At 45.3% G+C, this 72089-nt stretch overlaps 2 protein-coding genes across 6 annotated transcripts in view; both read left to right on the forward strand.

Annotated features, from left to right (window-relative positions):
• Positions 1 to 4044: 4044 nt before the first annotated feature.
• LOC109880971 (calpain-3-like) lies at positions 4045 to 43113 on the forward strand. Of its 4 annotated transcripts, none has more exons than XM_031829380.1 (21): positions 4045 to 4375; positions 6119 to 6188; positions 10969 to 11087; positions 11858 to 11991; positions 12719 to 12887; positions 21206 to 21289; positions 21502 to 21596; positions 24683 to 24760; positions 25458 to 25618; positions 26009 to 26178; positions 26898 to 26909; positions 27102 to 27310; positions 30876 to 30912; positions 32142 to 32273; positions 33308 to 33365; positions 35010 to 35083; positions 39554 to 39622; positions 39748 to 39826; positions 40019 to 40135; positions 40653 to 40711; positions 42760 to 43113. In XM_031829380.1, exons 1-21 carry the CDS (start codon positions 4124 to 4126, stop codon positions 42784 to 42786), a joined length of 2205 nt encoding a protein of 734 aa, XP_031685240.1. In that variant the 5' UTR covers positions 4045 to 4123; the 3' UTR covers positions 42787 to 43113. The 4 variants fall into 4 exon arrangements, with proteins under 4 accessions (XP_031685240.1, XP_031685242.1, XP_031685241.1 ...); XM_031829382.1 differs by having other exon boundaries at positions 4055 to 4375; positions 32142 to 32219; XM_031829381.1 differs by having other exon boundaries at positions 4124 to 4375; positions 35010 to 35074.
• An 11228-nt stretch (positions 43114 to 54341) lies between these two features.
• The window catches only part of wdr32 (WD repeat domain 32), a 30558-nt gene continuing 12810 nt past the window's right edge, over positions 54342 to 72089 (forward strand). Inside the window, exons 1-5 of one of the 2 annotated variants that reach the window (XM_031829384.1) lie at positions 54342 to 55102; positions 55379 to 55492; positions 62725 to 62922; positions 64560 to 64762; positions 65434 to 65514. In XM_031829384.1, the coding sequence (XP_031685244.1) occupies positions 54624 to 55102; positions 55379 to 55492; positions 62725 to 62922; positions 64560 to 64762; positions 65434 to 65514 (1075 nt within the window). In that variant the 5' untranslated portion in view covers positions 54342 to 54623. The remainder of the gene's footprint in view (positions 55103 to 55378; positions 55493 to 62724; positions 62923 to 64559; positions 64763 to 65433; positions 65515 to 72089) is intronic. The other variant, XM_031829386.1, reaches the window with a different exon arrangement.

Raw genomic sequence — 72089 nt, forward strand, 5'->3', positions numbered from 1 at the left:
ACTAATCCCAAAGCCTCTATTCTTCATATAGACAGTAGGCCACGGTGGTAGGGGAGACTCATCCCAAAGCCTCTATTTTGCATGTAGACAGTAGGCCACGGTGGTAGGCGAGACTCATCCCAAAGGCTCTATTCTACATGTAGACAGTAGCCCACGGTGGTAGGGGAGACTCATCCCAAAGCCTCTATTCTACATGTAGACAGGAACCTATGGTGGTAGGGGAGACTCATCCCAAAGCCTCTATTCTGCATGTAGACAGGAACCTATGGTGGTAGGGGAGACTCATCCAAATTGTCTGTCAGCTAGCAGTGAGGGAGATGGTGGTTGTCTGTCAGCTAGCGGTGAGGGAGATGGAGGTTGTCTGTCAGCTAGCGGTGAGGGTGATGGAGGTTGTCTGTCAGCTAGCGGTGAGGGAGATGGTGGTTGTCTGTCAGCTAGCGGTGAGGGAGATGGTGGTTGTCTGTCAGCTAGCGGTGAAGGAGATGGTGGTTGACACTGCTAGCGGTGAAGGAGATGGTGGTTGTCTGTCAGCTAGCAGTGAGGGAGATGGTGGTTGTCTGTCAGCTAGCGGTGAAGGAGATGGTGGTTGACACTGCTAGCGGTGAAGGAGATGGTGGTTGTCTGTCAGCTAGCGGTGAGGGAGATGGAGGTTGTCTGTCAGCTAGCAGTGAAGGAGATGGTGGTTGTCTGTCAGCTAGCGGTGAGGGAGATGGTGGTTGTCTGTCAGCTAGCAGTGAGGGAGATGGAGGTTGTCTGTCAGCTAGCGGTGAGGGAGATGGAGGTTGTCTGTCAGCTAGCAGTGAAGGAGATGGTGGTTGTCTGTCAGCTAGCGGTGAGGGAGATGGAGGTTGTCTGTCAGCTAGCGGTGAGGGAGATGGTGGTTGTCTGTCAGCTAGCGGTGAGGGAGATGGTGGTTGTCTGTCAGCTAGCGGTGAGGGAGATGGAGGTTGTCTGTCAGCTAGCAGTGAGGGAGATGGTGTCATGGTGGTTGACACTGCTAGCGGTGAGGGAGATGGTGTCATGGTGGTTGACACTCCTAACGGTGAGGGAGATGGTGGTTGTCTGTCAGCTAGCGGTGAGGGAGATGGTGGTTGTCTGTCAGCTAGCAGTGAAGGAGATGGTGTCATGGTGGTTGACACTGCTAGCGGTGAGGGAGATGGTGTCATGGTGGTTGACACTGCTAGCGGTGAGGGAGATGGTGTCATGGTGGTTGACACTGCTAGCGGTGAGGGAGATGGTGTCATGGTGGTTGACACTGCTAGCGGTGAGGGAGATGGTGTCATGGTGGTTGACACTGCTAGCTGACAGACAGTCAGGAAAGGCTGCGCACAGCAAGGTTTCGATGGCTTTGAATGGATGGCAAGAAAGGCCTGAATACCCTGGCAAAGTTTTGATGAAGTTTTAGCACATTTAGAGATTTTCACCACAACAACCCCCAGCTTCACCATAATGATTGAGAAAAAAAACATTAGCGAACAAAACATTATGACATTTTTTTTGGGGGGGGGGGGGTTTAGCACTGCCTACCCTGACTACACTTCACTGCATAACACAACACAAAAACATCATAGCGTTTAAATACATCTTCACTTAAACATCGTTTACAAATAGTTTCCTTCAACACGTCAACCTCTCTCCTCGTCTTGGGTCTGAGGACGTCACCGTGACGTTCCTGTTTGACGAGGCTCTGCCCACGGTGATATCGCAAGGCTTGAACAGACTGGCACATTCAATTACTGTTGAGTTCCCCCTCTAGGAATCACAACAGACACGTACTACAGATGTATTCACTGTCCTGGAATTGGCTTTGGATGAAAGCCAGTCATAGCTGGTATACAGGTATGCTATATTATATTATTCCTTTATCTCCTCTACAGCAACAACAGCCTAGAGGAGCTCTGACCCCTACGTAGGGGTGCAACATTCTCGTGTCTTTCCCAAAATACCCCTGGTTTTCCAGAAGTCCTGTTTGGAGGATTCCCAGATTTCCTGCTAGTTCCCTCATAATTCCAGGAATCTTACAAACAGGATTTCTCAAAAACAGGGGAAGTTTAAAAAAAAATTGCAACCCTATGTAGGGGTCAGGGGTCATACTCCTCTATAGGTTGTGGTTGCTCTAGAGGAGAATGCATTGATGACAGGTTGGTTATAATCTACCTCAATGGCAGTTTGCATTGTTCGGGTCATTGAAGGAACTTCAACATGGCAGATTTTTGCTATGCAAGCTGATAACTGTCCACTGTTGTTTTAAACTTTGGGATTGCAGTATGTTCAGTTTGAAATATGAAATCCTATGTGGACAGATGAATTCTAGGGCAATGTAATATTCCATATGAAAATACAGGACATTATGTTATATCAGATACAGTTGCCATGTCACGGCCGTCAAAAGAAGCAGACCAAGGTGCAGCGTGGTGAGCGAACATTTTCCTCTTTATTTTTGGAATAACGCCAACAAGACACAACCGTGAAGCTTAACAGGGCTATAGTGCCACTAACAAAGATAACTACCCACACTGAAGGAGGGGAAAAAGGGGTACCTAAGTATGATTCCCAATCAGAGACAACGATAGACAGCTGTCCCTGATTGAGAACCATACCCTGGCCAAAACATAGAAAATAACGAAACATAGAAAACAAAACATAGAATGCCCACCCCACATCACACCCTGACCTAACCAAATAGAGACATAAAACGTCTCTCTAAGGTCAGGGCGTGACATGCCATAGATAATGAGTCCTGTTGTCCTTCATTCTTAAAAACATACATTTATTTTAGTCTAGTTCTACAAATTGTTTTTTATCCTAAATTAAATGAAGGCTTCAGAATGAGTTGTCAGTGTGTTTTAGTTGTACAGCTGTTAGCCGGAATGTGATGTAATTGTCTGTTAGTTGAGATCAATACTGGGTGGACGCCACACGAGATGATTGAGATCAACAGCTGAAAGACCCAACCTCTGTCCCCAGGATCAAGGTGGTTAGAGGTCAAAACTTGTCTGGCATTATTGTGTTGCCGTGAACTATTCTAAACTACGGTGACAATAGTGAATGTAAGAGCAATGAAACTGAGGTGAAAAGATTAGCAGAAAATACATTGTGGTTTAACATGACAACTAAAGGTTACAACAACACTTTAAGAGTGCTGACTTTTCCCCTTAGAGGTCAAGGGTCAGGGGTCATTGTGGGAACATGAAATGGGCTTCATCATGTGTTTTCGTCATTGTGCCTTTTAACCCTGGGTCAGGAGGGGGGTGATACCTTGTTATTAAATGGCTGACGTCATAGCAACGTCAGAAGAAGCCGGAATTAATGCTATCATAGACAGACTGGACATCCAGCATGGCTGACGACAGAACAACTGTTGAGCTCTGTTTTGACTGTGGACTTTATCATTAGAGGATATCGTCCCCTTGTTTAAAACGTACCTGATCAAACACTGAGGCGAAGTTGCTCTCACAGCGTTAGTTTACCTCAGAGAGAGAGAGGCCTGCTGCTGTAGTGGAGATGTGCTGAGACCGCTGGATACTGAGCTCCATGGAGAGAATGGAATAGGGCTAAACGGACTGAATGCCTTCTGCTGAGGCAGGACATCTACTGACCACTCTTTACATGGGCCGTGGAGAGGCCCGACACACCACCCCTTTTGTGTGGCCACACAATAATAGAATGGCACGAGAACGACCACTGCCACAGAACATTTGGGCATTGTTCAGGGAACCAATGGGAGTGCAACAAAGAGACAACCTTTGTGTGTGTGTGTGTGTGTGTGTGTGTGTGTGTGTGTGTGTGTGTGTGTGTGTGTGTGTGTTGTGTGTGTGTGTGTGTGTGTGTGTGTGTGTGTGTGTGTGTGTGTGTGTGTGTGTGTGTGTGTGTGTGTGTGTGTGTGTGTGTGTGTGTGTGTGTGTGTGTGTGTGTGTGTGTGTGTGCGCGCTAATGTAAAGGAACGTGAATGCATGTTGAGTCTTTTTCACCTTTAGAGTCTATGACCTAGAGGGAGGGGGACGTCATACAACGACACAGCCAATCAGAGACAACCCTGTTGGATTTATGCCAAGGTTTTTTAGGCTTGTAAGACTTTAGTGGAAGTGGCAAAAGCCAGCAGTTTAAAAAATAATAATCCAAAATGCCCTATACACCGTCCGGCTTCTTCTGTGACCGGCTGATCCGGGAGAGAGAGAGAAGAGATGGAGAAGGATCCCTCAGCAAGCCCCTGCGCTTCAGCGGACAGGACTTTACCGCACTCAAACAAGAGTGCCTCACCAAGAAGTGCCTGTTTGAGGATGACACCTTCCCAGCCTCCGTGGAGTCTCTGGGGTACAAGGAGCTGGGACACAAGTCCAACAAGGTCAAGAACATCGTCTGGAAGAGACCCAAGGTAGGAGAGGAGGGGGGGGAGTGGGGTGGATCTGGAGGAGACCCAAGGTAGGAGAGGAGTGGGGGGGGGACATACAGGAGAGGAAGATGATTCAATAAAGAGGGGGAAGGAATGGAAACGCATGTGGGAGGTGGGATGATGTCCTACAATTACCGAGTCAACAACAAGATGCTTTGAAAAGGGATTCATGATGGCAAAACATGTTGTGAAATCTTATCTGGAACTACATGTTCTGAACAGAGAAATCTAAGGACCTCTGTGAGGTACTTGTCACCATTCATTATGGGATGGAATCATGGTTGTTTAAAACATGGGACTGTCAGAAATGGGGGGGGGGGCTGATTATATCAATTCGTGGCAAGGTTGATGTGAAGCTATGAATTAGTGAAGTATAGTTGATCTATTTGTTTGTAGAGAGATGCCAGGGACCTCACCATACGATGTTACCACCATGCTTAGGTGTCGATACAATATGTAATGCGATTCTCACGATTCTACTGTATATATACTGCAATTTTTTTGGGGGGCGATTTGATGTTCCAAATAAATTGCTCACTATATGTCTGCTGCAGAGAGACGAGGAGAGAGTCAGGAGAAAATGAGTTCTGATCAGTCAGGGAAATAGAAGTGCTGTAAACATGTTGACTCACTATTTAAACAGAACCTATAGAATTAAAAATAGCGTTTTGGCGCAGGTACAGCCAACTAGCGCATGCTAACGCTACCCATAGTAGCAAAATAATGATAATAATAATAATCATAATTATATACACTGACTGAACAAAACATTAAGAACACCTGCTCTTTCCATGATACAGACTGACCAGGTGAATCCAGGTGAAAGATATGATTCATTATTGATGTTATCTGTTAAATCCACTTCAGTCAGTGTAGATGAAGGGGAGGAGACGGGATAAAGGAAGGATTTTTAAACATTGAGACAATAGAGACATGGATTGTGTCTGTGTGCCATTCAGAAGGTGAATGGGCAAGACAAAATATTAAAGTGCCTGAACGGGGGTATGGTAGTAGGTGCCAGGCGCACTGGTTGTGTCAAGAACTGCAACGCTGCTGGGTTTTTCATGCTAAACACTTTCCTGTGTATCAAGAATGGTCCACCATGCAAATTACATCCAGCCAATTTGACACAACTGTGGGATGCATGGGCCAGCATCCATGGGGTGCAACTCAATATTAGGAAGGTGTTCCTAATGTTTGGTACACTCAAAATGTGTGTATATATATATATACATATATATATAGACCCCTTGACTTTTCCCACATTTTGTTACGTTACAGCCTTATTCTAAAAGGTATTAAGGCTGCTGAGGGGAGGACGGCTCATAATAGAGTCTGGAACACAAACCAAATGGAATGGCATTAAACACATGGAAACCATGGAAACCGTGGAATCCATGGAAACCATGGAAACCGTGGAAACCATATGTTTGATGTATTTGATACAATTCCACCAGCCATTAACCATGAGCCCGTCCTCCCAAAATGAAGGTGCCACCAACCTCCTGTGATATATACTATTATTATTAATTACTTATTTATTTACAAATCGATACTTGTAGTCAAATATCAATATAATATCATCCAATAATAATGTAGTAATATGTAACTGTATGGATTTGAATATTTCCCTTACAGCAGTGAAGTAGTTTATTTCAAAGTCATATCCCTCTTACGTCCCCCCAGGCAGCTGATCCAAGTGTCTGTGTGTTTCTGTGTCACCAGGAGATCTGTGAGAACCCTCAGTTCATTGTGGGCGGAGCCAGCAGGACAGACATTTGCCAGGGAGATCTTGGTAAATATAAATGTTACCCCACACCACACTACACCACACTACACCACACCACACTACACCACACCACACCACACTACACCACACCACACCACACCACACCACACCACACTACACTACACCACACCACACTACACTACACCACACTACACCACACTACACCACACCACACTACACCACACCACACCACACCACACTACACCACACCACACTACACCACACCACACCACACCACACTACACCACACCACACCACACTACACCACACCACACTACACTACACCACACCACACCACACCACACTACACTACACCACACTACACTACACTACACCACACCACACCACACTACACTACACCACACTACACTACACTACACCACACTACACTACACCACACTACACTACACTACACCACACCACACTACACCACACCACACCACACCACACCACACCACACCACACTACACCACACTACACCACACTACACTACACCACACCACACCACACCACACCACACCACACTACACTACACTACACCACACCACACTACACTACACTACACTACACCACACTACACCACACTACACCACACCACACCACACTACACCACACCACACCACACTACACTACACTACACCACACTACACCACACTACACCACACTACACCACACCACACCACACTACACTACACTACACCACACCACACCACACTACACTACACCACACCACGCCACACTACACCACACCACACCACACTACACCACACTACACCACACTACACCACACCACACCACACCACACCACACTACACCACACCACACCACACTACACCACACCACACCACACTACACTACACTACACTACACCACACCACACTACACCACACCACACTACACCACACCACACTACACCACACCACACTACACCACACTACACCACACCACACCACACCACACTACACCACACCACACTACACCACACCACACCCACACCACACCACACTACACCACACCACACTACACCACACTACACCACACCACACTACACCACACCACACTACACCACACCACACCACACCACACTACACTACACCACACCACACTACACCACACCACACTACACCACACCACACCACACCACACTACACTACACTACACCACACCACACTACACCACACCACACCACACCACACTACACCACACCACACTACACCACACCACACTACACCACACTACCCCACACCACACTACACTACACCACACCACACCACACCACACCACACCACACTACACCACACCACACCACACCACACTACACCACACCACACCACACCACACTACACCACACTACACCACACTACCCCACACCACACTACACCACACCACACTACACCACACCACACCACACTACACTACACTACACCACACCACACCACACCACACTACACCACACTACACTACACTACACCACACTACACTACACCACACCACACTACACCACACTACACTACACCACACCACACCACACTACACTACACTACACTACACCACACCACACCACACCACACCACACCACACCACACCACACCACACTACACTACACTACACTACACTACACTACACCACACCACACCACACCACACTACACTACACTACACTATACCACACCACACTACACCACACCACACCACACTACACCACACCACACCACACCACACCACACCACACCACATGTATTGACTGGTACTGAGGAGAAGTCAGGTGTGTGATGTATTGACTGGTACTGAGGAGAGGTCAGGTGTGTGATGTAATGGCTGGTACTGAGGAGAGGTCAGGTGTGTGATGTATTGACTGGTACTGAGGAGAAGTCAGGTGTGTGATGTATTGACTGGTACTTAGGAGAGGTCAGGTGTGTGATGTAATGGCTGGTACTGAGGAGAGGTCAGGTGTGTGATGTATTGACTGGTACTGAGGAGAGGTCAGGTGTGTGATGTATAGACTGGTACTGAGGAGAGGTCAGGTGTGTGATGTAATGACTGGTACCGAGGAGAGGTCAGGTGTGTGATGTAATGACTGGTACTGAGGAAAGGTCAGGTGTGTGATGTATTGACTGGTACCGAGGAGAGGTCAGGTGTGTGATGTAATGGCTGGTACTGAGGAGAGGTCAGGTGTGTGATGTAATGACTGGTACTGAGGAGAGGTCAGGTGTGTGATGTAATTACTGTTACTGAGGAGAGGTCAGTTGTGTGATGTAATGGCTGGTACTGAGGAGAGGTCAGGTGTGTGATGTATTGACTGGTACTGAGGAGAGGTCAGGTGTGTGATGTAATGACTGGTACCGAGGAGAGGTCAGGTGTGTGATGTAATGACTGGTACCGAGGAGAGGTCAGGTGTGTGATGTAATGACTGGTACTGAGGAGAGGTCAGGTGTGTGATGTATTGACTGGTACTGAGGAGAGGTCAGGTGTGTGATGTATTGACTGGTACCTTGGAGAGGTCAGGGTGTGCGATGTATTGACTCACGAGTTGGAAAGGGCTTGATGTTTTATGTACCATGATAACCCTGAGGGGAATACTACAAAGTAGGATCAATGAGTTAGTCATTAAAAAGGCTGAGCTTAGATATGTATTTTTGGGTCGTTTAATCAATTAGACCGAGCCCATTTCAAGCTCATCTTTCAAAAAAAAAAGATGGCTAACATATTGATCATACTCTATAGTATACCTCTCAGGTCACCTGTCTCTTCAGGGCAGAAAACATCCCAGTTCTCCCCTGTGAGCCTCACGGCTGGCCTCTCCACCTCTCCACCAGTGGCCTCTCTATATTGTACTGGCTCTATGGAAGGGATTCCAGCTAGCAGCACTTCTCATTGTTGAGCTGTCCGTCCATCCAGTGTCGAGACTCTGTATAAAGTCACCATGAGGGACAAAGGTCCATACAGGCTGGGACAACAATATTAACTGCCATTGTTCAGTGGTTAACTCACTGACTGGGCATATAGCCAACATGCAGGTTTGGAGCGGCAGTCAGAAAACACTGAGGTGAGAGACTGGGTACTGTTCCTCAACACTGAGGTGAGAGACTGGGTACTGTTCCTCAACACTGAGGTGAGAGACTGGGTACTGTTCCTCAACACTGAGGTGAGAGACTGGGTACTGTTCCTCAACACTGAGGTGAGAGACTGGGTACTGTTCCTCAACACTGAGGTGAGAGACTGGGTACTGTTCCTCAACACTGAGGTGAGAGACTGGGTACTGTTCCTCAACACTGAGGTGAGAGACTGGGTACTGTTCCTCAACACTGAGGTGAGAGACTGGGTACTGTTCCTCAACACTGAGGTGAGAGACTGGGTACTGTTCCTCAACACTGAGGTGAGAGACTGGGTACTGTTCCTCAACAACACAAAGATATTGGAGGAAATATTGCATCAGCATTTTACATATCAAGTCGGGAGAGGCAAATACGGACTCGCCTGTTGCCCAAAATCAGGACGACTGACTAAACTAGCTAGCTGGGAAGGTCTCATCAGGACGACTGACTGGACTAGCTAGATTGGAAGGGCTCATCAGATGACTGACTGAACTATCTAGCTAGGAAGGGCTCATCAGGATGACTGACTGAACTAGCTAGCTGGGAAGGGCTCATCAGATGACTGACTGAACTAGCTAGCTGGGAAGGGCTCATCAGATGACTGACTGAACTAGCTGGCTGGGAAGGGCTCACCGGGATGACTGACTAAACTATCTAGCTAGGAAGGGCTCATCAGGATGACTGACTGAACTAGCTAGCTAGGAAGGTCTCATCAGGATGACTGACTGAACTAGCTAGCTAGGAAGATCTCATCAGGATGACTGACTGAACCCAATCCATTCATCTCCACTCGACTCTCAGCTACGTGAAATAGCAGAAGTCATCAATTTGTGCAGCCGGTGTGTCAGAAAAGCCTCTCCCTATCAAGTCCCACGTGGAGACAACAAAGATGGTCACCACTCAATAGTTGAACAATAAACAAAACATAACATTGGGTCTCCCGTCCATCACCTCCAACCAATCACTGCCAGGGGTTAGATAACAACGGTTTTACATGTTGTGGACCTTTACCAGTGGCAATGGGGAATGAAACCAACCTCCCATTGAGCCTGTTGAATGACTGTGTGTTCATTGGGTTTGTGTGTGTGCGTGTGTGTGTGTTTACAGTGATTGTACAAAACATTAGGAACACCTTCCTAAAATTAAGTTGCCCTCAGAACAGCCTCAATTCATCAGGAAATGGACTCTACAAGGTGCTGAAAGCGTTCCACAGGGATGTTGGTCCATGTTGACTCCAATGCTTCCCACAGTTGTGTCAAGATGGCTGGATGTCCTTTGGCTGGTGGACCATTCTCAATACACACGGGAAACTGTTGAGCGTGAAAAACCCAGCAGCGTTGCAGTTAAATATTTTGTCTTGCTCATTCACCCTCTCAATGGCATACATACACAATCCATGACGCAATTGTCTTAAGACTTAAAAATCCTTCTTTAACGTGTCTCCTCCCCTTCATCTACACTGACTGAAGTGGACAAGTGACATCAATAAGGAATCATAGCTTTCACCTGGATTCACCTGGTCAGGTGTTAATATTTTGTACACTCAATGTATCTGTATATGTGTCTGTTGGTAACTAACTGTGTGTTTCCTAGGTGTGTGTGTCTGTCTGACTGTGTGTTCCTAGGTGTGTGTCTGTCTGACTGTGTGTTCCTAGGTGTGTGTCTGTTGGTAACTAACTGTGTGTTTCCTAGGTGACTGCTGGCTGCTGGCTGCTATAGCCTGTCTGACTCTGAATGAGAAGCTTCTCTACCGGGTCGTTCCTCAGGAACAGAGCTTCTCTGAGGGATATGGAGGAATCTTCCACTTCCAGGTCAGAACCCACCAATCAAAAGCAAATCAAATCAAATCAAATCCAAATGTATTTGTCACATACACATGGTTAGCAGATGTTAATGCGAGTGTAGCGAACTGCTTGTGCTTCTAGTTCCGACAATGCAGTAATAACCAACAAGTAATCTAACTAACAATTCCAAAACTACTGTCTTTACACAGTGTAAGGAGATAAAGAATATGTACATAAGGATATATGAATGAGTGATGGTACAGAGCAGCATAGGCAAGATACAGTAGATGGTATCGAGTACAGTATATACATATGAGATGAGTATGTAAACAAAGTGGCATAGTTAAAGTGGCCAGTGATACATGTAATTACATAAGGATGCAGTCGATGATATAGAGTACAGTATATACGTATGCATATGAGATGAATAATGTAGGGTAAGTAACATTATATAAGCTAGCACAGAACTAGAATGAGTTTACTAGTTAATGCCAGGGTTAGAGGCTCTAAGACTCTTTTAGAGATTTGTTCCTGTGGTCTAAACAACTCTCAATACTACACTATGTTACACTGTAATCACAGTTCCATTTCAATTCAGTCAGTTCAAGACGTACACTTATTCAAAATTCACATTAAACTCATTTTAATTTCCTTAAAAAAGTGGGATAGGAATTTCAGTTTACTTCCTGAATTGTGTGAAATTAAATGGAATCAACCCCAACCCTGATTGCAACAGATGATCTTCTCTTGTCAAATCCTCAACCATGTACTGCATGGGACAACTCTTTCTCCCCCAGTTCTGGCGCTATGGCGACTGGGTTGACGTTGTTATTGACGACCGCATCCCCACCTTCAACAGCCAGCTGGTGTTCACCAAGTCTGCAGAGAGAAATGAATTCTGGAGTGCCCTGCTGGAGAAGGCCTACGCCAAGTATGTACTGCTGACCCTAAATCTAGACCAAGTAGGTAACCCCAACCCCAACCCTACACCAAGTAGGTAACCCCACGACCCTAACCCTCACTCTCCCATCACCCCTCCCCAGGATTCACGGTTCCTATGAGGTCCTGAAGGGCGGTAACCTCACGACCCTAACCCTCACTCTCCCATCCCCCCCCCCTCCCCAGGCTGAAGGGTGGTAACACCACGACCCTAACCCTCACTCTCCCATCCCCCTCCTCCCCAGGCTGAAGGGCGGTAACCACAACCCTAACCCTCACTCTCCCATCACCCCTCCCCAGGATTCACGGTTCCTATGAGGTCCTGAAGGGCGGTAACACCACGACCCTAACCCTCACTCTCCCACCCCCCCTCCCCAGGCTTCACGGTTCCTATGAGGCCCTGAAGGGCAGTAACACCACAACCCTAACCCTCACTCTCCCATCCCCAGGCTGAAGGGTGGTAACACCACGACCCTAACCCTCACTCTCCCATCCCCCTCCTCCCCAGGCTGAAGGGCGGTAACCACAACCCTAACCCTCACTCTCCCATCACCCCTCCCCAGGATTCACGGTTCCTATGAGGTCCTGAAGGGCGGTAACACCACAACCCTAACCCTCACTCTCCCATCACCCCTCCCCAGGATTCACGGTTCCTATGAGGTCCTGAAGGGCGGTAACACCACGACCCTAACCCTGACTCTCCCATCCCCCCTCCCCAGGCTTCACGGTTCCTACGAGGCCCTGAAGGGCGGTAACACCACGGAGGCCATGGAAGACTTCACCGGGGGCGTGACAGAGTTCTATGAGATGAAGGAGGCGCCCAAGGAGTTGTACAAGATCATGAAGAAGGCCCTGGAGAGAGGCTCTATGATGGGCTGCTCTATCGACGTGAGTCTCTGACCTTAGGATCGTGACCCCTGACCTCCAACAGGTCTCACAAACCGTAGTTGAAGACACTCACGTCGATAGAGCAGCCCATCATGGAGCCCCTCTCTTCATTTATGATTCTGACCCATCACCTGACCTGTCACCTGACCTGTCACCTGACCTGTCACCAGACCTGTCACCTGACCTGTCACCTGACCTGTCACCTGACCTGTCACCAGACCTGTCACCTGACCTGTCACCTGACCTGTCACCTGACCTGTCACCTGACCTGTCACCTGACCTGTCACCTGACATGTCACCTGACCTGTCACCTGACCCATCACCTGACCTGTCACCTGACCTGTCACCTGACCTGTCACCTGACCTGTCACCTGACCCATCACCTGACCTGTCACCAGACCTGTCACCAGACCTGTCACCAGACCTGTCACCTGACCTGTCACATGACCTGTCACCAGACCTGTCACCTGACCTGTCACCTGACCTGTCACCTGACCTGTCACCAGACCTGTCACCTGACCTGTCACCTGACCTAACACCTGACCTGTCACCTGACCTGTCACCTGACCTGTCACCAGACCTGTCACCTGACCTGTCACCTGACCTGTCACCAGACCTGTCACCTGACCTGTCACCTGACCCATCACCTGACCTGTCACCTGACCTGTCACCAGACCTGTCACCAGACCTGTCACCTGACCTGTCACCTGACCTGTCACCTGACCCGTCACCTGACCTGTCACCTGACCTGTCACCTGACCTGTCACCAGACCTGTCACCTGACCTGTCACCAGACCTAACACCTGACCTTTCACCTGACCTAACACCTGACCTGTCACCTGACGTGTCACCTGACCTGTCACCTGACCTAACACCTGACCTGTCACCTGACCTAACACCTGACCTGTCACCTGACCTGTCACCTGACCCATCACCTGACCTGTCACCAGACCTGTCACCAGACCTGTCACCAGACCTGTCACCAGACCTGTCACCAGACCTGTCACCTGACCTGTCACCTGACCTGTCACCAGACCTGTCACCTGACCTGTCACCTGACCTGTCACCTGACCTGTCACCAGACCTGTCACCAGACCTGTCACCTGACCTGTCACCTGACCTGTCACCAGACCTGTCACCTGACCTGTCACCTGACCCGTCACCTGACCTGTCACCTGACCTGTCACCTGACCTGTCACCTGACCCGTCACCTGACCTGTCACCAGACCTGTCACCAGACCTGTCACCAGACCTGTCACCTGACCTGTCACCTGACCTGTCACCTGACCCATCACCTGACCTGTCACCTGACCTGTCACCTGACCTGTCACCTGACCTGTCACCTGACCCATCACCTGACCTGTCACCAGACCTGTCACCAGACCTGTCACCAGACCTGTCACCTGACCCATCACCTGACCTGTCACCTGACCTGTCACCTGACCTGTCACCTGACCCATCACCTGACTTGTCACCAGACCTGTCACCTGACCTGTCACCTGACCTGTCACCTGACCTGTCACCAGACCTGTCACCTGACCTGTCACCTGACCTGTCACCAGACCTGTCACCTGACCTGTCACCAGACCTAACACCTGACCTGTCACCTGACTTAACACCTGACCTGTCACCTGACCTGTCACCTGACCTAACACCTGACCTGTCACCTGAGCTGTCACCTGACCCGTCACCTGACCTGTCACCAGACCTGTCACCAGACCTGTCACCAGACCTGTCACCTGACCTGTCACCTGACCTGTCACCTGACCCATCACCTGACCCCTCACCTGACCCGTCACCTGACCTGTCACCTGACCTGTCACCTGACCTGTCACCTGACCTGTCACCAGACCTGTCACCTGACCTGTCACCTGACCTAACACCTGACCTGTCACCTGACCTGTCACCTGACCTGTCACCAGACCTGTCACCTGACCTGTCACCTGACCTGTCACCAGACCCATCACCTGACCTGTCACCAGACCTGTCACCAGACCTGTCACCAGACCTGTCACCTGACCTGTCACCTGACCTGTCACCAGACCTAACACCTGACCTGTCACCTGACCTAACACCTGACCTGTCACCAGACCTAACACCTGACCTGTCACCTGACCTGTCACCTGACCTGTCACCAGACCTAACACCTGACCTGTCACCAGACCTAACACCTGACCTGTCACCTGACCTGTCACCTGACCTAACACCTGACCTGTCACCAGACCTAACACCTGACCTGTCACCTGACCTGTCACCTGACCTGTCACCAGACCTAACACCTGACCTGTCACCTGACCTGTCACCTGACCTGTCACCAGACCTAACACCTGACCTGTCACCTGACCTAACACCTGACCTGTCACCAGACCTAACACCTGACCTGTCACCTGACCTAACACCTGACCTAACACCTGACCTGTCACCTTACCTGTCACCTGACCTAACACCTGACCTGTCACCAGACCTAACACCTGACCTGTCACCTGATCTAACACCTGACCTGTCACCTAACCTGTCACCAGACCTAACACCTGACCTGTCACCTGACCTGTCACCTGACCTGTCACCAGACCTAACACCTGACCTGTCACCTGACCTAACACCTGACCTGTCACCAGACCTAACACCTGACCTGTCACCTGACCTAACACCTGACCTAACACCTGACCTGTCACCTTACCTGTCACCTGACCTAACACCTGACCTGTCACCAGACCTAACACCTGACCTGTCACCTGATCTAACACCTGACCTGTCACCTAACCTGTCACCAGACTTGTCACCTGACCTGTCACCAGACCTGTCACCTGACCTGTCACCAGACTTGTCACCTGACCTGTCACCTGACCTGTCACCAGACCTAACACCAGACCTAACACCTGACCTGTCACCTTACCTGTCACCTGACCTAACACCTGACCTGTCACCAGACCTAACACCTGACCTGTCACCTGATCTAACACCTGACCTGTCACCAGACCTAACACCAGACCTGTCACCAGACCTGTCACCTGACCTGTCACCTGATCTAACACCAGACCAGTCACCAGACCTGCCACCAGACCTGCCACCAGACCTGTCACCAGACCTGTCACCTGACCTGTCACCTGACCTGTCACCTGACCTGTCACCTGATCTAACACCAGACCTGTCACCAGAACTGTCACCTGACCTGTCACCTGACCTGTCACCAGACCTGTCACCTGACCTGTCACCAGACATGTCACCTGACCTGTCACCAGACATGTCACCTGACCTTTCACCTGACCTGTCACCAGACCTGTTACCTGACCTGTCACCTGGCCTGTCACCTGAACTAACACCAAACCTGTCACCAGACCTGTCACCTGACCTAACACCAGACCTGTCAACAGACCTGTCACCTGAACTAACACCAAACCTGTCACCAGACCTGTCACCTGACCTAACACCAGACCTGTCAACAGACCTGTCACCAGACCTGTCACTTGACCTTTCACCAGACCTGTCACCTGACCCTTCATCTGACCTGTCACCTGACCTAACACCTGACCTGTCACCTGACCTGTCAGCTGCCCTGTCACCTGACCTGTCACCTGACCTTTCACCTGACCTGTCACCTGACCTGTCACCTGACCTGTCATCTGACTTGTCACCTGACCTGTCACCTGACCTGTCACCTGACTTGTCACCTGACCTGTCACCTGACTTGTCACTTGACCTGTCACCTGACCTGTCACCAGACCTAAGAGCCATTTCAGTCAATGCAAAAGTATTACTATGGGTCCTGTCTGTGGTGGCCCGGGGGTTAGTGCTGCCATCCCCGCACCCTGTGCACATGTGTACCGTGTCAGTGTGGGTACATATCTGTCCCACTGCCTAATTGACAGAATGGCCGTGTCCAAATCTGTCCCACTGCCTAATTGTCACAATGGCCATGTTCAAATCTGTCCCACTGCCTAATTGACACAATGGCCGTGTCCAAATCTGTCCCACTGCCTAATTGACAGAATGGCCATGTCCAAATCTGTTCCACTGCCTAATTGACAGAATGGCCATGTCCAAATCTGTCCCACTGCCTAATTGACAGAATGGCCATGTCCAAATCTGTCCCACTGCCTAATTGACACAATGGCCGTGTCAAAATCTGTCCCACTGCCTAATTGACAGAATGGCCATGTCCAAATCTGTCCCACTGCCTAATTGACACAATGGCCATGTCCAAATCTGTCCCACTGCCTAATTGACACAATGGCCATGTCCAAATCTGTCCCACTGCCTAATTGACACAATGGCCATGTCCAAATCTGTCCCACTGCCTAATTGACACAATGGCCATGTCCAAATCTGTCCCACTGCCTAATTGACACAATGGCAGTGTCAAAATATTCGTACTTACGCTCTAAATAGTAGTTGTTTTGAGAATGCGAAAAAGAACGTTTCATAGTTTGTGAAATGTCTAAAATGTAGTATGTTGTAAATGCCAAGATGTCTTACTCATTTTTGGCTTTTCATCTAATAAAATTGCATACTATTGAGGAAGAGAATTGTGTTTTGAGACCCACGTATATTTGACAACAGCTGATAATCAGCTGAAGGGACACGTTGTATCAAAATGAACCAATGGCAGGAATCAAAGCAAATATGCCTTAGATGAGGTCTTCTCAGTAGGAGGAGCCAAGTATGCTGATATTTGTGGCTTATTGCATTCGTTTTTACTCAATAGTACTCAATAGTACTCAATAGTACTCAATAGTACTCAATAGTACATTCTAAATATTGTCTAGTATGAGTAGGACACTGTATGCGGATTTAGTAAGTGGTAGGCAAGCCAGATTTTGGACACGGCCAATGCTTTCTCTTCTCTTTCCTTGTGAATAAAAACATGTACAAAATACAAGGATAGTGGGAACTGCCCCCCCTCCCCCCAAAAAATAACTTCAGCTATTTAATAAGATTAACATACTATATCTAGTGCTGGAAGTCATCAGTGATCAAATATCCTCGATGGTCACCACTAAGTAAACAGAATGTTTATGGCCACCACTAAGAAAACAAAACAATTATGGCCACCACTAAGTAAACAGAATGTTTATGGCCACCATTAAGAAAACAAAACAATTATGGCCACCACTAAGTAAACAAAACAATTATGGCCACCACTAAGTAAACAAAACAATTATGGCCACCACTTAGAAAACAAAACAATTATGGCCACCACTTAGAAAACAAAACAATTATGGCCACCACTAAGAAAACAAAACAATTATGGCCACCACTAAGTAAACAAAACAATTATGGCCACCACTAAGAAAACAAAACAATTATGGCCACCACTAAGTAAACAAAACAATTATGGCCACCACTAAGTAAACAAAACAATTATGACCACCACTAAGTAAACAAAACAATTATGGCCACCACTTAGAAAACAAAACAATTATAGCCACCACTAAGAAAACAAAACAATTATGGCCACCACTAAGAAAACAAAACAATTATAGCCACCACTAAGAAAACAAAACAATTATGGCCACCACTAAGAAAACAAAACAATTATAGCCACCACTAAGAAAACAAAACAATTATGGCCACCACTAAGTAAATAAAACAATTATGGCCACCACTTAGAAAACAAAACAATTATGGCCACCACTAAGAAAACAAAACAATTATGGCCACCACTAAGAAAACAAAACAATTATAGCCACCACTAAGAAAACAAAACAATTATGGCCACCACTAAGTAAACAAAACAATTATAGCCACCACTAAGAAAACAAACCAATTATGGCCACCACTAACTAAACGTTTATGAAAATGTATCGTGGTGCTTTCTAAACCCTGACCTGTATCTGTGTTTATCAGGGACTAAACCCTGACCTGTATCTGTGTTTATCAGGGACTAAACCATGACCTGTATCTGTGTTCATCGGGGACTAAACCCTGACCTGTATCTGTGTTCATCAGGGACTAAACCCTGATCTGTACCTGTGTGTATCAGGGACTAACCCCTGACCTGTATCTGTGTTTATCAGGGACTAAACCCTAACATGTATCTGTGTTTATCAGGGACTAAACCCTGACCTGTATCTGTGTTTATCGGGGACTAAACCCTGACCTGTATTTGTGTTTATCAGGGACTAAACCCTGACCTGTACCTGCGTTTATCAGGGACTAAACACTGACCTGTATCTGTGTTTATCAGGGACTAAACCCTGACCTGTATCTGTGTTTATCAGGGACTAAACCCTGACCTGTATCTGTGTTTAACAGGGACTAAACCCTGATCTGTACCTGTGTTTATCGGGGACTAAACCCTGACCTGTACCTGTGTTTATCAGGGACTAAACCCTGACCTGTATCTGTGTTTATCAGGGACTAAACCCTGACCTGTATCTGCGTTTATCAGGGACTAAACCCTGACCTGTATCTGTGTTTATCAGGGACTAACCCTGACCTGTATCTGTGTTTATCAGGGACTAAACCCTGACCTGTATCTGTGTTTATCAGGGACTAAACCCTGACCTGTACCTGTGTTTATCAGGGACTAAACCCTGACCTGTGCCTGTGTTTATCAGGGACTAAACCCTGACCTGTACCTGTGTTTATCAGGGACTAAACCCTGATCTGTATCTGTGTTTATCGGGGACTAAACCCTGACCTGTATCTGTGTTTATCGGGGACTAAACCCTGACCTGTATCTGTGTTTATCGGGGACTAAACCCTGACCTGTATCTGTGTTTATCAGGGACTAAACCCTGACCTGTACCTGTGTTTATCAGGGACTAAACCCTGACCTGTACCTGTGTTTATCAGGGACTAAACCCTGACCTGTATCTGTGTTTATCAGGGACTAAACCCTGACATGTATCTGTGTTTATCAGGGACTAAACCCTGACCTGTATCTGTGTTTATCAGGGACTAAACCCTGACCTGGATTTAATTGTAATTTTTTGTTAACGATCTTCACAAAATACTCTGTGATGTCAAAGTGAAAGAAAAATTCTAAAATTCTAAAAATTATATTTTAATTAGATAAGTATTCAATCCCCTGAGTCAATATATGTCAGAATCACCTTTGGCAGCGATTTCAGCTGTGAGTCTTTCTGGGTAAGTCTCTAAGAGCTTTGCAAACCTGGATTGTACAATATTAGCCCATTATTCTTTTCAAAATTCTTCAAACTCTGTCAAGGTGGTTTTTGAACATTCCTCGATAGCAATTCTCAAATCTTGCCATAGATTTTCAAGCCAATTTAAGTAAAAAATGTAACTAGGCCACTCAGGAATATTCAATGTCATCTTGGTAAGCAACTCCAACGTGTAATTGGCATTTTAGGTTATTGTCCTGCTGAAACGTGAATGACGTGATTTTGCCTGTGCTTAGCTCTATTACGTTTCTTTCTATCCTAAAAAACTCCCTAGTTCTTGCCCATGACAAGCATACACATAACATGATGCAGTCCACCACAATGCTTGAAAATATGAGGAGTGTTACTCAGTGATGTGTTGTGTTGGATTTGTCCCAAACATAATGCTTTGTTTTCAGGACGACAAAAAGTGTATTTCTTTGCCACATTTTATGCAGTATTACTTTGATGCCTTATTACAAACAGGATGCATGTTTTGTAATATTGTTTATTCTGTACAGACTTCCTTCTTTTCACTCTGTCATTTAGGTTAGTATTGTGGTGTAACTACAATGTTGTTGATCCATCCTCAGTTTGCTCATATCACAGCCATTCTCTGGCATTTTAAAGATGATGGTACAAAAAACAAACGCATGTTTTATCTTTAATCAGATCTAATGTGTTATATTCTCCTAAATTAATTTCACATTTCCACAAACTTCAAAGTGTTTCCTTTCAAATGGTATCAATATTATGCATATCTTTGCTTCAGGTCCTGAGCTATTTATTGTGTAATTTATTGTGAAAAAAAAGGGGGTGGATCTTTTAACCTACATTTTTGTGAATGGGGTGGTGTACCTAATAAACTGTCCGGTAAGTGTATACTTCCACAATAGACCTGTCATGTAATAATAGTAGACAACGCTACTGTAAATAAACACTAGCTTTTATGTTTAATTGTAAATGAACTCCTTCTGGGTAAAGACATAAGGGACTGAATTGTAAAACTGAATTGAATTGTAAAAATCTGTTGGATCTCCGTTTTTAAAAAGTCTCTCAGTCTCAACGGAAAACAGTCCAGTTTTGAATGTATGTCTTTACCCGTTTCAATGCAGACAATTACGTAAATGACCTCTCAACGGATTCTGTGGTGTCTGGTATAGCGAAGACCAGCTATGTGATTCATGTGTTGTCTATTTTATTCTCCAGTCCCTGGTTCCTGCTCGTTTTGAGACCCGCACTGTGACTGGCCTTGTGAAGGGCCACGCCTACTCTGTGACTGCCGTTGAGGAGGTGAGATACACCCATAGCAACATATAGATTCACTTCAATTACAGGATCTAAGGGCATCTTCACATGCTCTCTGATTGGAGGTGTTACCTGCAATAGACCCATAGCAACATATAGATTCACTTCACGCCAGTGGTTGTGGGTAGGGACAAAGCTGACTCAAGCAGCCAATGGTTGTGATTGTTACATGGACCAGTGTGTGTGTTTCTCCTCAGTGTAAGCAGTCCCAGCACAAGGAGCCTAAGGTGCGTCTGGTGCGCCTCAGGAACCCCTGGGGACAGGTGGAGTGGAATGGGCCCTGGAGTGACAAGTAAGATACACCTGATTGATTGATTGATTGATTTGTTGAACTGGCACCAGTGATAGACACAGCATACAATTCCTATTACATTGCCTCATTCTTCTAAGGCTACGTTTACACAGGTATCCCAATTCTGATCTTTTTTCAACTAATTTGTATTTTGACCAATCACATCAAATCTTTTCATATCAGAACTTTTTCAGAACTGGTCTGATTTGTCAAAATTCCATTTATCACATTTATATAACCTTTATGCCATTTTTCAAATGTATGAAATTTATGACATTTAGCACATTTATGATATTTAGCACATTTATGATATTAAGCAGATTTATGATATTTAGCACGGTTATGACATTTAGCACATTTACGATATTTAGCAGATGTATGATATTTAGCAGGTTTATGATATTTAGCACGTTTATGACATTTAGCACATTTATGACATTTAGCACATTTATGACATTTAGCACATTTACGATATTTAGCAGATTTATGATATTTAGCACGGTTATGACATTTAGCACATTTTGACATTTAGCAGATTTATGATATTAGCACGTTTATGATATTTAGTACGTTTATGATATTTAGCACATTTATGATATTTAGCACGTTATGATATTTAGAACGTTTATGACATTTATGACATTTAGCAAATTTTGACATTTAGCACATTTAGCACATTTAGCACATTATGACATTTAGCACATTTAGCACATTTAGCACTTTTAGCACATTATGACTTTATGACATTTAGCACATTTAGACATTTAGCACATTATGACATTTAGCACATTTAGCATTTTTAGCACATTATGACATTATAACATTTAGTACATTATGACATTTAGCACATTATGACATTTAGCACATTTAGTAACATTATGATATTTAGCACTTTTAGCATTTTTAGCACATTATGACATCATGACATTTAGCAAATTTAGCAAATTTAGCGCATTCTGGCATTTAGCACATTTGGCACAATATGACATTTAGCACATTATGACATTTAGCACATTATGACATTTAGTACATTATGACATTTAGCACATTATGACATTTAGCACATTTATGACATTTAGCACATTTATGACATTTAGCACATTTACGATATTTAGCAGATTTATGATATTTAGCACGGTTATGACATTTAGCACATTTGACATTTAGCAGATTTATGATATTTAGCAAGTTTATGACATTTAGCACGTTTATGATATTTAGCACATTTATGATATTTAGCACGTTATGATATTTAGAACGTTTATGACATTTATGACATTTAGCAAATTTGGACATTTAGCACATTTAGCACATTTAGCACATTATGACATTTAGCACATTTAGCACATTTAGCACTTTTAGCACATTATGACTTTATGACATTTAGCACATTTAGACATTTAGCACATTATGACATTTAGCACATTTAGCATTTTTAGCACATTATGACATTATAACATTTAGTACATTATGACATTTAGCACATTATGACATTTAGCACATTTAGCACATTTAGTAACATTATGATATTTAGCAATTTTAGCATTTTTAGCACATTATGACATCATGACATTTAGCAAATTTAGCAAATTTAGCGCATTCTGGCATTTAGCACATTTGGCACATTTAGCACATTCTGGCATTTACCACATTTAGCACATTATGACATTTACCACATTATGACATTTATCACATTATCACATTTAGTACATTATGACATTTATGACATTTAGCACATTATGCCATTTAGCACATTATCACATTATGACATTTATGACATTTAGCACACTATGCCATTTAGCACATTATGACATTTATGACATTTAGCACACTATGCCATTTAGCACATTATGACATTTATGCACATTTAGCACATTATGACATTTATGACATTTATGGCACATTACATTACATTATTTTATATCACATTACATTATTTTATATCACATGACATTGTTATATTATACTACATTATATTACATTACATTATATTATATAACTTTACATCATGTTATATTATACTACATTATATTATATTACATTATATTATATTATATTACATTATATTATATTACATTACATTATGTTATATTATATTACATTATATTATACTACATTATATTATATTACATTGTATTATACTACATTATATTATATTACATTATATTATACTACATTATATTATATTACATTATATTACACTACATTATATTATACTACATTATATTATATTACATTATATTATATTACATTACATTATGTTATATGACATTATATTACATTACATTATATTACATTATAATACATTATATTATATTACATTATATTATATTATATTACATTATATTATATTACATTATATCATATTATATTATATTACATTATATTACATTATATTATATTATATTACATTATATTATATTACATTATATCATATTATATTACATTACATTATATTATATTATATTATATTACATTACATTATATTACATTATATTATACTAATTATATTATATTACATTATATTACATTATATTATATTATATTACATTATATTTTACTAATTATATTACATTATATTATATTACATTATATTACATTATATTATACTAATTATATTACATTATATTATATTACATTATATTATATTATATTACACTACATTACGTTATATTACATTATATGATATTATACTAATTATATTATATTACATTATATTATATTATACTAATTATATTATATTACATTACATTATATTATACTAATTATATTATATTACACTACATTACATTACATTACATTATATTATATTACATTACATTATATTATACTAATTATATTATATTACACTACATTACATTATATTACATTGCATTATATTATATTATATTATATTATATTACACTACATTACATTACATTACATTATATTATATTATATTACACTACATTACATTACATTACCTTATATTATATTATATTACACTACATTACATTACATTACCTTATATTATATTTTATTCTATGTCAGAGAAGGTCCATGTATTGTTCAGTTTGGCAGTTGATGATGTTCCCCACTGCCCACAGCTCTAAGGAGTGGGTGTCTCTGTCTAAGGGAGAGAAGGACAAGCTCCAGCATCAAAGTGCTGAGGATGGGGAGTTCTGGTGAGTATTGTTTCTCTCTTCATTCTAGCTGCTCTTGATACTTGATGTTTATTTTCTCTACCCACATTACATGTCTTCACTGAACTAGTCTATAAAAGGTATGTTGTGCTGCTAAAGAACATTAAGATGTGCAGACTATTTCAGAGACGAGAGTTTTCCTTTCCCAGTTTAGATACCTTTAGAACCCTGCACCAAAATACCTTTGACTAGAAACTATTAAGTGGAGCGTGTCAATTGTTGATACTCCTTGTCTTCCTTCCTCTCCCTCTCCACTCATCTGCCCCACTCCCTTCCCCTCTCCCTTCCCTCTTCCTCTCCCTCTTATCTCCCCTCTCCCTCTCCTCCCTCTCCTCCCTCTCGCTCTCCTCCCTCTCCTCTCTCTCCCTCTTCCACTCCCTCCCCCCTCCACCTCTCCTCTGTCTCCCTCTCCCTCTCTTTTGTCTCCCTCTCCCTCACTCCTCCTCCCTCTTGCTCTCCTCCCTCTCCTCCCTCTCCCTCTTCCACTCCCTCCCCCCTCCACCTCTCCTCTGTCTCCCTCTCCCTCTCTTCTGTCTCCCTCTCCCTTGTCTCCCTCTCCCTCTCACTCTCCTTCTGTCTCCCTCTCCCTTGTCTCCCTCTTCCACTCCCTACCCCCCTACCCCTATCCTCTGTCTCCATCCCCTCTCTGCCTCTCTTTCCCTCTCCTCTGTCACCCCAGGATGGCCTTTGAGGACTTCAAGAAGAACTACACTAAGATTGAGATCTGCAACCTGACCCCTGATGCCCTGGAGGATGATAAGATCCACAAGTGGACGGTGTCTGTGAACGAGGGTCGCTGGGTCAGAGGCTGCTCCGCCGGAGGCTGTAGAAACTACCCAGGTAGGACATGATGCCTGACCTCTAACCCTCTACTGTAGGGCTCCCGAGTAGCACAGCGGTCTAACGCATCTCACTGCAAGAGGCGCCACAGCAGTCCCTGGTTTGAATCCAAATGGCTAGGCTCAATCAAATGTTCCCAAACTATTTGAAAGAAAACAAATATTATTTGAAGACAGGTCTAATTAACTCATGTATAGGATTGTCGGGGCACCATCACGTAGCAGAATATGTCCATTGAGTGATGTGGTGTGTTTGGTTCTGATCCCTACCTCTATTTATGTTATGTAGTCTATCAACAAGGATTAGGTTCTGCAGATTAAGTTCTGCAAGTTCTGGACCTAGGCATAGTAATGTGTTGTGTTTGGTTCTGAACCCGCTCCCTACCTGCAGATACTTTCTGGACCAACCCTCAGTACCGCCTGCGTCTCTTGGAGGAGGATGATGACCCAGAAGACAACGAGGTGGCGTGTTCCTTCGTGATCGCTCTGATGCAGAAGAACAGACGGAAAGAGAGGAAGATGGGAGCCAATCTCTTCACCATCGGATTTGCCATCTACGAGGTGTCCCCTGTCAGACGTCACACTCAACAGATCTTAACCAACTTTTATTATTCTTTAAAGGGGAAATCTGCTGTTCAAATAACAACCAATCACATTGTTAGTTGAACATTTCAAAAATGGATGTGCCAGTTGCAGATTTCCCCTTGGCTACAAATGTTGGCGACACACATCGTATCAAATCAAATCAAATGTTATTGGTCACATACACATGGTTAGCTGATGTTATTGGTCACATACACATGGTTAGCTGATGTTATTGGTCACATACACATGGTTAGCTGATGTTATTGGTCACATACACATGGTTAGCTGATGTTAATACGAGTGTAGAGAAATGCTTGTGCTTCTAGTTACAACCATGCAGTAATATCTAACAAGTCATCTAACCTAACAATTTCACAACAACTACCTAATACACACAAGGCAAGATGCAGTAGATGGTATAGAGTACAGTATAAACATATGAGATGAGTAATGTAGGGGATGTAAACAAGATGCAGTAGATGGTATAGAGTACAGTATATACATATGAGATGAGTAATGTAGGGTATGTAAACAAGATGCAGTAGATGGTATAGAGTACAGTATATACATATGAGATGAGTAATGTAATGTACCTAACAATATGCAGCATTCAGTTGTAAACATAGCTGAGTTTTTAACAGCTGATCTTGTTTCTGGTGAAAACACAACTCACTCTTCTCTCTGTCTGTCTGCAGGTGCCGAAGGAGGTAAGGGCCGGAGATGTGGAATGTGTCTGTTTATACATTGTTGTTTTACTGTTCTAATTTATAATTTTAAAACAATGAAAGTGTCTATGGTTAATAGTATGACAACAATGACTAATTCAACACTTCGCTTTCACACTTTTCATTCCAAATCTTTCTTCTCCTCCCGTCTCTGTCTGTTTGTTTTCTGACCAGATGCACGGAAACAAGCAGCACATGCAGAAGGACTTCTTCCTGTTCAACTCATCCAAGGCTCGCTGCAAGTCCTACATCAACCTGAGGGAGGTGACCCAGCGCTTCCGTCTGAGCCCCGGGGAGTATGTGATCATCCCGTCTACCTACGAGCCTCACCAGGAGGGAGAGTTCATCCTCAGAGTCTTCTCCGAAAAGAGGAACACCTCAGAGTGAGTGAGAGAGAGAGCTGGGTAGTGGTGGAGCGCAGAGGGAATATGGGAATATGACTAGTCCCCCTGGGAAAAGCAATGCAAGGCCATAGTGGAGCGTTTCAGGATTATATTATAAACAGTATGGCTGGGGGTTGAAACAAACGCAGATAAACTGCCTGTGCTGTTTCCTTTTTAAAGCAATTTCTCAGACGTTTTTCTGGGTTGTGTCGTTGTAAAAACAGCGGATCCCGTTGTTTTAAAGAGTATATTACCTTTCAAAAGTCAATCGCAGTGCTTATCTTATCTTATTATTACAGGTCGCTTATCTGCATTTGTTTTGATCCCGGCCCATGTCACTTCCTTGGACACTGGTTAACTGAAAATTGAAAATAAGTGATTACTATATTCCATTCTAGTAACTTAATTACGATCTTAGTAATAGTATGGGATAGGAAATTAGTCTTTGTTATTGCCAGCTTCTCAGGTGTTTTACATTATCTGGGCCAATGTCTATGATGGGTTAAGCAATGTGGGTGGGTTTGTGTTGGGGTTGTTGTCAGCTTAGAGTGCCCCTTTTGGGGAGGGGGTGCTGGTTGGGGTTATGGGTGGGGGTTGGGGTCAGACCACCCAGGACAAACTATTTTAACGGCCATTTGATTTGTAGTGCTGGAAGGAATCGGCCCCAGTTCGAAGCTGTTATGGAATCTTTTTTAGGACAAGCGACTTCAGATTCCGGCAAGCTCCGGTAAACATTTTATTTCAGTATTCAAATAAATCTCCTGCTCTGCCTCCAAACGTCCCGAGACAACCTTCACCCTAGAAAGCAAGAGCTCCTAGCTCTGGTGGAAGAGGATGATCTGAATGACTGCAACAACTGGAAGAAGCTGAAAGAAGCTTAAATCTGAAGAAGCTAGAAGAAGCTGGAAAAACCTGAAAGAAGCTTCAATCTGAAGAAGCTGAAAGATCTGGAAGAAGCTGGAAGAAGCTGGAAAACCCCCTGAAAGAAGCTTCAATCTGAAGAAGCTTCAATCTGAAGAAGCTGAAAGATCTGGAAGAAGCTGAAAGATCTGGAAGAAGCTGAAAGAAGCCGGAAGAAGTTGAAATCTGAAAAAGATGTAAAGAGATATGACCACCTTGATTATGGACTGGTTTCCCGGACAACGATTAAGTCTATTCCTAAAAAACAAAAATCAATAGAGAATCCCCTTAGAATCTTTTTTTTTTAAATCCAGGATTAGGCTTCATCTGTGTCCAGAAAACCAGCCCTATGAGTTTTAAGATAACAAAGTCAGGCTTTTATTTAATCTCAGTGGGAGTCACTGTTTCGTCCATTTGTTTTTAAGGAAATGTCAGGTTGTACAGTAGGTTATATAATCAAGTTGTATAGGTCTGCCATATCTAGCCTGTGGTGAGAAGCTCATCCAGAGCAGATTTGACCTGAACATGTACTAACCTATTAGCAATATCTTCAATTTAAGCCGACTAGAAAGTGTGTGCCCTCAGGCCTGGAGGGAAGCTCGTCCTTCCGTTTCCTAAGAAGAGTAAAGCTCCCTTTACTGGCTCAAATAGCCGACCAGTCAAACTGTTACCAACCCATAGTAAAGTTGTAGAAAAATTTGTGTTTGACCAGATACAATGCTATTTTACAGTAAACAAATTGACAACAGACTTTCAGCACGCTTATAGGGAAGGACATTCAACAAGCACAGCACTTACACAAATGACTGATTATTGGCTGAGAGAAATTGTTAATTTAATTAAAACATTATGGGGGCTGTCTTGTTAGACTTCAGTGTAGCTTAACGGTCTGCTGGTCGAATGTAGGTGTTATGGCTTTACACCCCCTGCTATAATGTGGATAAAGAGTTACCTGTCTAACAGAACACAGAGGGTGTTCTTTAATGGAAGCCTCTTCAACATAATCCAGGTAGAGTCAGGCATTCCCCAGGGCAGCTGTCTAGGCCCCTTACTTTTAAAAAATCTTTACTAATTACTAATGACATGTCACTGGTTTTGAGTAAAGCCAGTGTGTCTACGTACACGGATGACTCAACACAATACACGCCAGCTACTGCTGTATGACTGCAACACTCAACAAAGGGCTGCAGTTAGTTTCAGAATGGGTGGCAAGGAATAAGTTAGTCCTAAATATTAAAACGTAAATAAAAGCATTGTATTTGGGACAAATCATTCACTAAACCCTAAACCTCAATTATATCTTGTAATAAATTATGTGGAAATTGAGCAAGTTCAGATGACTAAACTACTTGGATTAACCCTGGATTGTAAACTGTCATGGTCAAAACATATTGATACAACAGTAGCTAAGATGGGGAGAAGTCTGTCTATAATAAAGCACTGCTCTGCATTCTTAACAGCGCTATCAACAAGGCAGGTCCTACAGGCTCTAGTTTCTACCTTCTAGACAGCATTATCAACAAGGAAGGTCCTGCAGGCTCTAGTTTTGTCACATCTGGACTACTGTTCAGGTGCCTCAAAGAGAAAATTGCAATTGGCTCAGAACAGGGCAGCTAGGCTGGCCCTTGGATGTTCACAGAGAGCTAATATTAATAATATGCATGTCAAACTCTCCTGGCTCAAAGTGGAGGAGAGATTGACTTCATCACTACTTGTATTTGTGAGAGGTATTTGCACTGAGCTGTCTGTTTAAACGACTAGCACACAGCTCAGACACCCATGCATACCCCACAAGACATGCTACCAGAGGTCTCTTCACAGTCCCCAAGTCCAAAACAGGCTATGGGAGGCACACAGTGCTACATTGAGCCATGACTACATGGAACTCTATTCCACATCAAGTAACTGATGCCAGTTTTAAAAAAAATTAAAAACAGCTTATGGAACAGCGGGGACTGTGAAGCAACACAAACATAGACACAGACACACACACACACACAATAACATACGCACTATACACACCTGTACACATGGATTTTGTATTGTAGATATGTGGTAGTGGAGTCGGGGCCTGAGGGCACACCCTTAGTGTGTTGTGAATTCTGTAATGAATGTAAATTGTTTAACTGCCTTTATTTTTTGCCCGACCCCAGGAAGACTAGCTGATGCCTTGTCAGCAGCTAAAGGGGATCCATAATAAGTACAAACACAAATGTTCTGAAACGAAGAGGCCAGAGAGAAGGGGAATAGCACCTCAATTAGACATTTGGCAAAATGAAAACAAATGGTCTCTCATGAAATACATGTAACAACTGTTAAATTATCATATTTTCTTACAGCTCGTTGTGAGGTGGTAGGGGTGTGGTACAATCATTATTGTCATTCAGTTCAATGCTATTGGATAATGGACCATAATAAGGCTTTAGAACTATGCCAGTTTTAATAAAACAGTATAATTCTCTATGATTGATGTTGCAACATTACAGTTCCTAACAGTATGCAGAGATAAACTGTATAGACATTTAGGAATAGCTGATGATGGGAAATGTGATGAAATAATGTGTAATTAGGAAGCATTTGATTCTCTGTAAGAAAATGTGATCCAGATGATGTTATCTCTGTCGGTGTCACCATGGTGACTGCTGTTTGTTCGGTTTCTAATCAGGGAGATAGAGAACAGGATCGAGGCTGATCATCCAGTGGTGAGTTAGTTTTCTGTCTGTCGTTCTGTCCAGTATCGCGTATCTATCTGTCTCGCAGTCCACAGCCCAACTTCCAGAGGTCGGTCATTCTGTCCAGCATCGTGTATCTATCTGTCTCACAGTCCACAGCCCAACTTCCTGTGTCTGTCTGTCGTTCTGTCTGCATCATGTATCTATCTGTCTGTTTCACAGTCCACAGCCCAACTTCCTGTGTCTGTCTGTCATTCTGTCTGCATCATGTATCTATCTGTCTCACAGTCCAACTTCCTGTGTCTGTCTGTCATTCTGTCCAGCATCGTGCATCTATCTGTCTGTCTCACAGTCCACAGCCCAACTTCCTGTGTCTGTCTGTCGTTCTGTCCAGCATCGTGTATCTATCTGTCTGTCTCACAGTCCACAGCCCAACTTCCTGTGTCTGTCTGTCGTTCTGTCCAGCATCGTGCATCTATCTGTCTGTCTCACAGTCCACAGCCCAACTTCCTGTGTCTGTCTGTCATTCTGTCCAGCATCGTGCATCTATCTGTCTGTCTCACAGTCCACAGCCCAACTTCCTGTGTCTGTCTGTCGTTCTGTCCAGCATCGTGTATCTATCTGTCTCACAGTCCACAGCTCAACTTCCTGTGTCTGTCTGTCGTTCTGTCCAGCATCGTGTATCTATCTGTCTCATAGTCCACAGCCCAACTTCCTGTGTCTGTCTGTCCAGCATCGTGTATCTATCTGTCTGTCTCACAGTCCACAGCCCAACTTCCTGTGTCTGTCTGTCCAGCATTGTGTATCTGTCTGTCTCACAGTCCTCAGCCCAACTTCCTGTGTCTGTCTGTCCAGCATCGTCTATCTGTCTGTCTCACAGTCCAAAGCCCAACTTCCTGTCTCTGTCAGTCAGTCTTCTCCAGTCTCTATTTTTTCACCATGGATTAGTGTGGTTAATAAATAAACAACAGAATTTGTTCCTTTTCAAAGGGAAATTGGCCCGATATTATCTCAATGAGAAATGACATGAAAACGACAGTATTCGTTTCTTCGGTTTTCAGAAGTGTATCTGCTTCAGACACTTTGCCTCCCTCTCTCCCCTCCCTCTCTCCCCTCCCTCCCTCCCTCTCTCTCTCTCTCTCTCTCCCCTCCTCCCCCCCCCCCCCCCCCCCTCCCTCCCTCCCTCCCTCCCTCCCTCCCTCCCTCCCTCTCTCCCTCTCTCTCTCCCTCTCTCCTCTGTGTCGTCTTCTCCTTCTCAGCCGGCCCCAGCCAATGCGGGGGAGGAGAGTGAGGAGGACCAGCAGTTCCTGAGCCTCTTTCAGCAGATAGCCGGGGATGTGAGTACGGGGAGTACAGGGAGGCCAGTGAGGCCAGTGAGCGCTTGGGGGAGTGTGAGTATAGTGCTGGGGTGGGTGGTCAATCAATGTGCTCCCAATCTAGGGCCGAGATTCAATCCGATCTGCATTAGATCCGCGTTACAGGGTTGGTTCCGATTGAGCTGACATATGCGTCAATCTCCGCGAACACGGGAACATTGCCTTTAAAAGCGGTCTGATTGAATCCCGGCCTATATTTCCTATGTCTACTGTATTTCTGGCATATTACAGTTGTTCCCAGACCTGGGTTCAAATACTGTATGTACGCTTCATTTAGCTTGCCTGGTGCAATGAAACCAATGGATTTGTCCCAAAAGTGGAAACTGCCACTCCAGGTAGGCTTAATCAACCGATTTAAAGCAATAATTATACAAAGGAAAACTAATACTACTTGAACTCAGGTCTGGTTATAAAAATGAATCTGATTAGGTTATTTTATCATATAAGGATGCTTTCAGACATCAATAGATTAACTACGGAAGCCCTGAATTATCTTGTTTGAACGACTTAGTATCTCGTTCGTAAGATTTAGTAAAAACACCCCAAAAATCATTAGAATATATTTAAAAAGGCACACCTGTTAACTGAAATACATTCCAGGTGACTACCTCATGAAGCTGGTTGAGAGAATGCCAAGAGTGTCCAAAGCTGTCATTAAGTCAAATGGTGGCTACTTTGAAGAATCTCAAATATAAAATATATTTTGATTTGTTTAACATTGTTTCGGTAACCACATGATTCCATATGTGTTATTTCATAGTTTTGATGTCTTCACTATTATTCTACAATGTAGAAAATAGTAAAAATAAGGAGAAACCCTTGAATGAGTAAGCGTGTCCAAACTTTTGACTGGTTCTGTATATAAATATATACTATAAATTTGTTGAAACAAGATACTGAGTTGTTCAAATTAGATTTGTTTTTCCCCCTTGGGCTTCAGGGCTTCCGTAGATTAACACAAAAAAACAAATGCCAGTTTAAAATGAACATGTAAAATTCCCTTCAGATGATCTCCATGTGTCCTTCTCCCACTGTCTCCTCTCTCACAGGAAATGGAAATAACCGCCAATGAGCTGAAGAATGTCCTCAACAGCATCGTCTCCAAACGTAAGACTAAAACCACAGTTTATACAGTCCTTCAGTACATTATCATAACAGAAGGGCTTCCGGAGGATCCATTCTAGGACCTGTTTTCTTCACCGTTTACAATGGGGTCCAAAATTATTGCCATTGATAAAGATGAGCAAAAATTACTTAATATAATATATAATTCAAATACTGAGCTAACATGTATGCACATTTTTTCTTTTTGGGGGGGGGGGGGTAAATTGTATTATTTTATACTATTACAATTGCTCAGATAAAGAGATTTTGTTTATCAGGTTAAACAAATACCTCTCAAAAACAAGTAGGGGTCAAAATGATTGGCACACCATGTTTTCAATACCTCACCTTGCAAGGATAACGGCACTGAGCCTTTTTTCTAAAATGTTTTATGAGATTGGAGAACACTTTGGAAGGGATCTGAGACCATTCCTCTTTACAGCATCTTTCCAGATCTTTGATATCCTTAGTCTGGTCTTATGGACTGGCCCTCTTCATTGGGGTTCATGTCCGGAGAGTGAGATGGACTGGCCCTCTTCAATGGGGTTCATGTCCGGAGACTGAGATGGCTTGGCCCTCTTCAATGGGGTTCATGTCCGGAGACTGAGATGGACTGGCCCTCTGCAATGGGGTTCATGTCCGGAGACTGAGATGGCTTGGCCCTCTTCAATGGGGTTCATGTCCGGAGACTGAGATGGCCTGGCCCTCTTCAATGGGGTTCATGTCCGGAGAGTGAGATGGACTGGCCCTCTTCAATGGGGTTCAAGTCCGGAGAGTGAGATGGACTGGCCCTCTTCAATGGGGTTCATGTCCGGAGAGTGAGATGGACTGGCCCTCTTCAATGGGGTTCAAGTCCGGAGAGTGAGATGGACTGGCCCTCTTCAATGGGGTTCAAGTCCGGAGAGTGAGATGGACTGGCCCTCTTCAATGGGGTTCATGTCCGGAGAGTGAGATGGACTGGCCCTCTTCAATGGGGTTCAAGTCCGGAGAGTGAGATGGACTGGCCCTCTTCAATGGGGTTCAAGTCCGGAGAGTGAGATGGACTGGCCCTCTTCAATGGGTTCAAGTCCGGAGAGTGAGATGGACTGGCCCTCTTCAATGGGGTTCATGTCCGGAGAGTGAGATGGACTGGCCCTCTTCAATGGGGTTCAAGTCCGGAGATTGAGATGGACTGGCCCTCTTCAATGGGGTTCATGTCCGGAGACTGAGATGGCCATTGCAAAATGTGGCCAATTAGCCATTTCTATCTGGATTTTGATGTATGTTTGGGGGTTAATGTCTTGCTGAAAGATCCCCTTGTGGCCCAGTTTCATCCTCTTGGCAGAGGCAACCACGTTTTTAGCGAGAATGACCTGGTACTGGGTAAAGTTCTTTGACTTTTGCTTATCTTTATCACGGGTCTCAATAATTTCAAACCCCACTGTATATAAATCATATTCACAAATATGGACTGTCTGGTCCCTAGAAGAGTTCGGAAACACTGTCCTAAATCTCCCTTGCTCTCTCTCTCACACTAATCACCTACAGCATTGTTTCCCAGCCCTCAACCCGGTCCACAGTTTTGTTCTAGCCCTGCACACCAGATTAAAATAGGTAATGGTTTGTTGGTCATTTTGTCGATTTGTTAATCCTCTCTCTCTCCCACAGATAAGGACCTGAACACAGAGGGTTTTAGCCTGGAGTGCTGCAGGAGCATGATCTCTCTCATGGACGTATCCTCTGTATCTGTGGTGTCTGTAGATAGAGACCCGCCTGGGTCAGGTTGTGTTGTCTGTAGATAGAGACCCGCCTGGGTCAGGTTGTGTTGTCTGTAGATTGAGACCCTCCCGGGTCAGGTTGTGTTGTCTGTAGATAGAGACCCTCCTGGGTCAGGTTGTGTTGTATGTAGATAGAGACCCTCCTGGGTCAGGTTGTGTTGTCTGTAGATAGAGACCCTCCTGGGTCAGGTTGTGTTGTCTGTAGATAGAGACCCTCCTGGGTCAGGTTGTGTTGTCTGTAGATAGAGACCCTCCTGGGTCAGGTTGTGTTGTCTGTAGATAGAGACCCTCCTGGGTCAGGTTGTGTTGTCTGTAGATAGAGACCCTCCTGGGTCAGGTTGTGTTGTCTGTAGATAGAGACCCTCCTGGGTCAGGTTGTGTTGTCTGTAGATAGAGACCCTCCTGGGTCAGGTTGTGTTGTATGTAGATAGAGACCCTCCTGGGTCAGGTTGTGTTGTCTGTAGATAGAGACCCTCCTGGGTCAGGTTGTGTTGTCTGTAGATAGAGACCCTCCTGGGTCAGGTTGTGTTGTCTGTAGATAGAGACCCTCCTGGGTCAGGTTGTGTTGTCTGTAGATAGAGACCCTCCTGGGTCAGGTTGTGTTGTCTGTAGATAGAGACCCTCCTGGGTCAGGTTGTGTTGTCTGTAGATAGAGACCCTCCTGGGTCAGGTTGTGTTGTCTGTAGATAGAGACCCTCCTGGGTCAGGTTGTGTTGTCTGTAGATAGAGACCCTCCTGGGTCAGGTTGTGTTGTATGTAGATAGAGACCCTCCTGGGTCAGGTTGTGTTGTCTGTAGATAGAGACCCTCCTGGGTCAGGTTGTGTTGTCTGTAGATAGAGACCCTCCTGGGTCAGGTTGTGTTGTCTGTAGATAGAGACCCTCCTGGGTCAGGTTGTGTTGTCTGTAGATAGAGACCCTCCTGGGTCAGGTTGTGTTGTCTGTAGATAGAGACCCTCCTGGGTCAGGTTGTGTTGTCTGTAGATAGAGACCCTCCTGGGTCAGGTTGTGTTGTCTGTAGATAGAGACCCTCCTGGGTCAGGTTGTGTTGTCTGTAGATAGAGACCCTCCTTGGTCAGGTTGTGTTGTCTGTAGATAGAGACCCTCCTGGGTCAGGTTGTGTTGTATGTAGATAGAGACCCTCCTGGGTCAGGTTGTGTTGTCTGTAGATAGAGACCCTCCTGGGTCAGGTTGTGTTGTAGCTCTGAACTAGCTCACCTAATTCCAGTGGTGTAAAGTTCTTAAGTAAAAGTACGTTAAAGTATTTTTACTTAAGTAATTTTTTGAGGTTTCTGTATTTTTGATAACTTTTACATTTACTTCACTGCATTCCTAAAGAAAATGATGTACTTTTTACTCCATACATTTCCCCAGACACACAAAGTACTCATTACATTTTAAATACTTATCAGGACAAGGAAATTGTCCAATTCACACACATTGGAATTTTTGATACTTAAGGATATTTTAGCAATTACATTTACTTTTGATACTTAAGGATATTTTAGCAATTACATTTACTTTTGATACTTAAGGATATTTTAGCAATTACATTTACTTTTGATACTTAAGGATATTTTAGCAATTACATTTACTTTTGATACTTAAGGATATTTTAGCAATTACATTTACTTTTGATACTTAAGTATATTTTTAACCAAATACTTTTACCGGGTGACTTTCACTTGAGTAATGTTCTATTAACAAATCTTATAACAATTGGGTACTTTTTTCCACCACTGACTAATTCACTTTGTCAAGGGCTTGACAATTAGCTGGAAATATATAATGAGCAATTTAGCATTCTCTTTTATCCAAAGCAACAGTCATGTGTTGAAACATTTTATGAAAGGGAGGATCTGGGAATTGAACCCACTACTCTGTCATTACAAGCACCATGCTCTACCAACTGAGCTACAACGGAGATGTGAAAGCTTTGGAATAGATCAAATACATGGAATGGCTGGGGGTCCCCAAGGAGAGGTTAGAGAACGGCTGGGGGTCCCCAGGGAGAGGTTAGAGAACGGCTGGGGGTCCCCAAGGAGAGGTTAGAGAACGGCTGGGGGTCCCCAGGGAGAGGTTAGAGAACGGCTGGGGGTCCCCAAGGAGAGGTTAGAGAACGGCTGGGGGTCCCCAGGGAGAGGTTAGAGAACGGCTGGGGGTCCCCAAGGAGAGGTTAGAGAAGGGCTGGGGGTCCCCAGGGAGAGGTTAGAGAACGGCTGGGGGTCCCCGAGGAGAGGTTAGAGAATGGCTGGGGGTCCCCAAGAGGAGGTTAGAGAACGGCTGGGGGTCCCCAGGGAGAGGTTAGAGAACGGCTGGGGGTCCCCAGGGAGAGGTTAGAGAACGGCTGGGGGTCCCCAAGGAGAGGTTGGAGAACGGCTGGGGGTCCCCAAGGAGAGGTTAGAGAATGGCTGGGGTCCCCAAGGAGAAGTTGGAGAACGGCTGGGGGTCCCCGAGGAGAAGTTGGAGAACGGCTGAGGGTCCCCGAGGAGATGGTTGAGATTAGCAGGGGGTTCCTGAGGAGAGGTTTGGGAACCACTAGTCTATAGAGAAATCACCGTCTGTTGTGACCTGGGACAGGTCCTACAGTGGTCTAAATTCACCATTTACTGCAATAGTTCTCAGTAGCCCGAGGCCATGGGTGGTACATGTTACAGGAAATAACGAATGTATTCACCAGGGTTTGTAATGTGACGGTTTATAAGTACGTGATTAAATTAATCAGGTAATTATTAACTCATTAACCTGGGCACCATGGGAAAGTTTGTTTATATTGAGTTTCTATTTCCCAAATTAACTCAAAGAATATCAGAATATTGATTTTACAACAGTCGCTAATCAATCAATTTCCTCTACAGTCTAATTTTGAATGTCGCATAATCCGGGAACCTGCACAAACCTGAGTCCCACCAATGAGTCCGTACCACACCAATTGAGTTGATTATTTATTTACTAACAAGCTAAGAGGATATTGTAAGATACACATACACAAGCACACAGTCTAGGCTATTGATTAGAACTTAGTACGATAAAACAGGTCCCTAGCAGACCAACACAATATGACACTTGTTACGCGAAATGGGGATTTAAAAGAGAGAGAAAGAGAGAAAAGCGCACTTGTGTACATTTGAAAACTATGCTTAGTTTAGCCCCGAACTGCCGTCTCTTATGGGTCCGAATATAATGATGTAATTACGTGTCGAAGGTCTCCGACAGGGTGTCTCTTCGTGGACGACTTTCTGCTTCTCTGATGACACACTTCTCTGGTTACAGGGTGTAACTCTCTGGTTGTCCTTACGATGTCAGGGTCCTTTTGTCTTAGTGGTCTGTTTCCTCGCCCGTGGTCTGAAGAGGGTCTTCTGAGGACAGCCAGCCCTGTCGCTCAAGGCTCACAGCGTAGGAATGAAAGCAGTGTAGACACACGATTCGATGGAGAGTGGTGACCGGGTGGTCCTGCTTGAATTCACCCTCTTAGACGCAGCTACTCATCCGTAGCATAGATCGATAAAATGTTCCTTTGTCTTCAACCTCGTTTTGGAGTTGCTGACTACTCAGACCTTGGCTGCAGCTCAGGGTCACTTAGTCTGATCTGTTAATTCTTAACTCACAGGTTTTATACCCTCGGGTCAGAAGTGGGCGTCGTCGCCTTCAGGGCAGTTCTCTGGGCGTAACTAGTTACGAGGCAAGGTCTGGATTTAAACTAACAAACTAACTTCCCATTTCATCTTTACAGAAATATTCTCTCTGATCTGGACATTTTCCCCCCAACGTACAACATGCAAACATCACGCACATACTAGGAAAACTCTTAGTTACAATGTTTAAACATCACGCACATACTAGGAAAACTCTTAGTTACAATGTTTAAACATCACGCACATACTAGGAAAACTCTTAGTTACAATGTTTAAACATCACGCACATACTAGGAAAACTCTTAGTTACAATGTTTAAACATCACGCACATACTAGGAAAACTCTTAGTTACAATGTTTAAACATCACGCACATACTAGGAAAACTCTTACAGTTACAATGTTTTTGTTATAACGTCGTCCTTTAACTTTTAATAACATAACAAAAAATGACATTACATTTTCATATTCCATCTATCGTCACGAAACCTATTGTCCCAAAGTCCATTTATTGCATGTAAATGTTCTGAGGCCGCTTCTCCAAAGTAAGAGGACAAAGGAATTTTGTCTCCTGCCTTAGTTTTACAATGGGCGTGAGGTGTCATAAAATTACCCCATCTCCATACCTCTCCATCTCTTTCCCTCTGCTGGGTGTGAAAGATGTCTCTGTAGCCACGGTAACCTGACCCGAGCCGGACAGTAATGACAGGAGTGTAGAAACAGGTCATTCTGAGCTAAGTGTTTGTTGAAATGGTTGACTGTCAGTTCCCATGTGTTTGGTGTCTTAACGGCAGCTGTCTAGATGGACGGGACGGGCAGACTCAACCTGCAGGAGTTCAGACATCTCTGGAACAAGATCAAACAGTGGCAGGTGAGTTCTTCTTCCTCGTCAGAAAGCTGTGGGGGTTTCCCCCTTATTTCCCCTTTTATTGAAACTCCCAATGACACTGTAGACAGAGTCAGATGTATAGATTTACAACTGCTCTGTTCCTTTAGGGAATTTTCCAACACTATAACTCGGACCAGGCTAGTAGCATCAACAGCTACGAAATGAGAAATGCTGTCAACGATGCAGGTAAGAGCATCTTAAAGTTGTGTTTACCAGGTTTAAATAGATTAAAATCTTCAGGTAGTTTGGATCATTTTAAAAAATGTTTAAAACTACAAGGAGATGGAAAGACATGTTGTTTTGTTTTAAATGGTAACTGAACAGCCTAATGTGTCTCTCCAATATCTCCCATCTCTGACGGTCTTGTGTCCCGTTCAGGCTTCCGTCTCAACAACCAGCTCTATGACATCATCACCATGCGTTACGCCAACGAGAGCATGAACATCGACTTTGACAGCTTCATCAGCTGTCTGGTCCGGCTCGAAGCCATGTTCAGTAAGTCACACACAAACACCTCATCGCCGTATTACACTGATCCCAGATCTGTTTGTCCACTCCTGGCAGGTCTGGTTACTGTACATGGTGATGTAAAAAGGGCTTTATATTTGAGTTGGTTTGATTTATGTGACATTTAAAAACACAACTCATCCACACATGTGAATACAACCAGACTGCGTCACATCCGGGCCGTGATTGGGAGTCCCGTAGGGCGGCACACAATTATCCCCGCGTTTTCCAGGTTTGGCCGGGGTAGGACGTCATTATAAATAAGAATTTGTTCTTAATTGACTTGCCCAGTAAAATAAAGGTTTAAAAAATAAATTAAAAATACAAAAATACAAAAAATAAACACATTTAAAACACAACTCAACCACACATTTACACAACAAATTCAAAGTAAATGCGGATAACACAACCAAAGTTAAAAAATATATATATTTCAATTTTGGTCCTCTTAATTATATAAATGGATGATTTATTGATTGATTCATGACATGGGGTTTGTTTGCAGGGGCGTTCCAGGCCTTCGACCAGGATGGAGACGGTACGATCAGACTCAGTGTCTTGGAGGTAAGGATATGCTGCTCCTTCTATCATACATTACGGAACAGTAACATGTTGTTACTACCGCCTTTGGTTCAGCTCACGTTCAGCTCACGTTCAGCTCACGTTCAGCTCACGTTCAGCTCACGTTCAGCTGACGTTCAGCTCACGTTCAGCTCACGTTCAGCTCACGTTCAGCTGACGTTCAGCTCACGTCCAGCTCACGTTCAGCTCACAGCTTATCCGCAACAGAGCGTTTCGTACCCTGTGGACGTAGCCCCTTACTGCACAGGTATAAGGACAACAACCGTGTTCCCAACCTAACTGACACTACCTGTCTATGTTGTGTTACCAACCTAACTGACACTACCTGTCTATGTTGTGTTACCAACCTAACTGACACTACCTGTCTATGTTGTGTTACCAACCTAACTGACACTACCTGTCAATGTTGTGTTACCAACCTAACTGACACTACCTGTCTATGTTGTGTTACCAACCTAACTGACACTACCTGTCAATGTTGTGTTACCAACCTAACTGACACTACCTGTCAATGTTGTGTTACCAACCTAACTGACACTACCTGTCTATGTTGTGTTCCCAACCTAACTGACACTACCTGTCTATGTTGTGTTCCCAACCTAACTGACACTACCTGTCTATGTTGTGTTCCCAACCTAACTGACACTACCTGTCTATGTTGTGTTCCCAACCTAACTGACACTCCCTGTCTATGTTGTGTTACCAACCTAACTGACACTACCTGTCTATGTTGTGTTCCCAACCTAACTGACACTCCCTGTCTATGTTGTGTTCCCAACCTAACTGACACTACCTGTCTATGTTGTGTTCCCAACCTAACTGACACTACCTGTCTATGTTGTGTTACCAACCTAACTGACACTACCTGTCTATGTTGTGTTCCCAACCTAACTGACACTACCTGTCTATGTTGTGTTACCAACCTAACTGACACTACCTGTCTATGTTGTGTTACCAACCTAACTGACACTACCTGTCTATGTTGTGTTCCCAACCTAACTGACACTCCCTGTCTATGTTGTGTTACCAACCTAACTGACACTACCTGTCTATGTTGTGTTCCCAACCTAACTGACACTCCCTGTCTATGTTGTGTTCCCAACCTAACTGACACTACCTGTCTATGTTGTGTTCCCAACCTAACTGACACTACCTTAGAAAAAATTGAAAAAATAAACCACTGCATCTCATGTATTTATTACTATTTAACAAGAAAAAGAAAAGGTAAAAATGAACCTGTTTTCTTCTGTTTTTTGTTGTGTCTCTACTCTATGTCCTAACTGATAATACCCCTCTATGTCTCTCCTCTGTCTCTCCTCTATGTCTCTCCTCTATTGTCTCTCCTCTATGTCCTAACTGATAATACCCCTCTATGTCTCTCCTCTATGTCTCTCCTCTATGTCTCTCCTCTATTGTCTCTCCTCTATGTCCTAACTGATAATACCCCTCTATGTCTCTCCTCTATTGTCTCTCCTCTATGTCCTAACTGATAATACCCCTCTGTCTCTCCTCTATGTCCTAACTGATAATACCCCTCTATGTCTCTCCTCTATGTCTCTCCTCTATGTCCTAACGGATAATACCCCTCTTTGTCTCTCCTCTATGTCCTAACTGATACTACCCCTCTATGTCTCTCCTCTATGTCCTAACTGATAATACCCCTCTATGTCTCTCCTCTATGTCTCTCCTCTATTGTCTCTCCTCTATGTCCTAACTGATAATACCCCTCTATGTCTCTCCTCTATGTCCTAACTGATAATACCCCTCTATGTCTCTCCTCTATGTCTCTCCTCTATTGTCTCTCCTCTATGTCCTAACTGATAATACCCCTCTGTCTCTCCTCTATGTCTCTCCTCTATGTCCTAACTGATAATACCCCTCTATGTCTCTCCTCTATGTCCTAACTGATAATACCCCTCTGTCTCTCCTCTATTGTCTCTCCTCTATGTCCTAACTGATAATACCCCTCTATTGTCTCTCCTCTATGTCCTAACTGATAATACCCCTCTATGTCTCTCCTCTATGTCCAGTGGCTCCAGCTGACCATGTATGCCTAGATTTCCAGAAAGGTGTTCTCAGCCAATCGGCCTCTCAGGTGACACCCACCCAACGTGAAGAACAGAGGCGAACTACCAGCATTTACCTCAGTCGTGACAGTGCCAGACCGTAGCGCTAACCCTGCCAGTACCACATCCACCACCTTCGTCCTGTTCACCTCACGTCATCCCCCAGTCCTCACAATAGACTGCTACTCTTACCAGTCCATACTACTTACAACTCCATCACATCCTTCTCCATCTCTGTCTCCCTCTCCCTCTAACCTTCCCCTTCCCCATCTCTCTCTCGCTCTCCCTCTAACCTTCTCCATCCCCATCTCACTCTCTCTCTAACCTTCTCCTTCCCCATCTCTCTCTCTGTCTCTCTCTAACCTTCTCCTTCCCCATCTCTCTCTCTCTCACTCTCTCCCTCTAACCTTCTCCTTCCCCATCTCTCTCTCTCTCTCTCTCTCCCTCTAACCTTCTCCTTCCCCATCTCTCTCTCTCCCTCTAACCTTCTCCATCTCTCTCTCTAACCTTCTCCTTCCCCATCTCACTCTCTCTCTAACCTTCTCCTTACCCATCTCCCTCTCCCTCTAACCTTCTCCATCTCTCTCTCCCTCTAACCTTCTCCTTCCCCATCTCTCGCTCCCTCTAACCTTCTCTTTCCCCATCTCCCTCTCCCTCTAACCTTCTCCTTCCCCATCTCTCGCTCCCTCTAACCTTCTCTTTCCCCATCTCCCTCTAACCTTCTCCTTCCCCATCTCTCGCTCCCTCTAACCTTCTCCTTCCCCATCTCCCTCTAACCTTCTCCTTCCCCATCTCTCTCTCCCTCTAACCTTCTCTTTCCCCATCTCTCTCTCCCTCTAACCTTATCCTTCTCTCTCTCCCTCTAACCTTCTCCTGCCCCATCTCCCTCTCCCTCTAACCTTCTCCTTCTCTCTCTCCCTCTAACCTTCTCCATCTCCCTCTCCCTCTAACCTTATCCTGCCCCATCTCTCTCTCCCTCTAACCTTATCCTTCTCTCTCTCCCTCTCCCTCTAACCTTCTCCATCTCTCTCTCCCTCTAACCTTCTCTTCCCCATCTCTCTCTCCCTCTAACCGTATCCTTCTCTCTCTCCCTCTAACCTTCTCCTTCCCCATCTCCCTCTCCCTCTAACCTTCTCCCTCTCTCTCTCCCGCTAACCTTCTCCTTCCCCATCTCCCTCTAACCTTCTCCTTCCCCATCTCTCTCTCCCTCTAACCTTCCCCATCTCTCCATCTCTCTCTCCCTCTAGCCTTCTCCTTCCCCATCTCTCGCTCCCTCTAACTTTCTCATCTCACTCTCCCTCTAACCTTCTCCTTACCCCTCTCCCTCTAACCTTCTCCTTCCCTCTCTCTCTGCCTCTAACCTTCTCCTTACCCCTCTCCCTCTAACCTTCTCCTTCCCTCTCTCTCTGCCTCTAACCTTCTCCTTCCCTCTTTCTCTAGGTCTCAGGTTTCTCTCGTTTCCTCTCCTAACCATGTCCATTTCCCAGTATTGCTGAAATGTCAGTCTCCTCTGAATCTGCATTTTTTAATTTTTTTATTTACAGCCCCCCCCCCTCCTTACCACATGTACAAGTCTTTCTCTCAGCCATCCAACACACACAACCTCTCTTTTTCTGTCATGATACCTCACAGAGCCACTTCTTCATGATCCATCAAATATCCATATTTTCAAATATTCACTGTTTCATTTCTCTGGGAAAATCTGCGGCTGGTGTTCAAAGCCTTTTACCTGCTGGCTAATCCAACCCTCCCCTATAATACCTAATGTCATATGTTTCCCACCCGATATCAACCCTACCCAGTGTGGTGCTCTGCCAAGCCTCTTCTCCACATCGCTCCAGTGAAGACCACAGTTCTCTAATGGACAACGGAGGGACTGGAGACTTGTTGGAAAAGGACCCGTGCTTCTTTCCTTCAGTTTCAGGCTTCCTGACCCAGAACCAGCCAGTCGGTCCGTGGGAACCGGAATAATCCCCCTATCAGGTTCTGAAACACTGACAAACAGATTTGACAGAAAAGTGTCTGTAGAATCTGTCAGTCCTACCAATGGACCAATGAGACTGACATAGAACAGACAGAACCGGCTAAGAACACTACTCCTCCTCCTTACCCTCCGCTGTACAACCAGGACCATGTAGAAGCCTCCTTAGCTCCTCCTCCTCCTTAACCTGCGTTGTACGACCAGGACCAGGCAGAAGCCTCCCTAGTTCCTCCTCCTCCTCCTCCTCCTCCGCTGAACGACCAGGACCAGGCAGAAGCCTCCCTAGCTCCTCCTCCTCCGCTGTACGACCAGGACCAGGCAGAAGCCTCCCTAGTTTCTCCTCCTCCTCCTCCGCTGTACGACCAGGACCAGGCAGAAGCCTCCCTAGTTTCTCCTCCTCCTCCTCCGCTGTACGACCAGGACCAGGCAGAAGCCTCCCTAGTTTCTCCTCCTCCTCCTCCGCTGTACGACCAGGACCAGGCAGAAGCCTCCCTAGTTTCTCCTCCTCCTCCTCCGCTGTATGACCAGGACCAGGCAGAAGCCTCCCTAGATCTTCCTCCTCCTCCTCCGCTGTACGACCAGGACCAGGCAGAAGCCTCCCTAGTTCTTCCTCCTCCTCCTCCTCCGCTGTACGACCAGGACCAGGCAGAAGCCTCCCTAGATCCTCCTCCTCCTCCTCCTCCTCCTCCTCCTCCGCTGAATGACCAGGACCAGGCAGAAGCCTCCCTAGTTCCTCCTCCTCCTCCGCTGTACGACCAGGACCAGGCTGAAGCCTCCCTAGTTTCTCCTCCTCCTCCTCCTCCTCCTCCTCCTCCTCCGCTGTACGACCAAGACCAGGCAGAAGCCTCCCTAGTTCCTCCTCCTCCTTCGCTGTACGACCAGGACCAGGCAGAAGCCTCCCTAGATCCTCCTCCTCCTCCTCCTCTGCTGAACGACCAGGACCAGGCTGAAGCCTCCCTAGTTCCTCCTCCTCCTCCGCTGTACGACCAGGACCAGGCTGAAGCCTCCCTAGTTCCTCCTCCTCCTCCTCCTCCGCTGAACGACCAGGACCAGGCTGAAGCCTCCCTAGCCTGGTGAAGAGCTCCCTACAGGGTGGGTTCAACGTATGAAGACGTGAATATGACTATGGGTTGGACTGTTTTTTTTTGTGGTTTCATACTAAAGCTTCGGTCAAATGAGTGTAATGCATTTTTAAACATCTCAACCCAATAAATAATGGTGTAGCTATTGGTTGGTCTGCTTGTATCCGTAGTTCTCCAGTGAATTCGAGGATATTTCTCAAAAACAGTCAAATCTGTTGAGGTGAGCTAAACCGCTGTTCAGTCAGAATCCTTTTAGTTCAAGACATTCTTATCAAGCACATACACAACTAAACATGAAATACATAATAAAACAGAGGCTTGTATTATGTTGCAAATATATATATATATATTATTTTTATTTCAAGGTTTGTTCTATTTGATAACATTCTCTAATAAAATATCTGTAGCACATCCGGTCGGCAACAACTTATTAACATCATGATCGTAGAAACTCAGGAATGATCAGATTAAAGGACCGGTGTATGTTTTGCCTCAGATAAGAGGGGAGGAGTTAAGGTTACACGTCTGTAGGTATCTCTTCCTGAAGATGACGACCTCTGTTAGAGATCACAGGTTGACCAGAGAGACCTCAGCACAACACACACCTGCCCACTACACGGATAAGGTGTCACAACGACCAGATCATTGGTTGAACATTCTTTCATTCTTTCTATACACTTACTGTGGGATAGCCTCCCTGCTCTATACTCTTACTGTGGGATAGCCTCCCTGCTCTATACACTTACTGTGGGATAGCCTCCCTGCTCTATACACTTACTGTGGGATAGCCTCCCTGCTCTATACTCTTACTGTGGGATAGCCTCCCTGCTCTATACACTTACTGTGGGATAGCCTCCCTGCTCTATACTCTTACTGTGGGATAGCCTCCCTGCTCTATACACTTACTGTGGGATAGCCTCCCTGCTCTATACACTTACTGTGGGATAGCCTCCCTGCTCTATACACTTACTGTGGGATAGCCTCCCTGCTCTATACACTTACTGTGGGATAGCCTCCCTGCTCTATACACTTACTGTGGGATAGCCTCCCTGCTCTATACACTTACTGTGGGATAGCCTCCGTGCTCTATTTAAACAAACACCCACATTCTGGATGCCTTCCACACTAGATTCACAGCAATACCCAATAAATACTAGTAAGTACAACCCCACTCATCCATAGGAGTTAAATAAAGGTGAAATCAAATAAACGAACAAACAGGGATTGCTTTGAATTGTTATCACGTCTGTCTCAACAATGAGGACAAATCATCTACCCTCATCATACACACCTGTTCATGTATAGTGAACCGACACTAGAAAATATTATAGAACCGTCACTAGAACACATTATAGAACCAACACTAGAAAATATTATAGAACCATCACTAGAACACATTATAGAACCGACACTAGAACACATTATAGAACCGACACTAGAAAATATTATAGAACCGTCACTAGAACACATTCTAGAACCATCACTAGAACACATTATAGAACCGACACTAGAAAATATTATAGAACCGTCACTAGAACACATTATCGAACCAACACTAGAACACATTATAGAACCGACACTAGAAAATATTATAGAACCGTCACTAGAACACATTATAGAACCAACACTAGAAAATATTATAGAACCGTCACTAGAACACATTATAGAACCGACACTAGAACACATTATAGAACCGACACTAGAAAATATTATAGAACCGTCACTAGAACACATTATAGAACCGACACTAGAAAATATTATAGAACCGTCACTAGAACACATTCTAGAACCATCAGTAGAACACATTATAGAACCAACACTAGAAAATATTATAGAACCGTCACTAGAACACATTCTAGAACCGTCAGTAGAACACATTCTAGAACCGTCACTAGAACACACACCGTTAGGTCTCTGTGTTCTTCAGTTTTCCATCACTGCAAAACCGAATCTCAGAATGGCAATCTCAGACCACAACACGTCACACTATCCTTCAACAGACGTTAAAATATCAGGGAGCAACAACAGTCAACCACAGAAAATTCAGACAGAACCACTTAAAAAAAAAACACTATTGCAAACATCATAAAAATGTGTAATTATCACTCAGCAACTGACATGTGGAAATACTCTTAAAATGAAAAATTCCTTAAAACACGAGTAATTACACTCCATTGTACTGAAATATGTCCCAGACAAATGGACCACGCCTTGAAAACATAAACATAAGTATTCAGACCCTTTACATAATAATATCACATTTACATAAGTATTCAGACCCTTTACATAATAATATCACATTTACATAAGTACCCAGACCCTTTACATAATAATATCACATTTACATAAGTATTCAGACCCTTCAGTACTCAGTACTTTGTTGACGTACCTTTGGCAGCAATTGCAGCCTTGAGTCTTCTTGGGTATGACGCTACAAGCTTGGTACACCTGTATTTGGGGAGTTTCTCCCATTCTTCCCTGCAGATCCTCTCAAGCTCTGTCAGGTTGGATAGGGAGCGTCGCTGCACAGCCTTTTCCAGGTCACTCAAGAGATGTTTGATCAGGTTCAAGTCCGGACTCTGGCTGGGTCATTCAAGGACATTCAGAGACTTGTCCCGAAGTCACTCCTGCATTGTCTTGTCAGTGTGCTTAGTGTTGTTGTCCTGTTGGACGGTGAACCTTCATCCCAGTCTGAGGTCCTGAGCAGGTTTCATCAAGGATCTCTGTGTACTTTGCTCTGTTCTTCTTTCCTTCTATCATGACGAGTCTCCCAGTCCCTGCCACTGAAAAACATCCCCACAGCCTGATGCTGCCACCACCATGCTTCACCGTAGGGATGGTGCCAGGTTTCCTCCAAACGTGACCCTTGGCATTCAGGCCAAATAGTTCAAACTTGGCTTCATCAGACCAGAGAATCTTGTTTCTCATGGTCTGATTCCTTTTGGCAAACTCAGAACGGGCTGTCATGTGTCTTTTACTGAGTGGCTTCCGTCTGGCCACTCTATCATAAAGGCCTGATTGATGGAGTGCTGCAGAGATGGTTGTCCTTCTGGAAGGTTCTCCCATCTCCACAGAGGAACTCTGGAGCTCTGCCAGAGTGACCATTGGGTTCTTGGTCACCTCTCTGTCTGTCACGATCGTTATAATGAGTGGACCAAGATGCAGCGTGGTATGGTTCCATCCTCTTTATTTTGAAGTGAAACTCAAAGAAAACAATAACCGAAACGTGAAGCTGCTATAGTGCTCACAGGCAACTAAACATAGTCAAGATCCCACAAAGCACAAAGGGGAAATGGCTGCCTAAATAGGATCCCCAATCAGAGACAACGATAAACAGCTGCCTCTGATTGGGAACCATACCTGGCCAACATCAAACCATAATTACCCAGATGACCCATCCTAGTCACACCCCGACCTAACCAACATAGAGAATAAAAAGCTCTCTATGGTCAGGGCGTGACACTGACCAAGACCCTTCTCCCCCAATTGTTCAGTTTGGCAGGGCAGCCAGCTCTAGGAAGAGTCTTGGTGGTTCCAAACATATTCCATTGAAGAATGATGGAGGCCACTGTGCTCTTGGGGACATCCCATTCTGCAGAAGTGTTTTGGTACCCTTCCCCAGATCTGTGCTTCGACAAAATCCTGTCTTGGAGCTCTACGGACAATTCCTTCGACCTCATGGCTTTGTTTTTGCTCTGACATGCACTGTCAACTGTGGGACCTTTATATAGACAGGTGTGTGTCTTTCCAAATCATGTCCAATCAATTTAAATTTACCACAGGTGGACTCTAATCAAGTTGTAGAAACATCTCAAGGATCATCAATGGAAACAGGATGAACCTGACCTCAAATTCAAGTCTCACAGCAAAGGGTCTGAAGACTTATGTAAATATGTGCTGCTGAAGGTGCTCCACCACTCCAAAGATCAGAGAACAGCCATGCCACTGGAGGGAAAGAGGAAACAGAGGGAGGGAGTTAAGATCAGAGAACAGCCAAGCCACTGGAGGGAAAGAGGAAACAGAGGGAGGGAGTTAAGATCAGAGAACAGCCAAGCCACTAGAGGGAAAGAGGAAACAGAGGGAGGGAGTTAAGATCAGAGAACAGCCAAGCCACTGGAGGGCAAGAGGAAACAGAGGGAGGGAGTTAAGATCAGAGAACAGCCATGCCACTGGAGGAAAAGAGGAAACAGAGGGAGGGTGTTAAGATCAGAGAACAGCCATGCCACTGGAGGGAAAGAAGAAACAGAGGGAGACATAAGATACAGAACACACACAAACTGAACACACACAAACTGAACACACACAAACTGAACACACACAAACTGAACACACACTCCCCTCAGAAAGTGATAGATAATAAATACTACATCTACTGACCTAAGTTTTCATACATTTCAAGAGTTGCGGCGTGGTGAGGGTCTATTACTTGAATTGCTCAAATTGCGTTTCTACTGCCTCCAGAATATAGAAATGGACTGTGACTGTGCAGATAGCTCAACATTGTATAAAGTCTTTTGACTACAACTAACTTGCGAGCAAGATGTTGAAGAACGAATTGAATTCCCCCTCACCACGCTGTAACTAATATTACTCCATGCTCCCGATGCCAGCTAACCCAAGGCCCAGGAGGGTGCCACCTGGCATGATGGTAAAGGACCAAAGCCCACACCCTAATGTTACTCCATGCTCCCGATGCCAGCTAACCCAAGGCCCAGGAGGGTGCCACCTGGCATGATGGTAAAGGACCAAAGCCCACACCCTCCCGTGGAATCCCATGCAATTGGCCACACGGTGGCGCTATAACGTAGAATTGAAGGATGCAAACTTTGAAAGGTCACTGTGTAACCTAGAGTCATGAAATGTGGTACATATTTCCCTCTTTTCACAACAAACACATTTACCTAAAGAACCCATAAGTTCCGCCATGATGGATTTTCCAACGCTATTGCAGTTTTTAATGTCACGTTGGTAGGATATATACGTGCTTTCAGTCCAACCCATTTATTTTCCAGCGAATGACGGAAGGCAAAGGCAGATTAGCCACTCATCGCCTGATTCTCACAAGGCACCCTGATCTTTTTCCGTAAAATCTCAGTTTCCTTCTCCAGCTAATGACAGGGATCTGGGCCTGGTCGGGTGTCTGTCGTATCTCCCTCTCGTCCGACTCATTGAAGAAAAATTCTTTGTCTAATCTGAAGTGAGTAATCGCAGTCTAGAAGCTCTTTTCAGTCACAAGAGACGGTAGCAGCAACATTATGTACAAAACAAGTTAAGAACAACGCAACAAAAAAAAACGAACAAAATAGCGTGATTGGTTAAGAGCCGATGAGACGGCGGCCTTCCCCTCCGGCGCCATCATTACACATGATATATATGCATTTATGTGCATACAGACCTTTGTCCATAGATTTCATATATCAAGTTTCGTGAAGATTGGTCATTCAGCACCAGAGGAGTTTCAAGTGTTTTTCCACAAAATTATAAACACCTCTCCCTCGCCCTCCATTTGGTAAATCTGACCATAATTCTATCCTCCTGATTCCTGCTTACAAGCAAAAATTAAAGCAGGAAGCACCAGTGACTCGGTTTATAACAAAGTGGTCAGATGAAGCAGATGCTAAACTACAGGACTGTTTTGCTTTGTCCTTGTGCCCAAGAACACCAAGGTAACCTGCCTAAATGGCTGGCAATGGCTCACATCAAAACCCTCATCCCAGAATCCCTAGACCCTCTCTATTTGCATACCACACCAACAGATCCACAGATGATGCAATCTCTATCGCACTCCACACTGCCCTTTCACACCTGGACAAAAGAAACACCTATGCATTTGTATTTATTATAGATCCCCATTACCACACTCTTCCTGGGCAAAGTTAAGGCAGTTTATACCATTTAAAAACATTACAATACATACACAGATTTCAACACACACTGTGTGCCCTCAGGCCCCTACTTCACCACTACCACATACAGTGGGGCAACAAAGTCAGCCACCAATTGTGCAAGTTCTCCCACTTAAAAAGATGAGAGAGGCCTGTAATTTTCATCATAGGTACAATTCAACTATGACAGACAAAATGAGACGAAAAATATATAAAAAAATCACATTGTAGGATTTTTTATGAATTTATTTGCAAATTATGGTGGAAAATAAGTATTTGGTCACCTACAAACAAGCAAGATTTCTGGCTCTCACAGACATGTAACTTCTTCTTTAAGAGGCTCCTCTGTCCTCCACTCGTTACCTGTATTAATGGCACCTGTTTGAACTTGTTATCCGTATAAAAGACACCTGTCCACAACCTCAAACATTCACACTCCAAACTCCACTATGGCCAAGACCAAAGAGCTGTCAAAGGACACCAGAAACAAAATTGTAGACCTGCACCAGGCTGGGAAGACTGAATCTGCAATAGGTAAGTAGCTTGGTTTGAAGAAATCAACTGTGGGAGCAATTATTAGGAAATGTGTCTGTGCCAATGTTTGTGCCTCCCCCTGTGTATGACCTGCTGCCTGCCCCTGGACCCAGCTACCTGCCCCTGGACCCAGCTACCTGCCCCTGGACCCAGCTACCTGCCCCTGGACCCAGCTACCTGCCTCCCCCTGTGTATGACCTGCTGCCTGCCCCTGGACCCAGCTACCTGCCTCTGGACCCAGCTACCTGCCTCCTCCTGTGTATGCCCTGCTGCCTGCCCCTGGACCCAGCTACCTGCGTCTGGACCCAGCTACCTGCCTCCTCCTGTGTATGCCCTTCTGTCTACCCCTGGACCCAGCTACCTGCCTCTGGACCCAGCTACCTGCCTCCTCCTGTGTATGCCCTTCTGTCTACCCCTGGACCCAGCTACCTGCCCCTGGACCCAGCTACCTGCCTCCTCCTGTGTATGACCTGCTGCCTGCCCCTGGACCCAGCTACCTGCCCCTGGACCCAGCTACCTGCCCCTGGACCCAGCTACTTGCCCCTGGACCCAGCTACCTGCCCCTGGACCCAGCTACTTGCCCCTGGACCCAGCTACCTGCCTCCTCCTGTGTATGACCTTCTGCCTGCCCCTGGACCCAGCTACCTGCCCCTGGACCCAGATACCTGCCTCGTCCTGTGTGTGACCTTCTGCCTGCCCCAGGACCCTGCTACCTGCCCCTGGACCTAGCTACCTGCCTCCTCCTGTGTGTGACCTTCTGCCTGCCCCTGGACCCAGCTACCTGCCCCTGGACTCAGCTACCTGCCTCCTCCTGTGTATGACCTTCTGCCTGCCCCTGGACCCAGCTACCTGCCCCTGGACCCAGCTACCTGCCCCTACTCTCGCTCTCAGGGTCACTTTACCCTGCCTTCATGTACATATCTACCTCAAATGCCTTATTATGATCTATCCTGATGTCCAGTCACTTTACCCTGCCTTCATGTACATATCTACCTCAAATACCTTATTATTATCTATCCTGATGCCTAGTCACTTTACCCTGCCTCATGTACATATCTACCTCAAATACCTTATTATTATCTATCCTGATGCCTAGTCACTTTACCCTGCCTTCATGTACATATCTACCTCAAATACCTTATTATTATCTATCCTGATGCCTAGTCACTTTACCCTGCCTTCATGTACATATCTACCTCAAATACCTTATTATTATCTATCCTGATGCCTAGTCACTTTACCCTGCCTTCATGTACATATCTACCTCAAATACCTTATTATTATCTATCCTGATGCCTAGTCACTTTACCCTGCCTTCATGTACATACCTACCTCAAATACCTTATTATTATCTATCCTGATGCCTAGTCACTTTACCCTGCCTTCATGTACATACCTACCTCAAATACCTTATTATTATCTATCCTGATGCCTAGTCACTTTACCCTGCCTTCATGTACATACCTACCTCAAATACCTTATTATTATCTATCCTGATGCCTAGTCACTTTACCCTGCCTTCATGTACATATCTACCTCAAATACCTTATTATTATCTATCCTGATGTCTAGTCACTTTACCCTGCCTTCATGTACATATCTACCTCAAATACCTTATTATTATCTATCCTGGTGCCTAGTCACTTTACCCTGCCTTCATGTACATATTTACTTCAAATATCTCGTACCTCTGCATGTTGGTAGGCCGTCATTGTAAATAAGAATTAGTTCTTAACTGACTTGCCAAGTTAAATACAAATAAATAAATAAATACAACATTTGATCTGGTAATAGCATTGATATTGTAATCCCGGTATAAAGCTCCATTCTTGTGTTACTTTTTTAAAAATGTGTAATATATTTTTAAAATTCTGCATCGTTTGGGAAGAACTCTTAAAGTAGCATGTCACGGTTAACTCTCCACTCGTTATATTCGGTGCTTGTGACAAACCAAATTTGATTTAGAGTTTTGTTTATGAAACTGTTTTATGAAATGAAAGTATAACTATGTCCACTAGGTGGAGGTATCCAACTTATTATCTTCGTTTTGACCACTGAAATTCCGCGGAAGAAGAAGAAGGAAGCTGAACTCCGTCACAGCACTTGGTTTATTTTGCTCCAGTGTTGTGTGGTTAGCTACATCAAATAGCTATTCCGTCTCTTGTCTAGTTTCGTCAAATTACACCCACGTTTTTTTTGTTGGGGGGGTGGGGGGTGGGGATTGTCTTAACGGAGTAGAGGTAAGGTGTATTCGAGATACAATAATTGCACAATTCGTTGTTGAACCGAGACACTATCTGTGAAACAAGGGGCCTGCACAGGCACCCGTTGGCGATAACAGCCACAATGAGCTCGGAGCAGCAGAGCGACAGCGTGGATCCGGACGAGTCGCAGGACACGTCCAGCAGCCGGGTGTCGGACAAGGAACAGGATCCGCAGACAGATGATTCCGCCGATGAAGGCAAGACACCGGCGCGTCCTCCGCAGAGCAGCCGAGAGGAGAGTAGTCTTCACCCGAGAAGCTCCAGGGCGGATTCTGCAGCCGCGCAGGACAATCCCCGGTGTCAGCCGAATGTACAAGGCGCCTCGGGGCAAGGGAGGGGTACCTCTATGGCTGGCCCTGGTTCGGTTGAGACTAGCTCCAACAGCCTGCTCTCCATGCTACAGAGCAGGACTATAAGGAGAGGGCTGTTCGTTGATCCATCTAGAGATAACTTTAAGACAATGACGAACTTGTATTCTTCCATGAGTCCGGCTGCAGACTCGGTCAATCTCAGTACCCAAACTCATGGCGCAGTGTTCAATTTGGAATACTCCCCCGACGGGTAAGGACAGTGTTTGTCCATTTTTAGACAGAAGTTTTATCCATATTGGTGCAAAATGGTAATAGGAAAACTAAAGTTGTATGATCAGGTGTCACAATCCACAGACAGACCTTTTACATTACACAAGTTGACCTAGGCGAGGTATTTTGGTGTTTTATTAGGATCCCCATTAGTTGTTGCAAAAGCAGCAGCTACTCTTCCTGGGGTCCACACAAAACACGAAACATAATACAGACTGGGCCTGTCGTTGTGACCTTATATCTCACCACTCCCCAGGTCTGTCCTGACAGTGGCCTGTGAACAGACGGAGGTTCTCCTGTTCGATCCCATCTCTTCCAAGCACATCAAGACCCTGGTGGAGGCTCATGAAGACTGTGTCAATAACATCAGGTACCATAGATGTGTTCTCTGCCCCAGTATCTGGGCGTTTAGAGATGTGGACGATGAGTATGTCGTGTCTCCTCCTCCACCCTGGGAAACTCCCGTTAGACAGCTTTGCAAGCTTTACGTCAAAATATGTTAGGTATTTACCAAATATAGAGTTTCGCTGAGCAACTACGACAATTTATGATGTCCTTCCAAAGAAGGGCTAAGTAAAAATGTACAAGCATTCAAAAATGTGCCTATTCAGCACAACAGCAATCAATCATTACTGCCAGGCAGAGGTCAGAAGTCAGACATTTAGACACTTGCAGAGCTGTCTAAATGGGAGTCTAAATGGGAGTTTCATGGGCCTTTAATGGAGGCACCTCCTTCTCATAGACAACGTCTCTTAACGCCCAGATACTGGTGTTCTCTATCCCAGCCTTTCTCAAACCTTTCCTCAGGTACATCCAGACGTTCCATGTATTTGAACTCTTTCAGAGTTATCACACCACATTCAACTTGTCTACTAGTTATCAAGCCCTTGTCAACTAGTTATTGAGCCCTTGTCTACTAGTTATTGAGCCCTTGTCTACTAGTTATCCAGCCCTTGTCTACTAGTTATCCAGCCCTTGTCTACTAGTTATCCAGCCCTTGTCTACTAGTTATCCAGCCCTTGTCTACTAGTTATCCAGCCCTTGTCTACTAGTTATCCAGCCCTTGTCTACTAGTTATCCAGCCCTTGTCTACTAGTTATCCAGCCCTTGTCTACTAGTTATCCAGCCCTTGTCTACTAGTTATCCAGCCCTTGTCTACTAGTTATCCAGCCCTTGTCTACTAGTTATCCAGCCCTTGTCTACTAGTTATCCAGCCCTTGTCTACTAGTTATCCAGCCCTTGTCTACTAGTTATCCAGCCCTTGTCTACTAGTTATCCAGCCCTTGTCAACTAGTTATCCAGCCCTTGTCAACTAGTTATCCAGCCCTTGTCTACTAGTTATCCAGCCCTTGTCTACTAGTTATCCAGCCCTTGTCTACTAGTTATCCAGCCCTTGTCTACTAGTTATCCAGCCCTTGTCTACTAGTTATCCAGCCCTTGTCTACTAGTTATCCAGCCCTTGTCTACTAGTTATCCAGCCCTTGTCTACTAGTTATCCAGCCCTTGTCTACTAGTTATCCAGCCCTTGTCTACTAGTTATCCAGCCCTTGTCTACTAGTTATCCAGCCCTTGTCTACTAGTTATCCAGCCCTTGTCTACTAGTTATCCAGCCCTTGTCTAACTAGTTATCCAGCCCTTGTCTACTAGTTATCCAGCCCTTGTCAACTAGTTATCCAGCCCTTGTCAACTAGTTATCCAGCCCTTGTCTACTAGTTATCCAGCCCTTGTCTACTAGTTATCCAGCCCTTGTCTACTAGTTATCCAGCCCTTGTCTACTAGTTATCCAGCCCTTGTCTACTAGTTATCCAGCCCTTGTCTACTAGTTATCCAGCCCTTGTCTACTAGTTATCCAGCCCTTGTCTACTAGTTATCCAGCCCTTGTCTACTAGTTATCCAGCCCTTGTCTACTAGTTATCCAGCCCTTGTCTACTAGTTATCCAGCCCTTGTCTACTAGTTATCCAGCCCTTGTCTACTAGTTATCCAGCCCTTGTCTACTAGTTATCCAGCCCTTGTCTACTAGTTCAGGGCTACAAATCAATTGCGAAAATGAATGTGGGTCCCCAAGGAAAGGTTTGTAATTGTTCCGTCCGTCTCATCAGGTATGCTAGCTGGGTGTCCCCCATCTCTGGTCCTAGGCTTTTCCATGTGACCAACTGAGGCTGAGTCTTGAGGAGGACACAAACTCCCTGGACCAGAGATACTGTTAGCTGTTCCCAACCCGCCTCATGTCTGTCTGTCTGTCCTCCTGTCTGTCTGTCCTCCTGTCTGTCTGTCCTCCTGTCTGTCCGTCCTCCTGTCTGTCTGTATCATCAGGTATGGTAGCTGGGTGTTCCCCATCTCTGGTCCAAGGCTTTTCCATGTGACTAACTGATGCTGAGTCTTAAGCAGGACACAAACTCCCTGGACCAGAGATACTGCTAGCTGTTCCCAACCTGTCTGTCTGTCCTCCTGTCTGTCTGTCCTGTCTGTCCTCCTGTCTGTCTGTCCTCCTGTCTGTCTTCCTGTCTGTCCTGTAAGTAGTCTCCCTAGGTCTGCTCCAGCTCTGATACATGGCTATATATCTATATCTAGACTGCTATGGCATCCTGCGGTGGGTTTATTTATTTATCTTCCTCCTCCACCTTTATTTAACCAGGTAGACCAGATCACCTTTATTTAACCAGGTAGACCAGATCACCTTTATTTAACCAGGTAGACCAGATCACCTTTATTTAACCAGGTAGACGCCAGATCACCTTTATTTAACCAGGTAGACCAGATCACCTTTATTTAACCAGGTAGACCAGATCACCTTTATTTAACCAGGTAGACCAGATCACCTTTATTTAACCAGGTAGACCAGATCACCTTTATTTAACCAGGTAGACCAGATCACCTTTATTTAACCAGGTAGACCAGATCACCTTTATTTAACCAGGTAGACCAGATCACCTTTATTTAACCAGGTAGACCAGATCACCTTTATTTAACCAGGTAGACCAGATCACCTTTATTTAACCAGGTAGACCAGATCACCTTTATTTAACCAGGTAGACCAGATCACCTTTATTTAACCAGGTAGACCAGATCACCTTTATTTAACCAGGTAGACCAGATCACCTTTATTTAACCAGGTAGACCAGATCACCTTTATTTAACCAGGTAGACCAGATCACCTTTATTTAACCAGGTAGACGCCAGATCACCTTTATTTAACCAGGTAGACGCCAGATCACCTTTATTTAACCAGGTAGACGCCAGATCACCTTTATTTAACCAGGTAGACCAGATCACCTTTATTTAACCAGGTAGACCAGATCACCTTTATTTAACCAGGTAGACCAGATCACCTTTATTTAACCAGGTAGACCAGATCACCTTTATTTAACCAGGTAGACCAGATCACCTTTATTTAACCAGGTAGACGCCAGATCACCTTTATTTAACCAGGTAGACGCCAGATCACCTTTATTTAACCAGGTAGACGCCAGATCACCTTTATTTAACCAGGTAGACGCCAGATCACCTTTATTTAACCAGGTAGACCAGATCACCTTTATTTAACCAGGTAGACGCCAGATCACCTTTATTTAACCAGGTAGACGCCAGATCACCTTTATTTAACCAGGTAGACCAGATCACCTTTATTTAACCAGGTAGACCAGATCACCTTTATTTAACCAGGTAGACCAGATCACCTTTATTTAACCAGGTAGACGCCAGATCACCTTTATTTAACCAGGTAGACGCCAGATCACCTTTATTTAACCAGGTAGACGCCAGATCACCTTTATTTAACCAGGTAGACGCCAGATCACCTTTATTTAACCAGGTAGACGCCAGATCACCTTTATTTAACCAGGTAGACCAGATCACCTTTATTTAACCAGGTAGACCAGATCACCTTTATTTAACCAGGTAGACCAGATCACCTTTATTTAACCAGGTAGACCAGATCACCTTTATTTAACCAGGTAGACCAGATCACCTTTATTTAACCAGGTAGACCAGATCACCTTTATTTAACCAGGTAGACCAGATCACCTTTATTTAAAAAGGTAGACGCCAGATCACCTTTTATTTAACCAGGTAGACGCCAGATCACCTTTATTTAACCAGGTAGACGCCAGATCACCTTTATTTAACCAGGTAGACGCCAGTTGAGAACAAGTTCTCATTTACAACTGCGACCTGGCCAAGATAAAGCAAAGCAGTGTGACACAAACAACAACACAGAGTTACACATGGAATAAACACACATACAGTCAATAATACAGTAGAAAAGTCTATATACAGTGTGCGCAGATGGTGTGAGGAGGTAAGGTAATAAATAGGCCAATTGTAGCGAAGAAATTACAATTTAGCAAATGAACCCTGGAGTGATAGATGAGCAGATGATGATGTGCAAGTAGAAATACTGGTGAGCAAAAGAGCAAAAAAAAGTAAATAAAAACAATATGGGGATGAGGTAGATTGGATGGGCTATTTACAGATGGACTATGTACAATATGGGGATGAGGTAGGTAGATTGGCTGGGCTATTTACAGATGGACTATGTACAATATGGGGTTGAGGTAGGTAGATTGGCTGGGCTATTTACAGATGGACTATGTACAATATGGGGATGAGGTAGGTAGATTGGCTGGGCTATTTACAGATGGACTATGTACAATATGGGGATGAGGTAGGTAGATTGGCTGGGCTATTTACAGATGGACTATGTACAATATGGGGATGAGGTAGGTAGATTGGATGGGCTATTTACAGATGGACTATGTACAATATGGGGTTGAGGTAGGTAGATTGGCTGGGCTATTTACAGATGGACTATGTACAATATGGGGATGAGGTAGGTAGATTGGCTGGGCTATTTACAGATGGACTATGTACAATATGGGGATGAGGTAGGTAGATTGGCTGGGCTATTTACAGATGGACTATGTACAATATGGGGATGAGGTAGGTAGATTGGATGGGCTATTTACAGATGGACTATGTACAGCTGCAGCGATCGGTTAGCTGCTCAGATAGCAGATGTTTAAAGTTAGTGAGGGAAATATGTCTCCAAGCGATTTTTGCAATTTGTTCCAGTCACTGGCAGCAGAGAACTCTAAGGAAAGGCGGCCAAAGGAGGTGTTTGCTTTGGGGATGACCAGTGAAATATTCCTGCTGGAGCGCGTGCTACGGGTGGGTGTTGCTATGATGACCAGTGAGCTCAGATAAGGTGGGGCTTTACCTAGAAAATCCTTATAGATGACCTGGAGCCAGTGGGTTTGGTGAGGAATATGTAGCGAGGGCCAGCTGACGAGGGCATACAGGTCGCAGTGGTGGGTGGTATATGGGGCTTTGGTGACAAAACGGATGGCACTGTGATAGACTGCATCCAGTTTGCTAAGTAGAGTGTTGGAGGCTATTTTGTAAATGACATTGCCGAAGTCAAGGGTCGGTAGGATAGTCAGTTTTACGAGGGTATGTTTGGCATGAAGGAGGCTTTGTTGCGAAATAGGAAGCCGATTCTAGATTTAATATAGGATTGGAGATGCTTAACAGAAGTCTGGAAGGAGAGTTTACAGTCATGCCAGACACCTAAGTATTTGTAGTTGTCCACATATTCTAAGTCAGAACCGTCCAGAGTAGTGATGCTAGTCGGGCGGGCAGGTGCGGGCAGCGATTGGTTGAAGAGCATGCATTTAGTTTTACTAGTGTTTTAAGAGCAGTTGGAGGCCACGGAAGGAGAGTTGTATGGCATGGAAGCTCGTCTGGAGGTTAGTTAACACAGTGTCCAAAGATGGGCCAGAAGTACACAGAATGGTGTCGTCTGCGTAGAGGTGGATCAGAGAATCACCAGCAGTAAGAGCAACATCATTGATATATTCAGAGAAAAGTCGGCCTGAGAATTGAACCCTGTGGCACCCCCATAGATTACCAAGGGCATGGACGACAAGGCCCTGCGATTTGACACACTGAACTCTATCTGAGAAGTAGTTGGTGAACCAGGCGAGGCAGTCATTTGAGAAACGAGGGCTATTGAGTCTGTCAATCACCGTATTCTTATTGGCAGAGTCGAAAGCCTTGGCCAGGTCAATGAAGACGGCTGCACAGTACTATCTTTTACCGATGGCGGTTATGATATCGTTTAGTACCTTGAGCGTGGCTGAGGTGCACCCGTGACCAGCTCGGAAACTGGATTGCATAGATGAGAAGGTACAGTGGGATTCAAAATGGTCGGTAATCTGTTTGTTAACTTGGCTTTCGAAGACTTTAGAAAGGCAGGGAAGGATGGATATAGGTCTGTAAGAGTTTGGGTCTAGAGTGTCACCCCCTTTGAAGAGGGGGATGACCGCGGCAACTTTCCAATCTTTGGGAATCTCGGACGATACGAAAGAGAGGTTGAACAGACTAGTAATAGAGGTGGCAACAATGGCGGCGGATAATTTTAGAAAGAGAGGGTCCAGATTGTCTAGCCCAGCTGATTTGTGCGGGTCCAGGTTTTGCAGCTCTTTCAGAACATCTGCTATCTGCATTTGGGTGAAGGAGAAGCTGGCGAGGCTCGGGTAAGTAGCTGCGGGGGGGTGCGGAGCTGTTGGCCGGGGTTGGGGTAGCCAGGAGGAAAGCATGGGCAGCCGTAGAGAAATGCTTATTGAAATTCTCCATTATCATGGATTTATCGGTGGTGACAGTATTTCCTAGCCTCAGTGCAGTGGGCAGCTGGGAGGAAGTGCTCTTATTCTCCATGGACTTTACAGTGTCCCCGAACTTTTGGAGTTAGAGCTACAGGATGCAAATGTCTGTTTGAAAAAGCTTGCCTTAGCTTTCCTAACTGCCTGTGTATATTGGTTCCTGACTTTCCTGAAAGTTGCATGGCGCGGGGACTATTTGATGCTAATTCAGAATGCCACAGGATGTTTTTGTGCTGGTCAAGGGCAGTCAGGTCTGGAGTGAATCATGGGCTGTTCATAGTTCTACATTTTTTTGAATGGGGCATGCTTATTTAAGATGGTGAGGAAAGCACTTTTAAAGAATAACCAGGCATCCTCTACTGATGGGATGAGGTCAAAATCCTTCCAGGATACCCGGGCCAGGTCGATTAGAAAGGCCTGCTCGCTGAAGTATTTTAGGGAGTGTTTGACCGCGGACCAATAATGGATACAGGCAATGAGGCAGTGATCGCTGAGATCCTGATTGAAAACAGCAGAGGTGGATTTCAGCAGAGGTGGATTTGGAGGGCGAGTTGGTCAGGATAATATCTATGAGGGTGCCCATGTTTATGGATTTAGGGTTGTACCTGGTAGGTTCCTTGATAATTTGTGTGAGATTGAGGGCATCTAGCTTAGATTGTAGGACTGCCGGGGTGATAAGCATATACCAGTTTAGGTCACCTAACAGAACGAACTCTGAAGATAGATGGGGAGCAATCAATTCACATATGTCTCATGGTTCGGTCTACATGTCGATCTCAATGAATCCAAGCTTGATTCCTCTCTTGCGTCTGTTTCAAAACTCATTAGACGATAAGGTCTGAGGGGAGGGACCCTGGACCTTCTCCTCCAATACGATAGAGAAGGTGGCAAGGAATTAGGAGGCAAGTGTTGTTATTATAATGTATGTTCTGCTCTTTACAGGTTTCTGGACAACCGTTTGTTTGCCACGTGTTCTGATGACACCACCATAGCTCTGTGGGACCTGAGGAAGCTCAACTCTAAAGTGTGCTCTCTGCACGGTCACGCCAGCTGGGTCAAGAACATAGAGTACGACACCAACACACGACTCCTCGTCACCTCTGGCTTTGACGGAAACGTCATCACCTGGGACACCAACAGGTGTGTGTGTGTGTCAATGCGTATACAGGTTTCCATTACAGTTTAATTAGTAAGTTGCCTTTCATAATAATGTTTTGATTTCACTTTAGAATAACATAGTAAGGTTGTTCTGTCTACGTTGAGCTCAGTGTTATCGGTCAGTGTTAGCCTGGTGTTATCGGTGACAGGCCGGTGCTATCGGTGACAGGCCGGTGCTATCGGTGACAGGCCGGTGCTATCGGTGACAGGCCGGTGCTATCGGTGACAGGCCGGTGCTATCGGTGACAGGCCGGTGCTATCGGTGACAGGCCGGTGCTATCGGTGGGTGACAGGCCGGCGCGCCATCGGTGGGTGACAGGCCGGCGCGCCATCGGTGGGTGACAGGCCGGCGCGCCATCGGTGGGTGACAGGCCGGCGCGCCATCGGTGGGTGACAGGCCGGCGCGCCATCGGTGGGTGACAGGCCGGCGCGCCATCGGTGGGTGACAGGCCGGCGCGCCATCGGTGGGTGACAGGCCGGTGCTATTGGTGACAGGCCGGTGCTATTGGTGACAGGCCGGTGCTATTGGTGACAGGCCGGTGCTATTGGTGACAGGCCGGTGCTATTGGTGACAGGCCGGTGTTATCGGTGACAGGCCGGTGCGATCGGTGACAGGCCGGTGCGATCGGTGACAGGCCGGTGCGATCGGTGACAGGCCGGTGCGATCGGTGACAGGCCGGTGCTATCGGTGACAGGCCGGTGCTATCGGTGACAGGCCGGTGCTATCGGTGACAGGCCGGTGCTATCGGTGACAGGCCGGTGCTATCGGTGACAGGCCGGTGCTATCGGTGACAGGCCGGCGCGCCATCGGTGGGTGACAGGCCGGCGCGCCATCGGTGGGTGACAGGCCGGCGCGCCATCGGTGGGTGACAGGCCGGCGCGCCATCGGTGGGTGACAGGCCGGCGCGCCATCGGTGGGTGACAGGCCGGCGCGCCATCGGTGGGTGACAGGCCGGCGCGCCATCGGTGGGTGACAGGCCGGCGCGCCATCGGTGGGTGACAGGCCGGCGCGCCATCGGTGGGTGACAGGCCGGCGCGCCATCGGTGGGTGACAGGCCGGCGCGCCATCGGTGGGTGACAGGCCGGCGCGCCATCGGTGGGTGACAGGCCGGCGCGCCATCGGTCAGTGTTATCGGTGATAGGCCGGTGTTATCGGTGATAGGCCGGTGTTATCGGTGATAGGCCGGTGTTATCGGTGATAGGCCGGTGTTTGCACAACAGACAGCCTGAGTCTGTGTCCCAAATGGCATGCTATTCTCAATATAGTGTACTACCATAGGTTTCTGGTCAAAAGGAGTGCACTATTCAGGATGCAGCCCCTGACTCTTCTTCTCTCCTCTACCTGTAGGTTTACAGAGGATGGCTGACTCTTCTTTTCTTCTTCTCTCCTCTACCCGTAGGTTTACAGAGGATGGCTGACTCTTCTTCTCTCCTCTACCTGTAGGTTTACAGAGGATGGCTGACTCTTCTTCTCTCCTCTACCTGTAGGTTTACAGAGGATGGCTGACTCTTCTTCTCTCCTCTACCTGTAGGTTTACAGAGGATGGCTGACTCTTCTTCTCTCCTCTGCCTGTATGTTTACAGAGGATGGCTGACTCTTCTTCTCTCCCTACCTGTAGGTTTACAGAGGATGGCTGCCCCCACAAGAAGTTCTTCCACACGCGCTACCTGATGAGAATGCGTCTGACTCCAGACTGTTCCAAGATGTTGATCTCCACTTCATCTGGCTACCTGCTGATCCTTCACGACCTGGACCTCACACAGTCTCTGGAGGTGGGCAGCTACCGTATGCTGCGGGCCAGACGCACCCCCCTCAGCTCAGGTGAGACCATGTCACTGCACCACCCCACCCTCACCCCCCTCAGCTCAGGTGAGACCCCCCCCCCCCCCCCCATCATCACCTCTCACAGCTCAGGTGAGACCCCCCCTCCCCCCCATCACCTCTCACAGCTCAGGTGAGACCTCCCCCCCTCCATCATCACCTCTCACAGCTCAGGTGAGACCCCCCTCCCCTCCATCATCACCTCTCACAGCTCAGGTGAGACCCCCCTCCCCCCATCATCACCTCTCACAGCTCAGGTGAGACCCCCCTCCCCCCATCATCACAGCTCAGGTGAGACCCACCCCATCATCACAGCTCAGGTGAGACCCCCCCCCATCATCACCTCCCACAGCTCAGGTGAGACCCCCCCATCATCACCTCTCATAGCTCAGGTGAGACCCCCCCATCATCACCTCTCATAGCTCAGGTGAGACCCCCCCATCATCACCTCTCACAGCTCAGGTGAGACCCCCCATCACCTCTCACAGCTCAGGTGAGACCCCCCCCCCCCCATCATCACCTCTCACAGCTCAGGTGAGACCCCTCCCCCCCATCACCTCTCACAGCTCAGGTGAGACCCCCCCCCCCCCCCCCATCATCACCTCTCACAGCTCAGGTGAGACCCCCCCATCATTATCACCTCAGGTGATTTATTATGAATCTGTCTCTAGATGGCTCGGCGTCTGCATCGAGGTCAAGTGGAGCTCCTCGACAGGGTAACGACTCCAGCAAGATCCACCCTCACAGAGAAGGTCAGTTAGAGGCATGCTGGGCTTACTTCAGACACAGGTCCTATTGTAGAACAACCATTCAGACACAGGTCCTATTGTAGAACAACCATTCAGACACAGGTCCTATTGTAGAACAACCATTCAGACACAGGTCCTATTGTAGAACAACCATTCAGACACAGGTCCTATTGTAGAACAACCATTCAGACACAGGTCCTATTGTAGAACAACCATTCAGACACAAGCTATTAGATAGAGGGAATAAACACCTAATGAACTCCACCAAGGAGTGGAGCAGAGACCAGGGGCTGGATTCACAGAACGGAGCAGAGACCAGGGGCTGGATTCACAGAACGGAGCAGAGACCAGGGACTGGATTCACAGAACGGAGCAGAGACCAGGGACTGGATTCACAGAACGGAGCAGAGACCAGGGACTGGATTCACAGAACGGAGCAGAGACCAGGGACTGGATTCACAGAACGGAGCAGAGACCAGGGACTGGATTCACAGAACGGAGCAGAGACCAGGGACTGGATTCACAGAACGGAGCAGAGACCAGGGACTGGATTCACAAAACGTTACTTACGGGAAAAAAACGTATAAAGTTAGAAAAAAAAACAAGTTAGTTTTGTAAATGCACTTACAAAACTATCTTATAAACTTATTTTGACATTAGTGACGCGCTTGAAACCAATTAATAAACCTATGTGACAGGGATGATTGGATTTAATATAATAATTAACTATAATAGTGTTGATTTTTCTATTTTATTACATTTATTTATCTGCTTTGTCTCAAAATATATATATTTTTTGTTGGCTTGCGAACCCTTTATGCACAAAAAAAACAAATGTAATTTTTTTCTCACACATTATAGCCGTCAGACTAGCTATATCAAAAACAAAATGGATAACCAAGGAAATAAACAAAAAAATTGAGCAAACAAGAGGTTGAAGGAAAGGAAGGTGGAGGAAATAACAGCCAGGAAAAGGTTGATGTTGAGGAGACTTGATAACTGAAGGGGTCACTGCAGAGACCAGAAACAGAGGGGCGAGAGTGGCTCTGCCGTCGAGGGCAGAGGACCGTGTGGCAGAGGACTGTAACGCTGCCGTAAAAAAAGTGGTCCGACATCAAGTCGGCTGCTAAGGAGAAGGGAACTGAGAGACCAGCTGGAGGAGAAGGGAACTGAGAGACCAGCTGGAGGAGAAGGGAACTGAGAGACCAGCTGGAGGAGAAGGGAACTGAGAGACCAGCTGGAGGAGAAGGGAACTGAGAGACCAGCTGGAGGAGAAGGGAACTGAGAGACCAGCTGGAGGAGAAGGGAACTGAGAGACCAGCTGGAGGAGAAGGGAACTGAGAGACCAGCTGGAAGGAGAAGGGAACTGCGAGACCAGCTGGAGGAGAAGGGAACTGAGAGACCATTCATGTGGACCAGCTGGAGGAGAAGGTGTTGTCCATGATAGGAGAGATGGTGGTACAGGGACTACGCCACCAGTAAGTTAGCCAGCTAACGCTTAACGACATTATAGCCAATATAGCTAATGACGTTAACGTTAGCCAAGTTGTTCTTTGCAAACTGACGAGCTAACGCTAGTTTCTTTTAACACGTCTAGAATATGGTAATATATTGTTAATGACTAGCTAGCGAGAGAATGCGCTTTTAATTATTTTTCTTGCGGTCTGTCTGTGGTGCGAAAACGTTAATGGTTTCAAAAGTATCCATTCGTCACAACGAGACGAGCGTTTCGCTGTCCAAGAAGAAATCCTCTTTTACCCAAGAACAATACTTTAAAAAAAAGTGTAGATTTCCTCAAAGAAAGTCAACTACAAAGGAAAATCATAGTCACAAGGTTAGCGTTTCATAATATATATATTTTTTTTAAGTATTGATCTTCTGAGAATCAATGTAGTCGGAGCTAGATTCCAAACCTGGTCTCTGCTCCACTCTGTTGGTGGCTCATCAATAACATCAACAACTTGCTCCACTATGGAGTGAATGTTTGTCAGCTACCTAACAGCTGATCAATACCATGGTCTCAGGAGATGTGAACTGTGATTAGACTATCACTGTTGACAGAGGGGTATAACGCAGGATCAATGAGTTAGCCAGCTAACTTTTGATAAACATTTTTATTTTATTTTACCTTTGATTTAACAAGTCAATTCTTATTTTCAATGACGGTCTAGGAACAGTGGGTTCCTTGTTCAGGGGCAGAACCACAGATTTGTATCTTGTCAGCTCAGGGATTCGAACTTGCAACCTTTCGGTTACTAGTCCAACGCTCTAACCACTAGACTACCCACGGATGAACCAGACTTGTGGAGGTTTACAAATTGTTTTCTGAGATCTTGGCTGATTTCTTTTGATTTTCCCATGATGTCAAGCAAAGAGGCACTGAGTTTCAAGGTAGGCCTTGAAATACATCCACAGGTACAACTCCAATTGACTCAAATGATGTCAATCAGAAGCTTGTAAAGCCATGACATCATTTTCTGGAAGCTGTTTAAAGGTTCAGTCAACTTAGTGTATGTAAACTTCTGACCCACTGAAATTGTGATACAGTGAATTATAAGTGAAATCTCTGTAAACAATTGTTGAAAAAATTGTCATGCACAAAGTAGATGTCCTAACCGACAAAACTGTAGTTTGTTGAGTGGTTGAAAAACAAGTTGTAATGAGTTTTAATGACTAAGTGTATGTAAACTTCCGACTTCAACTGTAAACTGTATAACTCAACAAAAATGAAACGTCCCTTTTTCAGGACCCTGTCTTTCAAAGATAGTTAGTAAAATCCAAGTAACTTCACAGATCTTCATTGTAAAGTTATGAAAACTTAGGACACTAAAGAGGCCTTTCTACTGACTCTAAAAACATCAAAAGAAAGATGCCCAGGGTCCCTGCTCATCTTTGTGAACGTGCCTTAGGCATGCTGCAAGGAGGCATGAGGACTGCCGATGTGGCCAGGGCAATAAATCGCAATGTCGGTACTGTGAGACGCCTAAGACAGCGCTACAGGGAGACAGGACGGACAGCTGATCGTCCTCGCAGTGGCAGACCACGTGTAACAACACCTGCACAGGATCGGTACATCACACCTGCGGGACAGGTACAGGATGGCAACAACTGCCCGAGTTACACCAGGAACGCACAAACCCTCCATCAGGCTCAGACTGTCCGCAATAGGCTGAGAGAGGCTGGACTGAGGGCTTGTAGGCCTGTTGCAAGGCAGGTCCTCACCAGACATCGCCTATGGGCACAAACCCACCGTCGCTGGTGCTCTTCACTGAAGAGTCACGGTTTTGTCTCACCAGGGGTGATGGTCGGATTCGCATTTATTGTTGAAGGAATGAGCGTTACACCGAGGCCTGTACTCTGGAGCGGGATCGATTTGGAGGTGGAGGGTCCGTTATGGTCTGGGGCGGTGTGTCACAGCATCATCGGACTGAGCTTGTTGTCCTTGCAGGCAATCTCAACGCTGTGCGTTACAGGGAAGACATCCTCCTCCCTCACGTGGTACCCTTCCTGCAGGCTCATCCTGACATGACCCTCCAGCATGACAATGTCACCAGCCATACTGCTCGTTCTGTGCGTGATTTCCTGCAAGACAGGAATGTCAGTGTTGTGCCATGGCCAGCGAAGAGCCCGGATCTCAATCCCATTGAGCACATCTGGGACCTGTTGGATCGGAGTGTGAGGGGTAGGGCCATCCCACCCCCCCCCCCCCAGAAATGTCCAGGAACTTGCAGGTCCCTTGTTGGAAGCGTGGGGTAACATCTCACAGCAAGAACTGGCAAATCTGGTTGCAGTCCATGAGGAGGAGATGCACTGCAGTACTTAATGCAGCTGGTGGCCACACCAGATACTGACTGTTACTTTTGATTTTGACCCCCCCGCGCTTTGTTCATGGACACATTTTTCCATTTCTGTTAATCACATGTCAGTTTGTCTGTTGTCGAATGCTCATACAAATATTTACACATGTTAAGTGAAAATAAATGCAGTTGACATTGAGAGAACGTTTATTTTTTTTCTGAGTTTTATATATATATAAACACGCACACATTCTGTGTTTGAATAGAATCAACTGTATGCACTGAGCTTGTCTGATCCTTTAAGCACACTATTTGATTAAATAACTAAGACACACACATATGACTCAAGAAAGAGCCTGATGGTCACATGGTGTTAAAAAATGAAACGATGACAGCGAGTGCCTGTGTGATTGGCGCATGTCGTCTCTTTCCTTGTTACTGCAGCGAACCGCAGCAAGTGTTTATAGCTGCTACATCATTACAGACATTTAGTTTCTGACTGAAAAGTTACTGAAATCCCTCATTTTGTTTTGGACAAACATTCCATATTCCTTCAACCCAAAATGGATGCAGGGGACGTGACAAATATACTCAAAACAGGCAAATGTTTACTGGTTGCTCAGGAGGGAAAGAGAAAGTCAGATGTGTGGAAGACATGACTTAGTTGTGGAAACTACTGGAGATCCAGACAAAGGAGGGTAAAGGAGCAGGCCTCCAGCTCCATGGTGGTTCTACAAGGCTGCTATAAGGAGGGTAAAGGAGCAGGCCTCCAGCTCCATGTTGGTTCTACAAGGCTGCTATAAGGAGGGTAAAGGAGCAGGCCTCCAGCTCCATGCTGGTTCTACAAGGCTGCTATAAGGAGGGTGAAGGAGCAGGCCTCCAGCTCCATGGTGGTTCTACAAGGCTGCTATAAGGAGGGTAAAGGAGCAGGCCTCCAGCTCCATGTTGGTTCTACAAGGCTGCTGTAAGGAGGGTGAAGGAGCAGGCCTCCAGCTCCATGGTGGTTCTACAAGGCTGCTATAAGGAGGGTAAAGGAGCAGGCCTCCAGCTCCATGTTGGTTCTACAAGGCTGCTATAAGGAGGGTAAAGGAGCAGGCCTCCAGCTCCATGGTGGTTCTACAAGGCTGCTATAAGGAGGGTAAAGGAGCAGGCCTCCAGCTCCATGGTGGTTCTACAAGGCTGCTATAAGGAGGGTAAAGGAGCAGGCCTCCAGCTCCATGGTGGTTCTACAAGGCTGCTATAAGGAGGGTAAAGGAGCAGGCCTCCAGCTCCATGTTGGTTCTACAAGGCTGCTATAAGGAGGGTAAAGGAGCAGGCCTCCAACTCCATGTTGGTTCTACAAGGCTGCTATAAGGAGGGTAAAGGAGCAGGCCTCCAGCTCCATGGTGGTTCGGTACTAAGTCTACTAATGATAATGACATATTATTATAATGATGATCGTAACAATAATTGTAATACCAAGAAGACGATGGAGGATATCAGAGTGAGAGCTGCGTGGATACTGTGTGACGAACAGGTGCCGTTTACAATATTATTTTTCTGCCCAGTTTGGAACAGGGTAAACAACAATAAGTAATACCAGTTTGGAACAGGGTAAACAACAATAAATAAATATATATAAGTAATACCAGTTTGGAACAGGGTAAACAACAATAAGTAATACCAGTTTGGAACAGGGTAAACAACAATAAGTAATACCAGTTTGGAACAGGGTAAACAACAATAAATAATACCAGTCCGTTCTCACGAAAAAACTAAGTGCAAAGCCTTTATTGCACCAAATCAAGAGATTAAAAACAGCCGAATCGGTGAAATGACTTTATCCAACATCAGAGCTCCATGTAATCATTATTATTAACCGAATACTCTATTCATATATTATTAACCTAATACTCTAATCATTATTATTAACCTAATACTCTAATCATTATTATTAACCTAATACTCTAATCATTATTATTAACCTAATACTCTAATCATTATTATTAACCTAATACTCTAATCATTATTATTAACCTAATACTCTAATCATTATTATTAACCTAATACTCTAATCATTATTATTAACCTAATACTCTAATCATTATTATTAACCTAATACTCTAATCATTATTATTAACCTAATACTCTATTCATATATTATTAACAAACAGACAACAGAAGTAAGATCTGTCTTTCTGGTGATTATATATGGATCATTTATAAAACCAGGCACGTTGAACAGTATTGATTATATATTGATCATTAAGATGGGGTTTCCTCTCTCCCCAATTGTTGTTGTTGATAATTAGGCTACTGCAAAGGGCTGTTTCCTCATCTCTGCTGCCTCCGCCGCCGTTCCCAATCTGCTGGGGAACTTTGCTACTATGCACGTGACAAAGGGAAAGGTGCCAATTCTACAGCGCTCTGAAGAGATTACGTTTCAGAACCGCAGACGGCGACTGTATCCAACGAGGGAGAAAGTGCATTTGTTCTAAAATAATATAGTGTTGCACCGTTGTTCTTACGTAATATAAATATATGCAATTTCAGTATCACTTGTCTGATGGGCTGTGCCTTCCCCGTGGCCTCCGCAATGGATCAGTCCACTGAGACAGGAGCCAATCGGCCTCCGCAATGGATCAGTCCACTGAGACAGGAGCCAATCGGCCTCCGCAATGGATCAGTCCATTGAGACAGGAGCCAATCGGCCTCCGCAATGGATCAGTCCACTGAGACAGGAGCCAATCGGCCTCCGCAATGGATCAGTCCACTGAGACAGGAGCCAATCGGCCTCCGCAA

This window comes from Oncorhynchus kisutch, linkage group LG7, assembly GCF_002021735.2.
Source record: "Oncorhynchus kisutch isolate 150728-3 linkage group LG7, Okis_V2, whole genome shotgun sequence".
NCBI classification, from domain to species: Eukaryota; Metazoa; Chordata; class Actinopteri; order Salmoniformes; family Salmonidae; genus Oncorhynchus; species Oncorhynchus kisutch.

What these genes read in the sequence shown, in the direction of transcription:
- LOC109880971 (XM_031829380.1), top strand. Translation starts at nt 4,124, where the DNA reads ATGCCCTATACACCGTCCGGCTTCTTCTGTGACCGGCTGATCCGGGAG. An exon ending in CTGGAGAAGGCCTACGCCAA is followed by an intron (nt 11,992 to 12,718) that starts GTATGTACTGCT and finishes CCCCCTCCCCAG; the next exon opens with GCTTCACGGTTCCTACGAGG. An exon ending in GAAAAGAGGAACACCTCAGA is followed by an intron (nt 27,311 to 30,875) that starts GTGAGTGAGAGA and finishes GTTTCTAATCAG; the next exon opens with GGAGATAGAGAACAGGATCG.